This window comes from Bos indicus, chromosome 6 (assembly GCF_029378745.1).
Source record: "Bos indicus isolate NIAB-ARS_2022 breed Sahiwal x Tharparkar chromosome 6, NIAB-ARS_B.indTharparkar_mat_pri_1.0, whole genome shotgun sequence".
NCBI classification, from domain to species: domain Eukaryota; kingdom Metazoa; phylum Chordata; class Mammalia; order Artiodactyla; family Bovidae; genus Bos; species Bos indicus.
Window position 1 is genome coordinate 115,464,931 of NC_091765.1, and position 69,844 is coordinate 115,534,774.

A 69,844-nucleotide genomic window follows, 5' to 3' on the forward strand; every position below is an offset into this window, starting at 1 on the left:
TGAGCCACAAGGAAACTTTTCAATAACAGGGAGGAATTTTTCAATCTAGTGCAAAAAATACAAACCATGAAAAGAAATAGCAACAACTTGGACTCAAGTCCACACTGTCTTTTGAGTCCTCTCTGGAACCAGGCAAGCCATCACTTCCGGCACATCCTATTGGCCCAAGCGGACTCCACCCGCAGAGGGAGGAGCTACAAGGTCACGTGGCAAAGCTGCAGAGAGACGCAAGGAGGGCAGAGAGCTTGGGCCACTGTTCCCTCAAGGAAGGCGACTGAGCAAGGTGGTGGAGTGCAGTGGCTCAGAGGGTAAAGCGTCTGCTTGCATGCAGGAGACCTGGGTTCAATCCCTGGGTCAGGAAGATCCCCTGGAGAAGGAAATGGCAACCCACTCCGGTATTCTTGCCTGGAGAATCCCATGGACAGAGGAGCCTGGTGGGTTATGGTCCATGTGGTCTCAGAGTCAGACACGACTGAGCAACTTCACTTCACTTCTGGGAAAGAAGGAGCCGGGGTGGCTCAGGTTCAGCTCCTCAGTCCCGCTGTGACCCACCTGCCCTACAGCTCACTGAGCCAGAACCGGGAGGGGGCAGAGTGCAGCAACCCCCAACTTAAGTACAAAGAGCTTCAGCAGAAAAACACTGAGCTTTTGATGCAATTATTTCAGATTAATTCCCCAATTCATTCCACAGGGAGTGAATACCAAACAAGACGACAGCAAGCTCAGTGGAACAGGGCGATTAAGGCAAAACCAGAAGCATTTAAAGGGGCTTCCCTGGAGGCTTAGGGCATCCCAGGTGCTGCAGTGGGAGAATCCACCTGCCAGCGTAGGAGACACAGGAGATGCGGGTTCGATCCCTGGGTCAGGAATATCCCCTGGAGAAAGAAATGGCTGCTCACTCCAGCATTCTTGCCGGGAAATCCCATGGACAGAGGAGCCTGGTGGGTTACAGTCCATGCGGTCACAAAGAGTTGGAGATGACTTACCGACTGAACAAGAAGAAGCCTTTAAAACTGTGCGTAGGCTCCAGGAGGGCAGGTGTGGCACCCACCCAGCCCCCAGCCCCGGCACCTGACACCAGAGAAGAGATCAGAGCGGATACCCAGGCTGGACACAGACCACCGAGGGCCCCAGTTTGGAAACCCGAGCTTGGAAGCCAAGGTCAAAAGGAGATTTCAAGGAGCCCCTTTCACGCCGGCCTGCAGAGCCGACTCACCCCAGAGCTTTGAGGACGGAGGTGCTCATTAATCACTCCCTTCAGCAGCGCAGCCGGGCATGGGGCACAGCTGGTCCAGGTGAGGGGCCGGCCCTCCCTCACCAGAGCCCTTGCTATGCTGATGAGAGAGCCTGGAGGGGAGCAGGGGGCACCGGGGACCCTGTGATACAGGGTCTGTGGCTGCAAACGTCTGAAGGGATTTCCTTCCAGAAGCAGCCGCGGGGTGATGCCCCAGGGTGGGGATGGGCGCGAGCAGCGTGCATTCGAACCCCTGTAAGACTCTGCGAGGGGCTCGGCGGTCACTCGGGGACTCTGGAGAGAAACTGGTGGTCCCTGTGACCCGTTCCTGCAACTTCCACGTTGGGTCTGTCTGTTCACCCAGACCAGGAAACACGGGAGGTGCCCTGGCTACCCACCCCCCTACCAGGCATCGAGTCCTCCAAAACCTTGCCCGCCCACTCCCCCAGGCCCACGTGGCTGCCTGCAGTGACCCCCGCAGGCTCCTGGCATCCAGAGGATGTCCTCACTGCTCGCCTGTGGCTCGTGCCTCCCCCGACCAGGATCGACTCACCTCCCTGTACCGCCCAAACCCCTGCGTGGTTCCCCTTTGTCTGCAACACAAGTACTCTTCCCAAACCAGGGACTCAAGGCTCAGGGAGACCCCCAGACTCAGCCCTGACCATGTCCCCTGTCCCAGGGGCCAAAAAGGACCACACCAGCTTGGTATTCCTGTTCCTGTGTTCCCACTGCTCCCAGAACCTCATCGAACTGGCGAGTTCCAGTGGATCTTTTAAGACTCTCCGAAGTGACAACACCTCCAGGAGGAAGGCTTCCTGGAGGTCCCAAGAGGAGTTGATCCCCCACCTTTGTGCGGCAGCCGGCAGCAAGGGATTCCCCTCTGGCTGAGAGGGGAAGACTTCCCCCGTGGCCTTGTGCTGACGCCCTGTTCATTTCCACGACTGCAGTGCCCAGAACACGGGGATAGGTGAGACGTCTCCCCCAAGGGGGACTCGCTGAGAGCTGCTGAGATGAGATACGGCCCCCAGCCTGGCTCGATTCTGGCCTGGCGGCCTGCGAGAGGCCAGGCCTGGCAGGGGCGTCAGCCAGGAAAGGGCTCCCTTTCTGAACAGAGGATGCCAAGGATGCCAGCTGCTCTCCCCGGGGCCCCTGTGGCCTCCCCGAGCTGCTCCGAGCCCCGCCGGAGGGGGCAGCTCTGCCAGAGGTCACTGAGGCCTGGACACACGGCTCCCAGGTTCTGGAGAAGGCAGGTAAGCTGGCGGGGAGTAGGGGTGCCCTCTGTCAAAGCCCCCCATCGGAGGTAAGGCCCTGAGCCACACACGACGGCTCACGTTTCGTGGCCTGGGCTGGTCCCGTGACCCCTGGCCAGCGCACTTTCCCTGCCTATAGGGGCCGCCTCCCTGTGCCTCGCCACCTTCAACGACTCCCCACCCCGCTTGTTTCTGTCTCCTCTGCAGGTAGAGCCCGGGAGAGCTGATGCCCAGGGTTCTGACACTTCCAGCCCCTGGAGGACACCATGGCCTGACAGGCAGGCAGAGAGGATGGAGCTGTGATGCTGGGGGATGAGAGTCTGAAAGTAGAGAAAGGGCCCAGTGAGTGAAAACTGGGCAAAGACACACTGGCCTGGATGCCGCTGTCAAGGAGAAAGATGGCCCTCCTCCAGCTCAGTGCAGACCTCCGCCCTTCCCTGGACAGCACGAGGGTGGCCTTTTTTCTCCTCCCATCACCTGACTCCAGAAGGGCATCATCCGTCCTACAGGTGCGTTCCTGCCCGGGGCTGGGACAGAACTGCTTGTTCCCAAAGACTCAGGTCCATCCTGTCTGCTCTTCAGCTTCAGGGTCTGTGAAATGGGGTTTCTAAGCCAGCACCGCCCTTATCATGAGCCTGCCACCCACGCCCCGCCTGCCCGCCCTGACTTAACTCCTCCAGGGCCACCGGGTGTGTCCAGACCTTTCCTCCACTAAGCCACGGGCGATGAGCTTGGCACAGTCTGCCCGGGCACCCCCGTTTCCCTTATGCGTCAGTCTCCTCGGGGGCTCCATTAAACCCAGCTTACAATTAAAGAAATGTGATCAGAAAATTAGCTGGCGTGTGAGACCTGGGTCTCGGGACAGTGACAAGAGACAGTGTCTTCTGCAGGCTGATTAGCCCCCTCAGCCCGCCGCGGGGTTAAGCGGAAGAACGCCCGGATTAATCCAGATTGACAATTATGACCATTTTTTTCTCCACCATCAAGCTTTCTCTTGTGGCTCCCTGCCAGGAAGGTATTGTGTTCCGAGACGAAAATACTTTTCATTTTTTCTACAATTTCCGTTTAAAAAGTTCCAAATGTTCAGCCATATGATGTGAAAACTGAACTTCAAGAAAATCCTACGGGGGTTTTGACGGTGGAGAAAGCGTGGGGGTCTGCTCCCCTGACCCAGGCCAACAGAGGATACAGTTTCAGCCTTTCTTCTCTGCCCACCCCTGCCGCCCTAAGGAGACAGGCAAGCCGGATCCTCCTCGCCAAAGATGGGAGCCTTGGGGGGAGGGGGGCTAGGGGGTGGAATCCGCCAAGACGCTCAGGCTTGGGAAACTGGCCCCCAGCGTGTGGGTTTCCAGGGCAGAGCCCTTGAGTCTGGGAGCCGGGAGACCTGGGTTCCGAGCTCTTGCCTCTGCTCACCTCGATTTCCTTGGCCCAGTTCAGCTTAGTACATCACTGTGTTGGGCAGTCTTCCAGAAGCACAATTAACTTGCTTAATCCTCTCAAAATCCCATAACGCAGAGTTCTTATTTCCACTTTACGGATGGGTAAACTGAGGCCCAGAGGGCTTAACAACTTGTTCGGGGCCCACCGCAAGCAAGAGAAGTCTGAATTCAACTCTGTGGTGTGGCTCTCGTGCATTGACTGGCCGGGGGCTTGCAGGTGTGGGGCTCAGGGGTCGCCCCAGACGGCTCTGCGGCCCCAGCGGGGACCTGCTGCCTGTCTCTCGCTCAGTGTGCCAGCCCCCTTCATCTAACTCCATAAAGAGGAGGAGAAGATGGGCAGTCACGTCCAGCTCTTTGCAACCCCATGGACTGTAGCATGCCAGGCTTCCCCGTCCTTCGCTATCACCTGGACTTTGCTCAAACGCTTGTCTATTGAGTTGGTGTCAACCAACCATCTCATCCTCTGTCGCCCTCTTCTCCCCCTGCCCTCAATCTCTCCCAGCATCAGGGTCTTTTCCAATGAGTCAGTTCTTCACATCAGGTGGCCCAAGTATTGGAGCTTCAGCTTCAGCATCAGTCCTTCCAGTGAATATTCGGGACTGATTTCCTTTAGGATGGACTGGTTGGACCTCCTTGCAGCCCAAGGGACTCTCAAGGGTCTTCTCCAACACCACAGTTCAAAAGCATCAACCCTTCAGCGCTCAGCCTTCTTTATATGGGTGGAAAGAACTGGACACGACTCAGGGACTGAAAAACAGCAGCACCAACAAAGGTGTGCATCGCATACTCGTAGCTTCTCCAAAGCGAGTTAGAAAAACAACACGTGTCGTTTGCACCTGCTGCTTAGTCGGCAGGGACTAGAGCTTGTAGGTGCGCAGGAGCCAGGGAAAGAGCCAGGAACCCCACCGGTTGTGAAGCCTCATGACTATTTTACGCTTAACCACGATCAGTTGTGTCCATTACTGTCTGTCAGGCACCGTGTCGGACTCAGAGGAGCGCTCAGCGTCTGCTGAGTGAACAAGTGAGTGAAAGGCCCATCATTTCTTCACCCCCAGCAACCTCCAGGGTCCACAGGGGGCCACCGGGCCACCCCGGCCGTGCTCCCCTCGACGTCCCCAGGGCCTGGCACCTCCGCGCTTCACCTGGGTCTCCTGTACTTCCGTTTGTGTGCAGCGCACGTGACGGTGTCCGAGTAACACCGCACAGCAGCAGGAGGACAGGGAGCGGCCGGAGCACAGGGCCCCCGCCGCGCGCCCTGAAGATGCCCGGCTGAGCCCGCGGGGCAGAAGCAAGCCCCCGAGCCTGGGCAGGCATGGCCCGGCTGCAGCGCCTCGCCCCCAGATTCTTCCTCCTGGAGGGGGGCCCTGGGGGCTTCACCACTGCACAGGGAAGGCAGGGGGGCTCAGGGAAGTTCGAGAACGGGCCCCAGGGATGGAAGGAGCACCTGCACTCCCAGCCCCGGAGTTCAGACAGGCCGAAGTCTGGCACGGGCGCTCAGACGGCCTGTGGCTGGGTTTTCTTGTGGCGTCTCCTCCCCCGGGCTCACCCTGTGGGATCTGTGCCCATGGTGCCCCCAGAGCCATGAGCTGCCGCTTGGTTAGACTCTCGCAGGACATTCCCCCCCTACACCCGGACTCCCCACCCCAGTCCCAGCAGGATCCCCTCTGCCTTCATACCAGCCTGAGCCCTGGGGAGTCCACTGGCGAGAGGCTCCTCTGCTCCCATCAAGGCTCAGGTCACCACTCAGCGGATCATTCAGGCTGAAGCCAGAATCTCCCCCTAAATGTCCCACTAATTCAGACCAGGCCTGAGCTGCTGAACTCTATCTGGGGAGCCTCAAGGAGTCACGGATGCAATGCATCAAATGAGGAGCACGTTTGCACTGCTTGGCCCCGAACAGACAAATGGAATTCTAGACTCTCTGGGGTGGAAAAGATCTTAAAAGGCATGCTATCCAGCCAGCCCCATCTACACCACCACCATCCAGGACTTGGAGCGCCCCACACGACCGAGAAAATTTAACACTGATGCCAGCCTCTTACACACCTCCAGGGATGGGGAGCTCACTACGCCACAGAGCACCCTGCTTCCACTGTCAGCGCCTGAGGCCTGTATCTCCCCTTGCAGTCCTCAGCACGGCCCTCAGGGAGTGCATATCCCCTCTTCCCAGCCACAGTGCTCCCAGGCCCTGAAGTCCCTGAGGTGGCGAGGCCCAGTTGCTAATGTGGCCTCGCTCCGCACCCTGGGAGCAGGGTGAGGACTGAGCACAACCTAATCACTCTCAACCTCTGAGCAACTCAGCTACCAAGAAGAGCCTGCAAGCGGCCTTTCTGTGGGGCCACGTGCCTGACCCAACCCTGACTCTGACCCAGCTACAGAGCATGCACGCTGCAGGCACTCTTGGGAATGCCCCTTCCGGGAGCTGGTGCTTTATCCACAGGGGCTGGATTTAGCCCTACAGACAGACCTAAGAGTGAGTACCATCCTTCCCACTACACAGGAGAGGAAACTGAGGCTCAGAGAGGGACAGCAATTTGCCCGAGGCCACCCAGCCGGGGGTGACAGACCCCCCTCTGCCAACTCTTAACCAGAGGGTGGACTGAGTCTGCGTTGCCCGCTCAGCAGACCCCGAGTTCCCACCGTCGCAGCTGCCTCAGTGCCCTGGCCAGCAGCTCGGTCCCTTTGCCTGGGGCTCTCTCTTGCTGCCCGAGTTTCTCTGCCTCTGTGCAGCCAGAAGCGCCAGGGAATCCATCACGTCCCCCACCGCCCTGCCTCCTCCTGGGAGCAGCCCTGCCAGACTGGCAGGGGTTGGCGGGTCCGAGGGGACTCGCCCCGCTTGCCCGCTTGGAGGCCTGACAGCACAGCAGTTGCGGTGTCCTCCCCACGCCAACGCCCCACGCTTCCCGGGACCCCATTCCAGCAGGCACTTGTCCATCGGTCTCTGACCCAGTGTCCGCCTCTGAGAACCTGAACCAAGACACCAAAGGTCTGAGACTGAAGACTCTGGGATACCCCAAACTCCACATTAGTTGGGTGAACCCTGTGGGCTGCTTTGCTTGCTTTTTGTATGTTTATATTCTTGGAACTTCACATCGAAGCTTTGGGGTCTCACTTGACTTCTGGAAATGAACAGAAATATATCGAAAGGGAGTTTGGGGTGGAAGTGACCTGAAGGTGGTGGGTTGTCCCCAGTTCTAGGAGAGTTCCTCAAGTTCACCTTAAAAGTCATAACGGGGCTTCCCTGGGGGCCCAGTGTTAAGAACCCACCTGGCCAATGCAGAGGACACCAGTTCGGTCCCTGTTCCTGGAAGATCCCACGAGCCCCAGAGCAACTCAGCCTGGGAGCCACAGCTGCTGAGCCCGAGCTCTGGAGCCCAGGAGCCACAGCTACTGAGGCCACGCTCAGGAGCCCGGGAGCCATGACTAGAGAGTGGCCCCGGCTCACTCCAACCCGAGAAAGCCTGAGCAGCAACAAAGACCCAGGACGGCCGACAATTAATTAATAAATTCAATTTTCCAAAAAGTAATAATGGAAAGAAACCCTTGATGTCAGCGTCAATGGCTTATCACCCAAATGTCAGAAGATATGGAATGTGCCCTGATTCTGGACCCTTCCAACAGGGACGAGACAGACAAGGGCCAGGAGGGGAAGGGCCCTGCTTCTAGAAGCTCCAGGACCCAGCCTTGGAGAATGAACGGGGGCCCTGGTGGCACCAAGTGGAGCCCACGTGCCACAGACGTGCTCACGGGGTCACACAGATCCCCAGGGCCCAGCGGAGAACCTCAGCGGGCCACCACCTGACCTTGCCAAGTTGCAATTTCCTTGTAGGTTTGCCTACAAGGATGAGGCAAACCTTGCAGCATCCGGCGTCCAGATGGGAAGAAAGAAAGAAAGGAAAGAAAGAAAGTGAAGTTGCTCAGTCGTGTCTGACTCTTTGCGACCCCATGGACTGCAGCCTGCCAGGCTCCTCTGTCCATGGGATTTCCCAGGCAGAATACTGGAGTGGGTTGCCATTTCCTTCTCCAGGGGATCTTCCCAACCCAGGGATCGAACCTGGGTCTCCCGCTTTGTGGGCAGATTCTTTACTGTCTGAGCCACTAGGGAAGCAAGCCCCAAAGGAGCGCAAGAGGGAGTGGGGTAGATGACGGTGGACTGGAAGCTTCTGGGGTCCCACGGAGCTCCCTGTCTGCAGAGAAGGGCTGGAACGGATCAGACCAGCCCTCACGAACCTAATGCAGGGGATGGAGTTGACGACTTGGTTGGGAGCTCCCGGTCCCCGAGGTCATTCGTTGGTTTCCCTGGCTGGCCGCCCTCCCCAGCTCCCCTCCTAAGCACCTACTACGCGCCAGGCATGGTGCCCGCAGCGCACAGCCACGTACCCTCAGCTGACACTTCCCTGAGAGCATCTGCCAGAAGGGATTAAGAAGTTGCCGGAGGAAGCCCTGGCTTTGTTTGGGAACTTTCCCCCAGCTGAGAGGGAGAGGCAGGGGGAGGAAAGAATGACCAATTATGCGCTGTGTTGTCTTCAGATGAAAGGCCCTTTCTGTGGCCTCCCCGTCTCCTGTTTGGGCTGTCAGCAGCGATTTGACGAGGAATGTTACTCGGCCTGACCTGTTTTTTCAAGACGTAACCTATGTTGTGCGTCATCTCAGCCCAGGAGAAGACCAGCCAGCGCCCGCCCTCACACAGCCCCCGCCGGCTGAACTTCAACTTCTAAAACCAGGAAAACTGATTGGAAAAAAATTGCCGGGAAATCTCCCACTAATGATATTTTGAGTTCAGAAGGAGGGGGGTGCCGGCGGGGGAATTAAAGTGGCTTTAATCTGATGCTCCCAACATGGATTTCAGTGCTGAATGGTCAATTGTTACTAAATTCTAATTGGTTCTGGGTCACTCCCTTTGAAATACTGGCTGCGTTCTGTTCATTTTTTCAATTAAATCTTAACAATTCACATCTGACAAAACTCAAAAATCTTGTCAAAAATTGTTCGGATTTGTGTAGCGAGAATGTGCAAGAAGCAAGATGGAGCTGGGAGCAGGGAAACTTTTATACCAAGGAACAATTTAAGGGCTAATTATGAGAATGCTGATTTTATTGTTTCCAGACTCCCATCCTTCTAGACATAAAATGAGTCTTTCTCATCAGCTTACCAAAAAAAACACTTCGGAGGAAACCATAAAGGCTGCAAATACCATTGCCCAAGTGATGATTGTTCCCTGGATTTAGAAATTCGAGCCCTTTTCACATTTCATCTCTCCTTGCGATGTTTTATTTGATTACCTGAGGTAACACAGAAGTCGGTATGATGCAGGAAAAAACAAGGACTTTGCAGCAGGCAGACTCGGGTTCAAAGCTGGCTCGGCCCTGCTGAAAAGCGGGTGAAAGTTTCCCGCCGAAGACCTTGCCTCTCTGGGCCTGAGTTTTCTCATGCTTCCCAGGTGGCGCGGTGGTAAAGAATCCGCCTGCCCCAGGCAGGAGCTGCAGGAGCTGCAAGTTCAATCCCTGGGTTGGGAAGATCCCCTGGAGGAGGAAATGGCAACCTGCTCCAGTAATCTTGCCTGGAAAGCCCCATGGACAAAGGAGCCTGGTCAGCTACAGTCCAAGGGGATTGCAAAGAGTTGGACATGACTGAGCGCACACGTGTAGCTGAAACACTTTGCTGTATGCCTGAAACTAACGCAACGCTGTAAATCATCTATACTCCAATAAAAATTTAAAAATAGCCCAGCCGGCTCTGAGAAGGCCTGGGCCCCCTCTGACCCCCTAGGGTTGGGGGAGGCTTGAGCCCTCTGCAGAAGGACGGGGCAGCCCCAGAGAGGATGGCAACTCTTTGCCTGGGGTATGGGAGTTGGTGCAGGAATCAACCCCCACTCCAGCAGCTCTTAGCCAAGGGCTGGAAGGCTGGGGTCAGACCCCGGCTCCCTGGACCCTTGGAGTGGCAGCTCCAAGATGGCAGGAGGGCTCCTTGCCCTATGGGTAACTGGCTTGCCACCCCTTCTGCCTCACCTCCCCACTCCCGATGCTGGTGTGTCCTGCACCCCTAAATCAACCCTTTACATTCAGCTCGTTCTGGGGAACCTAGCTTTTGGCTGCCCTTGCCCTCCCAACTGGAGAGGGAGGTGAGGCAGTCAGGTAGGTGCAGGGGGCTTTCCACAATGTAACAACAGAGGGTGGCGGGAGGCTGTGGAGCGTGTCTGCCTGGAGGGTTTCGGTTTGCAGGTCTCTCTGGGTGCCACGTGGAGGACTGAGGACAGGTGGGGGTCAGGGTGGAGAGAAGAAGGGGCAGGCAGGGAGATGACAGTGTGGCTGGGAAGAGGGAGAAGGCTGGAACTGGCAGGACCTGGGGATGGGGCAGCAGAGGAGGAGGGCAGGAGGGTGCCAGGGTTGACTCCGCACGACTTATCCGGCTCTCGTCATCTGGGCCAGTTTCAAATTCAAACATCATCAGGGTCCAGTAAGTTAAACCAGCGATGAAACACGAACTACACACCCACCAGAACGGCTAAGATTCCAAACACTGACAGCACCAAATGCTGGCAAAGACAGGGAGCAAGAGGAACTCTCACTGCTGTGAGAATGCAGCGTGGCGCCTCCCCCCGGGAAGAACAGTGGGGGGTTTCTTAGCAACCAAGCGTCCTCTCACCAGATGGCCCAGCACCGGCACGCCTGGGTACTTACCCACATGAACTGAAATATTATATGCACATAAAACCTGCTCACAGGTGTTCATTGCAGCTTTATTCATAGTCACCACAAATTGGAAGCAACCAAGATGCTCTTTAGGAGGTGAACGGATAAATAAACTGAGGTACCTCCAGACAATGTAATATGTTTCAGGACTGAAAAGAAATGAGCTATGGGGCCAAGAAAAGACAAAAGGGAACCTTAAAGGCATGTCACTAAATGGAAGAAGCCCATCTCAAATGGCTACAGAGTGTACGATTCCAACTGTGTGACATTCTGGAAAAGGGAAAAATTGTAGCGACCGTACAGAGATCGGCGGCTGCCCCGTGGTTGGGAGCAGGGGTGAACAGACGGGGTGCAGAGGCGTATTAGGGAAGTGAACCAGCCCTGTGTGACACTGATGGTGGATGCACGTCAGCGGTACATTGTCCAAACCCAGAGTGGGCACAGCACGGTCAGCCCTCGTGGCCTCAGTATTGGCTCATCGGTGGTAACAGTGTATCCCACCAGCATTAGGGTGGGATAGGCAGAGGTTAGGCAGAGGAGAGGAGCAGAGGTTATCAACAGAGGAGTCTGCGGGAAGCAGGAGGGAGCTCCTGACTTCCTGTTCAATTGTTCTGTAGACCTAGCGGCAGTGTAGTGTTAGCGGCTCCGTCGCATCTGACTCTTGACGATCCCAAGAACTGTAGCCCGCCAGGCTCCTCCGTCTATGGGATTCTCCAGGCAGGAATACTGGAGTGCACTGTCATTCCCTTCTCCAGGAGATCTTTCCAGCCCAGGAGTTGCACCTGGGTCTTCTGCATAGCAGGCGGATGTTTTACCATCCAAGCCACCAGGAAGCCCCTGTCCACTTAAACATCGCTCTGAAAGTAAGGTCTTCATTATTATTATTTTTTTAATTCCTCAGTTGGTTGCCCCAGAGCTGCTGCATGAGGAAGCCAGAGCCAGATGGAGCCCAGCTCACAGCCCAGGGCCCAGGAGCCCACACTGTTCAGGGAGCCTGGAGGAGTCCCACCCAGCTGGGGGTCGGGGTGGAGGGCTGGGAAGGGAAGGGGAGCTGATGCCTGGAGCCCTAGAAAGAGGGAGAGGTCAGTGATACAGGCCACTGGGAAAACTGGGCTGGGGACAGGGCAGGGGAGTTGATGAGGCCCTAGAGACAAGCAGTAGCAGACCTGGAAGGCTTCCTGGAGGAGGGGTGCTCTGGTTGAAACTTGAGGGTCAGTGAGGAGGCTCCCTTCCCTCAGGCCAGTCCCAAGCGCTGACCGCAGTCCCAGCCAAGATCTAGCACATCTGTGCCTCCTCCCCACCCCCCATCCCACCACAGGCCAGGCTTAGGACCCCCCACCCCCTACTGAGGCTTCCCCTGGCTCCCTCCAACCCCTGAAGCATCCTCTTTCTGGGCTGCTATCGTACAGCACAGACCTTTCTGGGGCTTCCCATAGCCCTCAGGGGAAAGCCCTGCGCCCACCACACACATCTTCCCCCGGGGCACAGCCAGGTACATGCCAGCTGGGGAAGACACAGGAACCTCTCCAGGCAGCTGGGAGCTGCCAGGTAGGGCCCACTGACCACGGGCTTGAGCTGCCCCAGGCAGCATGTCCTGCTCTGGGACCTTTAGGGACAAGAACCCCTCTCATCCTGGCAGAGAGGCAAGGTGGGCAGGTGAGCTCCCCTCCTCCCCATCCTATCGAAGAAGAGACTGAGGTCTTCACAGAGGTCCCTCCTGACCGAGTGCTTCCTGGGGAGGGGGTCTTTAGCCCCCAGAGTTCAGCCCACTTGCGCGAAGAGGGCTTTTGTCCCAGGGGAATGGATTCCCAGGGCCTGACTCAGGGACCTAGGCCTCTGGTCTGGCGATCCGCTTCCCTCCCCCTCCCCCGGCAGGTTGCAGCCAGGTAGGCCCTCAGCCATGTGTTCTCAGTCCTGGGAAGTGGCTGGGGGCACCGGCGGGGGGGTGGGGGGGCGGTGCACGGCCTGGCAGGGCTGGGCTGCCCTGGGAGTAGAGGCCACCTCTGCAGTGGCTGCGACGCTCCGCTAATCCATTACTGAGCACCTCAGCTGCCACCGGGCAATTAGCGCGGGGCCTCCATCCTGATGGCTAATTGCACTAACTGATGGGGTCGGCACGGTTCCCCCCACCCTCCCCCTCGTCCAGGATGGCTTCGTGCCTGGGAGCCAGGCCTCCAGCCTCCCTGTCTCAGGGTTCTCTGGAGCGTCTCCTCCTGGAAGCCGCAGTCTGCAGACCACTCGGCCAGCCCTCTGTTCTGGCCAGGACTCGACCCCAGTGGCCCCTCCCCTCCCTTCAACTCTGACACCTGTCCTCCGTCTCATCTCTGGGAAATGAGTAAGGGAACTTGACCAAGACTAAATGCAGAGACCAGAAGGCCTGAGTCAAGGCTCCATGAGGCACTGGGAAACGTAGATGCCCGTGACTCTCCCAGCCTCGGTGTCCTTGCAGGGCAGGTGGGGTGATGCAGTAACTGGGAGATGTGAAGCGTGGCGCTCCAGGCCTGGTCCCAGGTGGGGAGCTCGGCAGACTATCTGGGGCCTTGACAGTGATGGCGATGGTGATGACGGTGATTACGGAGGTGGCGGTGGTGACGGTGGAGCGCCGAAGAATTGATGCTTTTGAACGGTGGTGTTGGAGAAGACTCTCGAGAGTCCCTTGGACTGCAAGGAGATCCAACCAGTCCAGCCTAAAGGAGATCAGTCCTGAATAGTCATTGGAAGGACTGATGTTGAAGCTGAAACTCCAATACTTTGGCCACCTGATGTGAAGAACTGACTTATTTGAAAAGACCCTGATGCTGGGGAAGATAGAAGGCAGGAGGAGAAGGGGATGACAGAAGATGAGATGGTTGGATGGCATCTCTGGCTCAATGGACATGAGTTTGAGTAAACTCCGGGAGTTGGTGATGGACAAGGAGGCCTGGCATGCTGCAGTCCCTGGGGTCGCAAAGAGTCGGACATGACTGAGCGACTGAACTGAGACTGAACTGATGGTGGTGATGGTGGTGGTGAGGGTGGTGAGCTGATATGATGATGGTGGTGGTGGTGGTGAGTGTGAGGTCATCACGGTGGTGATGGTGGTGAGGGTGAGAACATCAGGGTAAGATGATGCTGGGCATGGGGATGAGGTGATGAGAATGGAGTTGATAATGGTGAGAACGATAAAAATAGTGAGGGTGATGATGATGTCTCCCTGTTCATGGTCCAGGTTACAGAGCAGAGCCTCTCTACTAAGCAGCGATTAAAAACCTGGGCTCTGGAAACAGCTGGCTTATTAAAGTTCTGCCTCTGTCATGTGGCGGCCTCGTGACTGTGAACCTCTTTCTTGATCTGTCTGTGCCACTGTTTCCCCAACTATACCCGGAGGACAATGGCAGTCCCAGCCTCACTGGTTGGCGTGAGGTTCAAGTGAGTCAATAAATACCCTACTATGGCACATGGCAGGCTTCCCTTGTGGCTCAGCTGGTAAAGAATCCACCTGCAATGCAGGAGACCCCGGTTCGATCCCTGTGTTGGGAAGATCCCCTGGAGAAGAGAAAGGCTACCCACTCCAGTATTCTGGCCTAAAGAATCCCATGGACTGTATAGTCCATGGGGTCGCAAAGAGTCAGACACAACTGAATGACTTTCACTTTCACGACACATGGCAGCTGCCAGTTTTTAATTATCTTAGATTTAAGAATCTCCTCAATAGCTGCATCAGAGTTTAAAGATTTTTGCTACAAAGGACTCTATCAAGAAAGTAAAAAGATAATGCAAAGAATGGCAGAAAATATTTACAGAACATTTATATGCCAAGAGACATGTATCCAGAATTCATAAACATCTCTTGCAACTCAAGAATAAAAAAGACAGGTAATCCAAACTAAAAATGGCCAAACGGTGCAAACAGACCTTTCTCCAAAGAAGACACGCACAACCAACAGATGCATGCGAAGAGGTTCCACGTCATTAGTCGTCAGGAAAATGCCAGTCAGAACCGCAATGAGGCATCACTCCCCACCCACTAGGGCGACTGTTAATAGAATCAAAAAGACAAGTAATGTTAAGTGTTGGTGAAGCTGTAGAGAAATTGGAACCCTCGTGCGCTGCTGAAAGTAAGATGGCACAGTCATTCTGGAAGAGTCTAGCCGTTCCTCAAACACGTTAGCCTTGTCATTGGAGCAGCTTCCACCTCTTAGGCGTGTGCCCAGCAGAGCTGAAAGCATACACCCACACCAAAGCTTTGTACAAATGTTCACAGCAGCAGTGTTCCTAATAGCTAAAAAGTAGAAAGCACCCAAATGTGCATACATTGATTGCTGAACAAACAAAATGGTATATCCAGGCAACAGAATGTTATTTGGTCATAAAAAAGGAATGAAGTTCTGATTCCTGTTCTGATTCTGATTCCAATACGAATGAATGTTGAAGACATTATGCTAAGTTACAGCAACCAGATAGAAACGGCTGCACGTTGCATGATTCATGTCTACGAAATGTACAGGATTAGCAAGGATGTAGAGACAGAAAAAATCCGTGGCTTTGGGGACTGGGGCAAGGGGAACGGAGGGCTGGGTTTCTTTTGTTGTTCAGTCACTAAGTCGTGTCGACCTTCTTTGCGATTCCATGGACGCAGCACTCCAGGCTTCCCTGTCCTTCACTATCACTCAGATTTTGCGCAAATGCATGTCTATGGAGCCAGTGATGCCATCCAACCATCTCATCCTCTGTCGCCCCCTTCTCCTCCTGCCCTCAGTCTTTCCCAGCATCAGAGTCTTCTCCAATGAGTCAACTCTTCCCATCAGGAGGCCAAACTTTGGAGCTTCAGCATCAGTCCTTCCAGTGAATATTCAAGGTTGATTTCCTTTAGGATGGACTGGCTGGATCTTCTGGGTGTCCAAGGGACTCTCGAGAGTCTTCCCCAGAACCACAGTTCACATGCATAAATTCTTCAGCACTCAGCCTTTTTAACCTGGGTCTCTTTTAGGGGGAATTGAAGTGTTGTGAAATTAGAGATAAAAAAAGTGAAAGTCACTCAGCCGTGTCCAACTCTTTGTGACCCCATGGACTATTCAGTCCATGGAATTCTCCAGGCCAGAATACTGGAGTGGGTAGCCTTTCCCTTCTCCGGGGGATCTTGCCAACCAGGATCAAACCCAGGTCTCCCATGTTGCAGGCCAATTCTTTACCAGCTGACCCACAAGGGAAGCCCAAGAATACTGGAGTGGGTAGCCTATCTCTTCTCCAGCAGATCTTCCCGACCCAGGAATCAAACTGGGGTCTCCTGCATTACAGAGGATTCTTCACCAACTGAGCTACCTAAATCTAAATACATTAGCAATCACTGAATTGTACACTTTAAAATGGGGTGATTTTATGATACGTGAGTTATATCTCACTAAAGCTGTTATTTTAAAAGAGTTCCCCAATAAATCTTGACAGATCAAGAAGAAGGAATTTTTTCCAAGTGGGGAATGAGGGGTCAGTGTGATTCTGTGCTGCGAAAGGGCTTCCTCGGCCTTGACCCCTTCGGCTGGCTGGCTCTGTAGCACTGTCTGCATTGCCTGGTGGTCCAGGAGGGACCCTCACTTCAGTGTCTCCTTTCAGGGTTCTGATGCCAGGGACAGATGAGCACAGCAGGTGGGAAGGGATATTGGTGAGGAACGTCCTTCTATGGTGGAGACCCCAATCCCACAGAACCCCTCCCTCCTTTGGGAATCTTAAGGAACATACCCCTCAACAACAGCGAAATCCTGTTCAGCTGGAGAAAAGCATTCGGAAAGTTTTATCAGGTTTTTCTTCTCCCCAGCCCCTACCTCACCTTTTCTATCTACCTGCTGGAGATTTCCCAGGTCCAGAACTGAACAGTCTCTCCCCTCCCCTCCTCAAAGCCTCGTCTCTCCCAGTGTCCTCTACTCCCCACAGGTGAACAGTCGAGCCACCCCGTACGGTTGCGCGGGTTGCCCACTGCTCAAGTGCCTGGCCGAGGGGGTGGGTCAAGGCTGAAATCCAGCTTGCTCTCTGCTCACTCTCACCAAGCCGAGCAGCCTGGACGGCAAGCCTTCTCATAATTCTCATGAGGGTGCCGCACAGGCCAGCTGCCACTCTGGAGGGAGGGACGAGAAAGGAGGGAGGGGGGTGTGAACCGTCTCAACTGCTCCGAATCAGTGCCCACAGACATTCTGAAATGTTCCCCCTGGAGCAACTGGAAACAGATGAAAGTGCATTCATCATAACAGGCTAAGTTCCACAGCGATAACGAGCAGAACCTCAGGCAGGTTAGCACAACTAAGGAATATGCCTTGCTCACGCTGCACGGCCCGTGTGGGGACGCTGCTGCGTGTGGTCGCTCAGGGACGCAGGCTGACGGAGGCCCCACCCGGGGACCCGGGCTGACGGAGGCTCTGCCTTACTGTAACTGTTCATCCAGTACATGCAGTCTCCTCAGCCTCCAGAGCCAGGGGAGAGAGGTTGGAGCATCATCCAGAATTTTCCACCACTCCTTTCTTCCCACTTCGTGCTCGTCAGGGCCAGTCACCTGCTGCCCCCACTGCAAGGCTGAGAGATGCAATCGTCTCTGTGCCTGTGGGGGAGAAAAACAGACACGGGGCCCCAGAGTCCCCTGGGAACTTGTCAGCTGCAGGTTCTCAGGCTGGGAGTCCGGGTTTAGCAGACTCCCAGGGATTCCAGTGCAGGACCACTCCCCACTCACCCTGCCAAGGGAGCACTGACCCACACAGAGTGAGGGGGCACTGCAGCATCCCGCACCCCAGGCAGCCTCTCACACTCCCGCACCAACACCCCCATCCACCATTCTGAGCACCAGACCACGCACAGAGCTCCTCTGGGTCTTCATGTGTCAGAAATATCTTCCCCACCCCTTACCCTATTCTTCGTAGGTTTACCCTTTAGGCTCAGTTCCGATGTCACCTCCTCCAGGCAGTCTTCCCTGATCCTCTAAGCGGAGGATCTGACCCTTCCTATGAGCTTTAACATATCTTTGTTTCAGCTCTTCTCTTTAGCCCGTTTGTTTTTGGCTGTGCTGGGTCTTCGCTGCTGTGGGGGCTACTCTCCATTTGTGGTGTGTGGGCTTGTCTTGCTGCAGAGCACGGGCTCTGGACCACAGGCTCAGTAGCTGTGGCACGCGGGCTTAGTAACCCGGCAGCATGTGGGATCTCGCCGGGCCAGGGATCCAGCTGGTGTCCTCCTGAGTTGGCAAGTGAATTCTTCACCACTGGACCATCGGGGAATTCCTTTAGCCAAGTTTTGTTTATAATGACTGGTCTCTGCCAGGCGCCTGCTGTGGGCAGGACACACCTAGGGGCCACTCTGTGCCAAAGCGGCCTGGAGACACAGGGAGAAATAGACTCAGTTCTTGCCTCGGAGTATCAGGCCCAGGGTTCTCAGTGTGCTGGCCCAACAGGGACTCCCTACCTCACCTACTTTTAATTCTCATGGCCACATCAAAGGCTCTGAGAAGTCCTGCAATCAAAGCAAAAGCTGGAGTCTCATCTGACCAGATGTCTCCCAAGAAAGAGGCTTCCAGGTGGAGCTAGTGGTAAAGAACCCACCTGCCAATGCCAGAGATGACGTAAGAGATGAGGGTTCAGACCCTGGGTGGGGAAGATACCCTGGAGGAGGGCATGGCAACCCACTCCAGTATTCTCACCTGGAGAATCCTGTGGACAGAGGAGCCTGGCGGGCTACAGCCCATAGGGTCTCAAAGACTCGGACGTGACTGAAGCGACTTAGCACACACGCTCCCAGGAAAATCTGATTCCAGCAGTGACTTGAGAATCACCCGTTCACACAACCAGGAACAAGATGCCCCAGGAATGCGGTTTGGACGATGCTGTCCCAGGTGAGGGCACAGGTAGCCAGCTGCTTCCGCAGGGAGCATCACCAGTGGATGGAAGCACCAAGCCACGCTTCCGGGAGGTGCTGTTCTGAGAGCCAGGGCGGGGCTGCTGGCCAAGGATTTCCAGTGAAATTTCAGCCTCTAAACTGAGACGTGCACAAGTGTGAAATGTGTGTCAGATTCAAAGATGGCACCAAGAACATAAAGTGTCCCCAGTCTTGATGTTGATTACACGTTGAAATGATAATGATCTTGAACACAGTAGACGAAATGATTGTTTAATTATCTGCACCTGTTTCTTTTTATGTTCATTTACTTCTTTAATGCCGCTACCAGAAACTTTAACTTGCGTGTGTGGCCTCTTACATTTTCTGCTGGGCAGTGTTGCCTGTGATATTTTAATAAAATGGAAGTGAAGAGTTTGTAGGAAGCTTCTACAATTCTTTTTGGCATATCTGGAGAGAGACCTTGGAATGCCCTTGTTTAACAAAGGAGAAAACGCAGGCCCAAAGAGGGCGAGCCGGTATCCTGGGACCACACAGCATGTTGTGGGTGGAGCCAGGCCCAGAACTTAGCACTTGCTCCAGACTGGTGTGGACGAGTCAACCACACTCTGGCAAACCTAGACTGGGCTCCCCAGACACCCCAGGGCTACTCAGGCCTGCAGCCCGCCAGAAACAAGGCAGGGGTGACATCTGGCCCTGGGCTAAAGACCACCCCAGGGCCGTTAACAAGGCAGCCAGGAGACATCACTGGGCTTCCCTGGTGGCTCAGATGGTAAAGAATCTGCCTGCAATGCGGGAGACCCAGATTCGATCCCCGAGTCAGGAAGATCCCCTGGAGGAGGGCATGGCAACCCACTCCAGTATTCTTGCCTGGAGAATCCCATGGACAGGGAAGCCTAGTGGGCTACAGTCTAGGGGGTCGCAGAGACTCAGGCGTGACTGAGCGACTAACACACTGGCAGGAGACACCGTTAGGGCTTTTGCTAGCTCTGCAGACCAAAGCCTGCTGCCCAGAGAGGGGCCCAGGGTCCTCACCACTTGGCCATCTGGCACACAGCCCCACCTTCCTGGTGAGCAGCAGGGGGCCTCTCACTACAAAGAGAAAACTGTTCCCCTCTGTTACAGAGAGGCTCTTCCAAACCTGGGGTCTCCTGAGCAGCTCATGTTACACCAAGACAGAAATTCCTTTCCTCCAAACAGAACAGTCTGTGCCCCGCCCCGGGCGTGGAGGTGCCGGGCCTGCAGGCAGGTGCTGCGACCCAGGAGTCACGAGGTGGGGTTGCCTCTCGTGATGTGCGGTATTTCAGAGTCTCAATGCTCCTGCTTCTACAATGGGGACAACAACTGCCGTGTGGCAGGCACGTGACCGGGGCGCATGCCAGGAACAACGGCAGCTGTGGAAGGGTGAGTCGAGCCTCCACATTCACAGGTTGGAGAGTCCTACGCCCAGGACTTGAGAATGCGACCTGACGTTGAGAAAGCGCCTTTGCGGAGGGGATCAGGTAAGCCCACAAGCCGGGGTGATGATGAGAAGGGGAAATCTGGGCACACAGAGAGGATGACGTGTGGACCAGGGAGAAGACAGCTGTGGGACAGGTCCCGGGGAGCACGAAGAGCTGGCGGGAGCCGGGAGGACTCTCCCCGGGAGCCTCGTGAGGGCTCAGGGCCCGGCCAACACCCTGACTTCCGACTTTTGGTCCCAGAGCCGTGAGAGATGAAATTTGGCTGTGCCAGGAGCCCCAGGACACTCACGCAGCAGCGGTAGGGCCCCAGGCCACACCAGGCCCCCAGCTCAACCTCAGCAGACCTGCGTCCACCACCCTGTGGCTTCCCCTCCAGCCCCCCAGCCCCTCCCGACTCATCACTCCAAGCCCCCCACCCTGCGGGCTGCGCAGGAGGAAACAGGGAGCTCAGAGGGGCTCTGAGTGTGAGCACCCCTTTTCCAGAGGCTGTGCTGGCCGTGGACCCAGCTTAGTCACCCTGTGCGGCCTGTGGCTTGTCCCTTGACCCCGCTAGCAATGCCGTGTCAGGCCCAGGTCCTCAGCCTTTGCTTCCAGTCATGTGTGCCCCGTGGGGGCCATACGATATGCAATCTGGGGGGACCCCTGGTCCTGGCCCAACCCCTGGCCTCTCTGGGCCTCCTCGGTCCTTGGCTCCCTCACTCCAGCCGCCCCCATCCCACCCTCATTCCGGAGATGACACCACGAGGGACCCCCGGGGCTGGCACCCACGGGGCGGGCTGTGAGAGTGTCAGAGGCGACGGTGGTGCACATGGCACTGGCGGTGAGCGGCTGGAAGGGCAGGGCGCCCACCCAGTGCGTGGAGGGGACACGACCCCTCAGGGCACGTGCTGCTCTGGAGAGGGGGCAGGCGGGCTTTCAGAGGGAGCCCCAAGCTGAGCTGGACACTCAGTCAAAGCACTGGGCCCACAGACTTCACACCTGAGCACACCTGTCCCCCCTCTGCCGCAGGGAGCCCCTGCTTGACTTGGGGAGTCCCGGACACCTCCTGGGCTGCTCGGCTCTGCCCTCTGACACCCCGTCTAACTGGAAATATTCCACCTCCTGGGATTTCTTCATCCCGTGGTTTTCTGCATCCAATGGCCCTGCTGACATGCATTGTGGCCCCTCAAGGCCAGAGGGATTCAAACCAAGGACTGCCCCCTCCCCTGACCCGGACTCTTGGAACGAAGCCCAGACTCCTGGCCAGGGGTCAAGACCACGCATTCCTCCAGGCCTGGCCACAACACCCAGCCATTCCCGCTGCACCCAAGCACAACCCACCTGCCCTCATTCACCCCCTGACCTTGACTCCACCACCTCCTCCGTCTGGAACATTCTACCAGCTCCCCGCCCCCAAATCTGGGTAACTCCCTCTCACCCTGGGTGCCGGCTCCACCTCCTCGGGAGCTGCCCCGCCCCTTTGCCCAGCGTCTGTCTACACCGGCGGCCACACTTACAGCCCCGTGGCCCCATCTGTGTTCCCTCCATCTGCGGTCTCTCCTGCTAGACTGAGACCCCCTACAGTGGGGACTGGGGTTCCTGTGCGCCGTGGATGCCCAGGAAGGCACAATGCCAGGAGCAGGGCTGCAGCCTTTGGGCTCATCCGACTCCTTGGCAGGACCAAGGGGCCCTCGAGTCCTGGGCTGACCCCCCAGGGTCCAGTGTCGGGGGAGATCTGCGGATGCAGAAACCGCGGGGAGGGGTAGTTCAGGGCCCCTCCCAAGGAGACACCGTTGCTGAGCAGGGAAACAGGCCCCGCGTGTATCTGATCCAAGCCCGTGCACTGCCCTCCCATGTGGGAAGGACGGGAGGGACCAGGGTCTTTATGGGAGAACGAATGACCTGGGGGCGGCAGGGACCTCATTCTCTCACCCCGAGTCCTTTGCGCTGGAGCCTGGACTCAAGGACCGCCCAAGGTCCCTGGGCCAGGAAGGACGGCCCTGCAGGGCTGCGGTCTTCATCCCACATGGGACTCACTCTCCTGGCCGGCCCCAGTTCCTAGGAACCCCCATGAAACCTGCTAACTCTAGCCTGTCTGTGGAGGGTGGGGAGGCCGGAACCCCATCACCCACTGCCCTCACATCTCTCCCAGCCTCAGATTCGGACTTGGGACAGCCCCCAAGGAGCCCCAAGGCCAGGCCAGGAGCAGGCACTCGAACCCAGGCCCTGTCTCAAGCTGGCACAAAGAGGAAACCCGGCCTCTGAAATCCTCGGGGGAACAGACGGAATCTTTAAAGGGGGCTGGTCCCCCGGCCCTGGGAGGGACTGACTCGGGCCACCCATGGGAGCTCCCTGGAGCCATGGGTGAGAAGTGTGGAAGGGGCATTGAGCCTGGGTTCGCAAGCAATCACTCAGGTTATTTGGGGTAACAGGCTTCGGGTTAAGCCAATTGAGTGGCAATTTGTAGTAAAAATGACAGATGGGCTCAGCCAGTGGGGCAGACATCCAACCCACGCGGTTCAGGGAGGAAGTGAACTGGCCAGGACGCTGGCGCACCAGCCTGTGTCTCAGTGTCTGCGCCTTGTGCTCGGCCAAGGACAGGGGGTCGACGCTGCTGTCACTTCCTGTGCACCCCACTATGCCCCAGCCACGGCAGTGGGGGGGTGTTTGCACGGCCTTTTTCCCTTATTTCCCGGGATCCCCTCAGTCAGCAAGAGCTAAGGGAGGAACTGACAGCTCGGAGAGGTTAAGGACTTTGTCCAAAGCCACACAGCCAGAGAACGGGGTCCCGGACTCGTCCTGGTCTGTCTGACGATAGCCAGGCTCCCAACCCTGAACCACCCAGTTGGCACACGAGAGCTCTAGCCTGGCCTGGGCGTGGGGACTGAATACACCCACCCCTCTGGCTGAGTTCAGTGCAGCTGCTGGTGGGGCAGTGGCCAGGGGAGAACTGGGGAGGTTGGTTCCAACTGAAGGTCTTGGTCTTGTTGCTGATTTGTGACTCTAGTTCACAACTTTCTCTGGGCAAGGCTTCCTAGTTGCCTCCCAATACCCATTCCCCATTCTGCTTTAGTAACAACGTTCTCTCTGAAATGTAGGGGTGGTGAAAGAGATAAAAGTGGAAGTCAGTGAAAGGAGCCTCTGGGAATTCCTAAAAGAGGGGAAGAAGCCCCTTTGCCTATTGCTTTTGCTCTTCTTCTTGAATGGAACAAAGATGTGAAGGCTGGAGCCTCAGCAGCTGTTTTGTGACCTGGAAGATGGACCTCATGTATTAGGATGGTAGATAAGAAAGGCAGGAGTCCCTGGGTCCCTGGCGTCTTCACAGAACACCACACAAGCCCACTACTTCCAGATTTGTTTTATGCGGTTGTGGCCAGTGCTCAGTCATCAGCAGCCAAGTGCAAATGCTGATCAGCCCAGCTTAGAAAGGCCTCCTGTATTAGTTAGGAAATTGACTCCATTTCCTAAGGAAATACCAAGTCATAGTGGCTTATGTAAGACAGAAGGTTTTATCTCACATAAAAATGCAAGCTGATAAATGGTCCAGGGAGATGGGCAGCTCTGCTTTGCTCTAAGTGGCATGTCCCCACCAGACCTTTACAAGCCATCCCAGGCAGCCAGGAAGGGGAGAGAAGGGTGCCAAGGGCTGCCCAATTCCTAGCTACGAGAAAGGATTTGCAGGTAGCACTGGTCAGAACCCTGTCATCCAGCCAGGTGAAGAACTGAAAGGGTGGCTGGGAACCATGGCCTCTAGCTGAGTGAGCAGTGAGACTTGGTGAAAGGCAGAAGGGGAGAATCCATATACCTTCCCTCACCTGGGATCAGGGAGAATCCATACACCTTCCCTCACCTGGGATCAGGGAGAATCCATACACCTTCCCTCACCTGGGATCAGGGAGAATCCACACACCTTCCCTCACCTGGGATCAGGGAGAATCCACACACCTTCCCTCACCTGGGATCAGGGGAGAATCCACACACCTTCCCTCACCTGGGATCAGGGGAGAATCCACACACCTTCCCTCACCTGGGGTCAGGGAGAATCCACACACCTTCCCTCACCTGGGGTCAGGGAGAATCCACACACCTTCCCTCACCTGGGGTCAGGGGAAAACTTAAGAGCACTTTCAGTCTTTTTATGCTTTTTCATTTTGCATTTGCATCTTGAATTGACCTGAAATAAAACTTTCCTGATAGCTCAGTGATTAAGAATCCGCCTACCAGTGCAGGAAACACAGGTTCGATCCCTGGGTTGGGAAGATCCCCTGGAGAAGGGAATGGCAACCCCCTCCAGTACTCTTGCCTGGAGAACCCCACAGACAGAGGAGCCTGGCGGGCTGCAGTCCACGGGGTCACAAAAGAGTCAGACATGACTGAGCAACTGAACAGCAATGAAACACAAGCATAGGCCTGTCTCACAGCCCCTCCTTCCCTCCTGCCCCCGTCCACAGCCGCCACCCGGATGACGCGAGGGAAATGGACCCCACCCACGCTACCGCCTCTCCCTGTACTGACCCAGCCTTTGGTGGGTCCTGGTGACCCAAATGTGGTGAACACACATCCCCGCTGTCCAAAATCTCAGTGAATGGTCAGATTGCTGCCGGACAGGCTGAAACGTGCACAGCTGACCCGGAAGTGTGAGGGCCGTCCTACTCCCCACAGGGACAGAGCCTTGTGCCTGGAGGACCCAGTGGACTGAAAAGCCCCGAGGCTCGTAGAGGCTGCTCAGATCCTTCTACACATTCCCGTTATGCCAGTGAGACCAGCACCAGGGCGGCCTCTCCTCTCTTGACCTGGAGGGAGGAGGTCAAAACTCAGACGGAGGCCTAAGCCCCTGAGCCGGCTAGGGCTATGCATCAGCCGGGCTAGGTGTGCATCCTTCACACTCCAGCCTGGATGTCACGGTCAAGGTCTAGTTTAGGTGAGAGTCACACTTAAATCAACAGATTTTGAGGGAAGCAGATTACCTTCCACAGTGTGGCTGGGCCACATCCAGTCAGCTGAAGGCCTTAAGGGCAAAGGGCAGCATATTAAAAGAGTAGAGACATCACTTTGCCAACAAAAGGCTGTCTACTGAAAGCTATGGTTTTCCCGGTAGTCGTGTACGGATGTGAGAGTTGGACCATAACGAAGGCTGAGCGCCAGAGAACTGATGCTTTTGAATTGTGGTGATGGAGAAGGTGCATGAGAGTCCCTTGGACTGCAAGCAGACCAAACCAGTCCATCCTAAAGGAAATCCACCCTGAATATTCATTGGAAGGACTGATGCTGAAGCTCCAACACTTTGGCCACCTGATGCAAAAAGCTGACTCATTGGAAAAGATCCTTATGTGCCAAAGACTGAGAGCAGGAGGAGAAGGAGGTGACAGGGGATGAGATGGTTGGATGGCATCACCGACTCAATGGACACGAGTTTGAGCAAGCTCCAGGAGACGGTGAAGGACGGGGAGCCTGGTGTGCTGCGGTCCATGGGGTCGCAGAGTCAGTCACGACTTAGCTACTGAACAACAGTGCAAAGACTGAGGGCCCCGGAAGTAGAGGGGTTTTCGAGATTGCATCCTAGAAACATTGCCTGAGGTTCCAGCCCGCTGCCTCCAGGATTTGGGCTCACACTGCAGTTTCCTCTCTTGAACAGATCTGCAGCCTGCCAGTTACCCTACAGGACTCAGAGTTGCCAGCCACACAGTCACACGCACCAACTTCTTAAAATAAATCCCCTGTCTCCCCCTCTCGCTCATATAGACACACATTTGTGGTGTGCGTGTTCTGTTTTTAGTTGCTCAGTCACGTCCAACTCTTTGCGACCCCACGGAGCCCGCGAAGCTCCTCTCTCCATGGGATTCCCCAGGCCAGAATACTGGAGTGGGTTGCCATGCTCTCCTCCAGGGGATCTTCTCAACCCAGGGATCAAACCCAGGTCTCCCTCACTGCAGGTGGATTCCTTACCAGCTGAGTTACCAGGGAAGCCCATATATATATATATATATATATATATATATATATATATATATATGTATCCTACATTTTTCTATATGTACATACATATGTACATTTTTTTCTACTGGTTTTGTTTCTCTGGAGAACTCTAAGACCTAAGAGCAATATGAAGAAAAATATGTATTACTTCTCCTGCCAAGTTAAAAAACTTGACTATACGAAAACAAAAAGAATTGCAACACATTCAGCAAACCTCCAACTCTTTCTGCAGATATAACCACAGTAAGAAATGCATTTTACATCCTGAAATAAGTCTACACGTACAGAAGTGGGAAAAGCAATTTCAGTCAATGCTGATTCTAAAAGCTGAGCAGCACCGGGTTCCTTTTCCCCTAGTGTCGTTATTATGCGCAGAACACACATGGGCAGGGCGGCACTGATACCCACGTCACCCCCGCCCCCGACTGTGAAAGCCGCACAATGCCCCTGCCCCACCCCTGGGCTTTCTCCACCGCACCTGAACGTCTTTGCCCCCCAGTTCCATACAGATGTATTTGCCAGTCTCCACTGGCTCATCACAAACCTGAAGAAGCAAAACAATTAGATTTGCTTTACAGATCTGGATTTCCTTCCCTAGCTTGCTGGCCACACAGACTTCATCCACATCACATGGCTGATAGGAGAATTAAACCACGATCTCATTCACTATTTATCCAACAACTATTGATTAAGCGCCCAGTGGGGACAGCCTCTAAGCGGCCTGATTGGACGGCAGAGCCCCAAAGAGCTCACAGCCTCATAAAGGAGTCAGATAAGAAGTAGTAGCGACCCCAGACTAAGTGGGGCTGCAGGGATGGAGGGGTCATCGGGCCTGGTGGTGGGGTGGGGTGGGGCGGGAAGGGGGTGGGGAGCCAGGATACGCTCGTTGCACGGTGAGCCCTGGCTGAAGGAGTCCCACTGGAGATAAGGAATGTTGGCTTTCCCTGGCACTGAGTGCCTGGCACCTTCATTAAACAGGGCTTTAATGAAGACCAGGGAGACCATGAGAGGATTCATCGTCACCCTTAGGGAACCAGCCCCAGCGAGGGGCCACATTCCAGTAGGATCCCTCAAAATTCAGAGTCCATGCTGGACAAACCCACCTGCTCCTTGCCGGTGGGAACCAGAGTGGAACACATCCCAACGGTCGCAGGGGAAGACTCAAAAGCGTTTGGAGATAAGACCCTGGGAATGATGCATCCCGCCCCTCTCAAAACTCCTGGAGGGTGTCTGGAGCATGGGAGGGGCCAGGAGTGAGGGGCAGCTGACTGGCCAGCAGCAAGCCTTGGGGATTGGTGGCCTCGGAAACTGGAGCCAGGCTGGAAATCAGAGGGTCTTATGTAGAAGCCCCAGCCTGCGGCCCACCTCTCCCCCTCCTCCCACCCATGGGATGGAGGTCTCTGGGTGTTAACACCTCCTAGAGGGGACTGGTCCTCGGGAAGGGAGTTTGGAGACAGATGAATGGCAAGTATAGAGAAAGCCAAGGAGATACACTGGTAGGAAAGAAAAAGATGGGTCCCAACTCAGCCGGCTGTGGAGGGCAGGTGTGGCAGGTGGCGCTGGGAACTCTGGGTCCCCATCTCCCTACAGAGCTTGGCATTTTGAGGAGGAGGTAGGAAAGGGCTATGACCACTGCACTGACTTGTGAGCAAGTTACTTCCCATCTTCCAGACTGGAGGCCACGGGCACTTGACAGGCTTCTTCTTCTTCTTTTTTTTTTTTTAATATTTATTTGGCCGTGCCAGGTCTCAGCTGTAGCAAGTGGGATCCAGTTCCCCGACCGGGGACCAAACCCCGGCCCCCAGCACTAGGAGCTCGGAGTCCCAGTCCCTGGGCCACCCGGGGAGTCTCTAGATTCCTTTTTAAAAATGAAATCAAGAAATAGTCTAAGGGTGCCATTTAGAAATATGAGCAGGTTAGGAACAGGAAGAGCTGGCAAGGTTAACAGCTGTCTGCTGTTGGGGGTGGGGTGGGGAATCGTTTCTGGTTGGTGTTTTTTGTTGGGGGTGGGGTGGGGAATCGTTTCTGGTTGGTGTTTTTTATTCTCTTTGTGGGAACAGAGGACATTCGAAATTGTGTGCATGCATCACTTTGACAAACTTTTTAGGAAAGGGAACAGCGGTTCTCCCGGTTTAAATCTTTCAGACGTGTGTGTGTGTTTTCCTTTCTTTATAAAAAAATATTTGGATGATGGTACATGAGTGTGTACGTTTGTCCAAGCTCATCTAACTGTACTCTGAACATTTGTACTTTTCTCTGTAGGTAAATTTAGCTTCATTTTTTAAAAGGATGAGGGAAGGGAGAGTCCTCCTACAGCAAACTTGGTTCTATCTGGGAACTTCCCAGGTGACTCAGTGATAAAGAATCCCCTACCAATGCAGGAGACACCAGTTCAGTCCCTGAGTGGGTAAGATCCCCTGGAAGAGGAAATGGCAACCCACTCCAGTGTTCTTACCTGGGAAATCCCAGGGACAGAGGAGCCTGGCGGGCAACAGTCCATGGGGTCACGAGAGCCCAGCATGACTGAACACGCATGGACAAAGTGCTGCCTATGAATAATAAGGAAAAAAAAAAAACAAACCCAAACCATTGGAAACTATTTCTGGGTAGTTAACTAGGCTTGTGGTGCCCTAACTTTTTTTCTTGCCTATATATTTTGAATTTTCTACAACAACGAATAAGAAACGAAGAACGCTTCCTCGTGATATCAGACGCGGTCCAGCCTGGAGGTGTCGGGGCAGATCGCGCTGGGCGCCCTTCGCGCAGGGCTGGGGCCCGCGGGGCCTAGAGGGCTCCAGGGTTTCGCCCTGGAAGGCAGGGCCACCTGGCATAGGCCCCTCGCAGCCGGGGAACGTCGAAGGCGGTGCCCCAGCCTCCCCTTGTCCAGGCCATGCGCTTCCTCAGTTTTGCTTTCAGGCCCAGCTCCGTTCCCGTGGCCGACCTGGAGCCAGTCGGCCTCCCTGCTGATGGAATGGGCAACCGAGGCGCCCCGAGGGTGCGGGACTTCTCAGTTTCTGGATCCTTCTACGGTTCTTCCCAGGTCCGAGTTTGGAAGGCCGATGATCTGACTTCGTTAAGTGTCGGGATGACCGAGATCTAAGCTCCGCATTTTACGCGCCAGGGAGGGCAGGGTCCCCAAGGGTCCCCAAACCGCCGCAGACCCTCCACCCACCCGGCCCTCGCCCCTCCCTGCGAGGAGCGGGCTCCTCTTGAGGCGTCTAAGCGCCCTGGGAGGCGGACCCGGGTTGCAGGAGCCGCGTCTCTACCGGCCAAGAAAGCTCTGGGCGGGCGCGCCGCCGAGGGGCCCGCGGCCGGCAGAGGCGGAGGCAGGGGAGCAGTGAGGACGGAGGGGCGGCTTTTAACGAAAAAGTTGAATCATCAGCAAAACCATTAGGACTAATGCGATGTGCACAAGCTGCGGGATCAATGCCGGGCCTCGGGGGTCGCGCTGGGGGTGGGGAGGGGGCGGCCGGGCAGACCGCCCCTGGACGAAGCGAAGCTCAGCTCCCGCCCATTTGGGGAAATGGATTTTCACGATTTAAGAAAACTCAGAACCAAAGCGAGCGAGGCCCGGATGTGCTGACGCTGCGGTTCCGGGAGCTGGAGCCCCGAGAGCGGCTCCGGGAAAGGGGGCGGCGAGAGGCCGAGACTCGACTCGGAGACGAGGCGGGGGGCGCGGGAGGCGGGGAATCCGAGCGGCGCGCGGTGACCTTGGGCAGAACCGACCCGGCAGTGAGACTGAGGCTGCGCTCCTGGGCCAGTGTCGGTGGGGTCCAGGCCGTCCCTGGGCCCAGGTTCTCGGCGCCCGCCGGCTCAGGCCCCTGTGCGCCTGGGAGTAGCCGAGGCAGGCCCCTCGCGCGGCGGCGGCAGGACACGAGAGGCTCGGCGGGGACGCACCCTGAGTTCACCACCTCCTCCGGCCGCAGGGTGAAGCCTCCCTCTCTGAGGTCTGCAGACACACACACACAGATACACACGGAGGCACACACGCCTACACACACACGGAGGCACACACACACACAGGCACACATGCACACACACCCAAAACCCCGGTCTTTTCTCAGCCCTGAGAGCCCCAGGCTCAGATGATTGGCTTGGAGGTCCTGAGGCCCAGTGCTTCCCGCCTCCAGGTCCTCCAGGAGGATGACTTCCAGTGAAGCCACTCGGGACATCCCGGAGGAAAGCGGGACCACAGCAAAGGGCAGCAGCACGGTGGGTCGTGGGCTGCTTCTGAGTCGCATCCACCAGGGCCTCCCGGCCCCCTCCTCTCTTCCACTCCTGGGATGGGGCTTGCCCCCTGGCCCTGCAGGGAGACGTGGCCTCAGGCTCCCGCGGTGCTTGTCTCTGCCTTTCTTGGGGCCACATTGGGTGTATCTGTGAAATGGGTACAGGAAATGAGATTGAGACTGGCAAGGATCCCTTTCGGGGAGCTGGAGACTTTCTGGGAAAGGGGCCTGGAGGCTGTCGCCAACCGCCCCTCCCCCACACACAGAGGAATGGAAAGGTTTTAAGGGGCCCCTGTCTGCATAAATAATCTGAATCATCACGAATCAGCGTGTTAGCATCAGTCCGTGGCCCAACCTCTCCCATCCTGCAGCTGGCCAGGCTGCCTCTAGGAGTGCTCCCCCACGCAGGACCCCGAGGAGCTGGGGCTCCCCTCTCAGACCCCACTAAGGCCCCGTGGGTCCCCACCATTCCAAAGGGCCTTAGAAAATCCCAGGGTAGGCACTCCATGGTGTGGGGCCTTCCCAGGGGCAGCCTGGGTACAGAGGCACTGCCCGCAACCCACATGGGGGGATGGAGATAGGGAAAGAAAGTCCGACGGGGGTAGGGAGAGGTGGGCTGGGTGGGTGCGAGGAGGGCTGGGGGTGGGAGGAACTGAACCTGAAGGCGTCTCTCTTCTGAGCGGGCCAGCTGCCCTCACCCTCACATCTTCCCAGAGCCCCTCCAAGGCAGCCCGCCACGCACAGGGCTGAGCTCTGGAGCACACACACTGGCTCATGTCATTTCCCTGCTGGAAAGAGCGCTGGACCCAGCTCTGTCTTCCCCCACGCTGCAGTCTGTGTGATCTGGAGTCGGTGGGCCTGAATCCTCAATCCTAAGCTGGGGACACTGCTCGCCCTGCCAGGCTGTCGTGGGGCCGCACTGACAACCTGGGTAAAAAGCTATATCAGCTCCCAGCTCCAAGAAAGCTGCCCCAAGGTAACGTGGATGCGAGCAAGGGCCATCCACCCCGACTCCTGAAAAGAAACAGCGGAGCAGGGCCCCTTGGCCCAGGGCTCTGGGCCGGGCTCTGTGTCCACCTCCGGATGCCAAATCTCCGAGGCCAGTTGGGTGGCTGGAAAGGAAAAGGGCCAGGGAGGCCTCAGGCATATCCCTCCTCCCGGGCCCCAGCCCCGGCCCCTTGGCCAGAGCTAGCAATTGCCTATCGTGGGCACGTGGACAGCCTGGGTCTCTGCTGGGAAGGAGGCAAAGTTCAGAGGATTTATGGGTGCGGGAGTGTGGGAACTTGGACCCTGGAGGGGCAGATGCTGCTGGCTTTTAGGGGAGCAGCTGTCGTTCCTTAGGGGGGCCTGCTGCGCATACAGTGCACCCTCCTGCGGGGCGAGGGTGGGCGGCCCCCTCAGGTGTCCTGGAGCCCCAGTGCGACCATGACTAGGCGCGCGAATGGGGCTGGGAGCGACTTGCCTCGGCGCTCAGGACCAAGCCGGACCGCAGCGGCCTGCCCTGCACAGGCCGAAGGAGAGGGAGCCTGCGAGCTGAGCGGGTGGGCGGTAGGCGTCCCGCCCTGCTGTCGGTGCGGAAGGCTGTGTGACCAGCAGCAGCCTCGAGCCCGCGCCCTGGCCCCACGACCTTCACCACTGCCGCCTGCCCACTCCACAGATGGGCAAGGTGAGCTCAGAAAGGGAAAACGACTTTCCCGAATCCACGCAGACGCAGACGGCCGGCGAAGGCTGAGCACGGTTGGGCACTCTTAAATCCGCGCCCCGTCTTTCTGGGAGGGAAGAGTGCTTGGGGGTGGGGGGTCGACCCGAGGGGCAGACAGCACAGAGCGGAGGGTGGTGGCGCGGGGCGGGGGGGCGGGGAGATGCCCACCCCAAGGTCCGAGACTCGAGGCGAACCGCCATCTCCACCTGCGCACGGCCGCCCGCAGCGCCTCTCCTCCTTGGGGGTTTAATACTGCCTCCTCCGAGAAGCCTTCGGGGACCCGGGAGGGCTCAGGCACCTCCCTCCTTCCCGGCCCCAGCCCCGGGCCGCTGGGCTAGAGCTCGGCGTCAGAGGTGCCGGATCGGGGACCCTGTGGACGCGCGCGCGGAGCCCGAGGGGGAAGGGGAGCGGGAAGGAGCGAGGTGAGAACCGAGGGGCGGGGCGCGAGGGCCGAGCCAGACTCCGAGACGCCAAGGCGACGCCAGGTGAGCTGGGCAGGGGGCGGGGGCGGGGGGGCCGCCGGCGGGAAGGGGGGAGGCGGGGCCGGAAGGACTGCGGGGAGGGGGCGCCCCCTCCCCAGGGCCGCGGGCCGGGAGGGTCCACAGCGACGCCGGTCTAGCGCTCCGAAGCCCGGCGGCCCGGAAGCAGAAGGCGGCCGCTCCGCGCCGGCCGCCCGCCGGGTCCCGGGAGCCGCAGGCCTGGCGCCACTGCCCGTTTCCCTCCTTTAAGCTCGGTTAGCTCGGGGCGAGGAGAGGGGACACTCGGGCCTGGCGAGGGGACAGCCTGGATCGAGAGCCCCCAGAGGGGCAGGCGCGGGATCCGGACACGAAGCGGCGACCCCGACTCCCACCAGCCCGATCGAGGCGACGCGGGGCCTCGGTGGGCGGGGGTCCTTGCGCCGCCGCGTCCCGGGGGCGCGCTCTTCCGCCCAGAAATAAACCTTTCAAGGCGGGGGTGGGGGCCCAGCCTCCCCGACTCCTACCTGGGGCCGTTCGAAGGGGGAGGTAATCGTGTCCCGGACAGGGGGGCGATGGAGCCCAGGAGGCCGCGCGACAGCGGAGACGACGCACCGGCCGACTCCCGAGCCCGGGAGGAGGAAAGCGCGCGGAGAAGAATGCAGACGAGAGACGCAGAGACGGAGGGGACAGAAGCAGAGACGCGGAGCGGGCAAGGAAGCGCGCGGCCGGCCGGGAGGGGGCAGCGAGACCCCGCGGAGTCCCGCAATTCGGGGCTGGGTCGCCCGCATCCCAGAAGCCCCCACCCCCTCGCACACCGAGTCTCCCGGGGATGGAGAGGGCCCTTCGGACCGGTCTGTCTCTCCAGAAGGAGCCTCTCCCCAACACGCCCTCCAGGGGTCTCCCCACCCCGCCCCCCCCCCCCAGCCTTAGTCACTGCCCCCCACTTTAGTCTTAGTGTCGGCGCCAGGGGCCGAGAGCGTCAAGGAGGTTCCGAGACACCGCACACGCGAACCCAGGGCCGGATGGGTGGCCGCAGGGCTTAGTCCCCCGAACCCGCAGCAGGGTCGGACCTGAGACCTGGGCTGCAGGGGTTGCAGGAGACCCCGGTCCGCGAGCGACTCCCACCGCGAAGGCCGGGAGGCGGCGCCAGCGACCCCCGGCAGTGCAGACCGGTCTTCTGCGGCTCTCGGAGGCCTCCCGGGCGGGGGTGATGGCGGCACCGGCGTTCAGGACCCAGAGGGCCGCCAGGGCCAGTAGGAGAGCGATGTGGGCAGGGACAGGTTCCCGGAGACAGAGAGGTTGAAGACTTAATGAAGCATTGTCTGCGGAGACCGAATAAATGGGTTTTAATGCGCCCTTCGAGTAAGGATGGGGAGGGAAAAAAAGCAAGCGGGGTGCAAACAAGGTCAGATCCGAAGGAAATAAACCTGTAACGAAAATGGCCCCGGGCGGAGAATCCGCTGCTAGGAATACACACCCGTGACGTTTCTGCGAAGTCAGTTGTTAAAGCATTTTTATTATGGAAGTTTTCAAATACAAAACAAAGTAGAGATAGCCTTGAAATGAACACCCCACCCTCCCATGTACCCACCTCCATTCAACAACGATCAATGCCCGGCTAACCCTGTGTGTCTCACTTTCGTATTTACTATTCAATTAATTTGTTTGTTCTTGTTGCCATACTTTTCAAAGAAACATCACATCATTTTACTGATAAATACTTGAGTGCATGTCAACTGATAAGAATTTTTTTTTAAATTAACAATACATCTGTAAATCGCCTCACAATCCACAGCTTCATCTCACACTCAGAAGCAGTTGGCTTTTGATGGTGGAAGTGCAGGCAAATTATCTCTGTTTTGACTTTTCTGCAATTGCCAGATAATAATACGCATTATCACTTTTATAGCAAAACAAACAAAAGCTGAAGCCCACAGCCGCCGGAGCTGGCCGGGGCTGAGCCCTCGCTCACCTGTTTGCTCTCCAGGTGCTGAGCCCAGAGGCCAACTCTTGGCTTCAGATCTTGGCCCAAGTGTCTGGATTCAAAGTTCAGTGCTATCAGAACAGGGTGGCCCCTTTCCAGTCTACCCTTATAGGAGTGTCTCTCTTACCCCCCAGAGGGCAGCGGGGTGTTGTATCCAGTTGTGGGGTGAGCCGCCTCCCGGACCTGCCTTGGAATCCTGGGTTCAGGCGTCCCTCCTAGCAAACAAATGCAGGAGGCCAGGGACCCTTCTCTTGTGGACGCCCACAGTGAGGGTGGCCCAAGGATATGATCCAGATGATCCTGGTTGGCCCCCATCAGGGAGGAGTGACCCCAGGACCAGGCACCTGGCCTCCATAGCAGCGCCAGGTGAGGGAAAGGGGATCTGGGCCGGAGTGGCCCAGTGACTGACTTCAAGGAGTCCCTGCCTCAGGGTCTCTGACCTCAAAGCCCCAGTTTCCCTTTGGGAGAATCTCCAGGTGAGGCCAGACGGCCTTGAAGGATGGTTGGGAGACACCTACAAACAGGAGTGAGAGCAGAGCTGGCCGGGCCCTGGTGTCTCTCTCGGGCCCCAGCTGACCCCTCTCAGCCCCTTCCTTCTTGCCCAGGTGGGCCGCCTTCTTCTGGGTAGGTTCAGAGCACCAAGACTCTGGGGAATCTTCTCCCCCTGAAGCCAAGCTAAGCTTTGGGGGAGGAGGTTGGGGGGGAGGCACGACAGCCCCTGACCTGTATCTGATGAGGAGGGGAGACCCTGGGTGGGAAGGAGTCGGGGAATCCCCACGTGCAGAGTAGGAGAAGGGCAATTCCTGGAGAATTCATCAGTCCTTCACCAGGGCTTTGGACGAGGTGGGTAGAAGTGAGCTCAGGTGCTGCCCACTCGCTCTCTCAACCAGGATCTGCAGTGGTCAGGTGGGGCTGGTCGCACAGAGCAACCCAGGAGGAAGGGGAGGGGGGAGGGGAGGGGGGAGGTGGGGGAGGGGAGAGGGGAGGGGTAGAAAGAGGGGAGGAGATGGGTGGGGAATGGGACCCGCCTGTCCCTTTTAGCACGTCTGATTCTGCGCGAACTTGGTAGGGAACCTTGCAGGTCCGCCCAGATGTTCAAAGCCTGGTAGACCCAGCTGGGCTCGGGGACTCTGCAGCTAGAAGCCCCTAGGCAACCCACGGTGGCTGGAATAGGGTTTCGTGTAAGGAGAAGCTAGGGTTGGAGGGCTGGAGAGGGCCAGGGCACGCGGGGCAGAAACAGAGCAAAGCCCCCACCAGGAGCGGAGCCAGCAGGCGCCTGGGTGAGGCCGACCTGCGCCCGTGGCGCTGCAGCTTGGAGCCCGGCTCATCCCCAGCCTGGCCCCCCACCCCCTCGGGCTGCCTCTCCCGCCCAGGCTTCGCTGTGGTTTGTGCGGCCCCTGGTGGGACACTCCACACGCTGGGTAATTAGGGGGTAAAATCAGTTTCCCGGAGTCCTGTTGGCCCGATCCCCGTTTGGATCCACTTTCTGTACTTCAGCGTTAGGCTTCCAGCTGCCGACCCTTCCCTCAAGGGGGGAACAAGCCTCCCTTCCACCTCCCGCTTCCTTCCCACCCAGTGGAGCTTGGAGCTGGCAGGCAAGGAAGCTGCTCCCCCGCCCACCTTGTCTCTGCCTCCGGGGAACCAGGCAGTCCTTCAGCCGCGCAGAAACCTCCTCTCTGACCCCGGCGACAGTCCCAGGCCGGGCAGCTAGGTTCGCTGCTTCCGGGGGGCAGATCCAAGGGTCTGGAAACGCGGCCCACAGCCCCTCGCTGCCTGTGGCCCCGGGGCCACGCGGCTCCCCAGCCGGCCTGGAGCCGTGGTTGGTGCGGACCGAGCCGCCGCGGCGACCGAGCGGCCCGGGGACGTGGGACCCACACGGTGCTCCGCTGCGCCCTGCGGTCGGTCTGGTCGCCACGACCTGGGGACCGCGCCGGCATCAGCCACCAAACAGTCGAATCCAACGGTTGCATCGCTGGCAACATGTCTTTAACCCGGTTTTAAGGATCCCATTCGTGGTCCGAGTGCCCGGGATCCCCGCAGTTGCCGAATCCCAGCGCTGCCGCCGTGTATCCGCGCGCGGTGCCCCGGCGTGCGGTGCCGCCGGCCAGGAGCACAGAGGCACGGCAGCGCCCGGCCGCCCGCCTGGTGCGCAGGCGGGACCTGCGCTGGCCCGGTGGCCAGCTCTGCGCAGGCATGCTGGTGCACAGCTCTCGGAGAACCGGCAGGGGTATGTCTGCTGACCGTGTGCGGCCGCCGCCAAAGGGACAGAGGCCCAGGGTCCCACGTGGAGCCCCAGCCAAGGGTGAGATGGAGACCCCGAGAGGGCCCAGTGGGAGAGAGAGAGGGAGGAAGCAGAGATGCCACTGCTTCTCCAAAGGTCTTCTTGGCACACACTTCCGCCCGTGGCCTCTGGTCTGGACCAAAGGCCTCTGGAGATAGCTAGGAGCCAGCTCACTGTAGGGAAACAGATGGTAAGTCGCTCCTAACAAAGTCCAGTGAAACCGATGGGGAAAGGGCAGCTCTCCCTTTCTCCAGGAAGGGCAGACCCCACCCTCAAAGGGAGGAAATGCAGCAGCGGGTGGGGGACGGGTTGGAAGGGAGATGTGAGGCTCTCAGGGGGCCTGCCTGCTCTGGTCAGGCCCTGGGCTCTGGGAGCCTGAAGGTGGGGACCTTAGAGCCCAGAGGAGCAAGGACCACCTAGGCCACTGGCTGCCCGCCCCCACCATCCCCCTGGAGACGCCCCCCTCCCCAGCTTGCCAGAGCCCAGCCTTAGGGCACACTGAACCAACTGGAAGGGCTGGGGCAGGGGATGATTCTGGGTCAGGGAGCTGGGCTGCAGGAGCAGACAGATGGACCTCCTTTCCCCCCCACCCCGGGGGGGTGGGGAGACCCCCGTGGCGCCTTCTCCTGGGCTGTCTGTCGCCACCACTGAGAACTCCAAGGGCCAGACTGGCCAGACGGAGGGACCGGGCTGTGCATCTCAGCCGGGAATGTCTGCTCCACTCAAAGACCCAAAGCCAGGGGGGTGAAGACAGGTTTCCAAGGGGTTCCATTCTGACTCAGCAGCGACCCTTTCAAGCAACTGAATGGCTTCTCTCCCCAGACTTGAGCAGCATCTTTAAAGCATCTTTATGAGCACCCCATAAAGCATCTTTCCCTCACACAGGAGACCACTGTTTCCACCCTGCAACAGGATGGCTGCAGAGATCCAGCCAGGGCAACGAGCTAAGCAATAGGCATTCACTCAGAGCCCATAACTCAGGACCTTGCCCAGGGTCTGAATCCCTCAGTTCTAGAGGGACTGCCGATGGCCCAGGGGGTGAGGCCCGGGCCAGAGAGCCCTGCTCCTCGCTGGGCCCTGCTGGGCTGTCTGGCGCCAACGTTTTGTTTTGACCAAAAGAAGGAGCCCCGGTGTCAGAGATGAGTCTCAGCTCCAGGGTAGGAAGGAGCCGTGGGCACAGGGGCCCACGTAGCTGGCAGCCCCCTGGGCCAAGTAATAGATTCTGCCTTCGCCCGACTCCTGACTTCTGGTTGTACTGAAGGTCCCAGAACTGAGCGACACGGGATGGGAGGGGATCCCTTCTTCCACTCTAGGTCCCTCTCCCCCCCAACCCTGACTTCCCCTAAGGCCTCCCTGGGCCTCCCTGTCCAGGTAAAGTGGGGGCCTGCCCTGCCCACCTACCCACCTGCCCGCGGCCAGTACTGGAAGGTGCTCCAGGATGCTGGGGATGGCGCCCACCACAGTGCATTCCCAGAGAGGAGCTCAGCCCCAGGGATTACAAAGCAGCGGCAACTGTCCAGAAAATGTCCCTTTTTATTCCATACGCAAATAAGTAGATTCGTTTAAAAAAAAAAAAAAGTCTTCGCTGGGATAACCAGGGCCGCAGCCCGGGAGAGGAACCCTGCCTTCGGAATGGACGATCTGACGGAAGCACCACCTGGCGGGATCTTCATCCGTTCCCCTCACCGGAACTCGCTCCCTGGGAATCTCTCTCTGCCCGGATGCAAGGTCAAGGCCATCAGGCTGATCGCAGTGCTCCGGAGGTCGCTGATGCATAGTCCGGGGCAGGGTCATTGTGCCTGGAAGAGTGGGCCCTTCCACAAAGCATCTTGGGCAGCCTGGATTTGCTGTGGACTGCGCCCAGCTGCTGGCTCCGGAGGGGTGCGAGCTGGGTTTGCTCAGAGGTTGAGGCCTGTCCCCGGGAGGGGAGGACCCTGGGCTGCAGGGCCGACTGTCTGTGATGCTGTGTTCCCGGCGGGGACCCAGCCTAGCGACTGTCTGTGGAGCCACAATCACCTGCGTCTCTGTTACATTCTGGCCGATCCTCGGACAGGCGTAGGCACGGCCCTCGAGGCAGCAGCCTGCGCTCCGGAGGCGCAGTGGGTCCACCGGAGCGCCCCCTAACCCCGGATCGACCGAAGGCCTCCAGGCTCCACCGCCGCCGCCACGCCCCCGGGGGGCGCGTCCGCACAAGTCCCGATTGGCCTCGAGGCGTGGGCCCGACAGGTCCGGGATGCTCACACCAGGCCGGGCATCTGCGCCCGCAGGAAGGGCGCGGAGGCGGCAGCCGGGAAGGCGGCCAGCGGGTAGGCGAGGGCCCCGGAGAAGCCGAGCAACGGCGGGGGCGGCGCGGGCGCGGCGGGGGCCAGCGGGAAGGGCAGCGCGGCTGCGGCGGCGGCCCCGGCGGCGGGGGGGCTTTCGTGGTACAGCACCGGCACGCGGACCAGGCGCTGCGTGCCCGGCGGGGACAGGCTGGCCGCCTCCAGCTCGGCCGCCAGCTGCCGCTTCCACTTGTTGCGGCGGTTCTGGAACCAGATCTTGACCTGCGTCTCGGTGAGCTGCAGGGACGCGGCCAGGCCGGCGCGCTCGGCGCTGCTCAGGTAGCGCTTCAGGTCGAAGGTGGACTCGAGCTGGAAGACCTGGCTGCGCGAAAAGACGGTGCGCGTCTTCTTCTTGCGGCCGCCGCCCCCGCCGCGGGCCTCCCCGGCCGCCGCCGTCGCCACGGGGGCCTCGGCCAGCTCCGCCGCCTCCTCCGCGCCGGCCGCCGGTCCGCGCGCCGCCAGCTCCGCCGCCTCTCGCTGCACCGCTCGCGGCCCGGAGCCCCTCGGCCAGGCGCCCTCTGCGCGGCCCATCTCCTCGCCCGTCTCCGGTGAGTCCCGGTCGCTGGCTGCAGGGGGGAAAGAGGAGGAACACGGTTGGTTCCGGAGGCTCATCCCCTCCGCGAACCTGTCGCTGAAGCCAGCTGCTCCCCGCACCCCGTGTGGTCTACCACGACCACAGCAAGGAAACAGTCCCCAGACAGCTCCGCCGATGGCGGCGGGTCGTTTTCCACCACTCTCGGTAGATCTCACCCCGCGCTGGTCCGAGAGAGGCCGGGCATCCAGAGGTGAACTTGAAGACCTGAGCTAAGCTCCAAACCAACACGCTGGGAACACTCTGCGGGCGCATCCACAGAGGGAGGAAAAAAGGGAAAAAAAGAAACACCAAAACACAAACAGAAACACACGAAAAAGACTGGCTCCCATAACCACTGGCTTCGAATCGAAACAACACTCAACAGCCCCAGGGGCTCACCTCACAGAGGAAAGAAAGGTCCTTCTGAGAAATATAAACCCGGAAAACCAGCACAGAGACCACCTCACCCCCGGCATTCAGCCCTCCGCCAAGACCCCCAGACCCAGAAATAAAGACTTGCCACGATCTCTCCCCACTCACTCCTAGGAGAAGATGCAGAATTTCCGTTTGCATAGAAACATTCCCATTGATGGAGAATAAGCGAATGCAGATGACCGGCCAACAAAACTCCTCCCTGGTGACACGGGTGGCCTGTTCACCCCCGTTTTCTGTGCCCCTAATCCAGATGTCCACAGAGGTGTGCTCTCTCTGCCCACAGTCAGCTCAGAGGGCGCACAGACAAGTGCAGCTCTGGCTGTGTAGAAACACTCGGCTCCCTCCCGCCACCCCAAGCCCATGAGGCCCTGATTGAATCTGAGGGTGTGGGGTGCAGAAGCCCACAGAACCCCCCCACCCCAGCTCACGCTGCAAGAACCAAGCTCCACCCTGTCTCCCAGAGGTGAATCAATGCCTTGCCCCCCACCCCCAGGGCTGGCAAAGGATGATGGCTTCAGGTGAGAGAGCCTGCCCAGGACTCAGATGCTGGTCCAGACTCCAAGCTCAGCGTGAAAGGGGGCAGCCGCCTGACTTCCGGGCTTGCGATGCCAACTCAGGCCAGCGTCCCTTCTGCCTTGGGCTGAGCCTTCTGCGTGCACAGAGGCCCCAGGTTGGTATTCCTGCAGTCGAGTCTGGCCAGGCCGGCCCACCAAAAGCAGCGGTGTGCCCGCAGTGTAAGCGCTTAGCAGACACTGGTGAGCCGGTGTGAGCAGCTTGGTGCATACGCCCCACGCCCAGCAGCCGCGCAGGTGTGCTGTGTCCCTGCCGGTGCTGCTGCCTGTGGTGTGAGCCCTCACTATGTCTAAAGAGGGGTCAGGTTCCAGGCTGGCAGGTGCACCCCTGATATGGGGGGATCCCCAGATTCAGAGGCCCTTGTATTGCCACAGGAAGCCAAGCCGGGCCTGCCAGCTCTGGTACAAAACAGGGACCCCCAACCCGCATTATACGAACTAGGAAGGACCACGTCTCTGGGGGCTGCTGGTGGGGCTGGGGCTTGGGTTGGGGCAAAACTCCAGGGGCAGGAGGGGAACACATTTCACCCTGTGAGACCCTTTCAGAAACACCCCCCCAGAAGGGCACTACATTTGATCACTCAATTTCAGGGCAAATAACCAAACAGGCCTGCTGAAGCTTCCTGGAAGCGAAATGAAGAGGGTAGGGGGTCCCGGACCTTCTGGGCATAGGTTCTGAGAGGTGGGTCCCTTTGCAAAGTGCTCACTCCTACACCAAGGAGGGGGTTATCCAAGAGGTAACAAGGGTCTAACCACCTACCCCCACCCACAGCACTCTTTCTGTGCTAACTTTTGCTAGGAGCTGAAAGCACTTCAGAGCAGGAGCCCGAGTCCTCTGCTAGCCTCGCGGGATGCACTTTGGCATGCAGGGGGCAGGGGCTGGCAAAGCCCAGGGCTGAGGTTAGCCGAGCTTCCTAGTCCTGCTCCTGGGGGTCCTCCTCCAAAGGGCAGGGCCCCAAGGGAGGCAGCCACCCTGGGGAGGGGGAGAGCAGAACGCACCTCCAGAATGCCCGGGCAGGAGGGGTGAGTGGGTTCTGGGGCTGAAATCCACCACCCCCAGCCTCAGAGCTCTCAGCAGGGAACAAAGGCAAGGGAGGGGGAGGGGCAGAGAAAGGAGAGAGGGGGGTGGTTCGGAACACAGCCTCCTTGCCTGGCACAGCCACGGCCAAGGGGCCGCGGAGACCCAACAGGGAGATCTAGGCCCCTGCCCCAGGCCTGGTCTTCAGCTGGCAGAGGAGACGGGGCTTTGCCGACACAGCTTCTGTGGAAGACTACCGCCCCCAACCCCGCGCTCCAGAGCAGGGGCTCCCCCCACGCCATGCCCCCTTCATTTTGCTGAGTTTGACTCTGCCGTGTCTTCCGCCCTTTATCTTTGCTCTGTCTCCCCATCACGTACAGCTTTCTTTTCGTCTGCTATTTTTCTTCTTCTCTCTCCCGCTTCTCCTTCCTGCTCTCCCAACGCCTTTCTTCCGCTCTTCCCTCTTTGCTTCTGCCTCTCGCCACCGTGTCCCCTCACGTGTCCTCTTGTTCTCGGTTCTATTTCACCCTCCCTTTCTTTCCTCTTCTTTGCTGCAGTCCCCTGTCCCCAGATTGCTCTCCCAAGGCTCTGGGCCAAACCCAGACCCTGCCAAAGCTTCTCCCTGCGTGGGGGACCTTGCCCTGCAGAATGGGCCTCCAAATCTGCTCACCCAGGGGCTCTCCACACGCGCCCATAGAGCCCACCACAGACACAGGAGGAGGGCGGCCCAGAAAGGCCGCCAACGAACCCAAAGTCCCGGAGCAAATGCGATGGGAAGAAGCCGGGCCCCACCACCCGGGCCACCCCTCCCCACGCCCCACTCACTGTCAGGGCTGAGGCCGCCTCCGTAGCCTCCGTGAGACCGCGAGTACCAGCGCGCGGCGCCGCCGCAGCCCAGCGCGTACGGTGGCCCGGGACCCGGGGGCGGCCGGGGACCGAGGCCCAGAGCGCCCGGCCCAAGCAGCGCGCGGGCCCGCGCCTCCCCGCTCGGCCCGGAGCCCGCGCGCAGCTGTCTCCGCCGCTGCAGCCGCCGCCGCCTCGCCCGCTCCGCGTCCTCGTCCTCCGGATCGTCGTCGTCGTCCTCCTCCTCCTCGCGGCCGCCGCCGCCCTGGGCCCCGCTCCCGGCGCCCTTGGCCTCGGCCGCCAGCAGGTTCTCGATGAGGAAGGAGGAGGCGCGGGCCGGCGTGGCGCGCCCGGGCTCCGTCAGCTCGTCCGGCATCGCGGCCGCGGGTCCGTCGGACTCTGCCGGGCTCCTCTGGGTTCTGGGCGCCCGGGGCGCGGCCGGTCCCGGTCCTCGCTGGGGACCGTGGCGCGCGACTTTCTGGCGCACGCGCGGCCCGGCCCTAGAGCCGCTGCCCGGAGCGCTGGCGTCGGGCCCCGCGGGGCAGGCAGCGGCCTCCTTGCCGGACTGCGATCGGCGGGGAGCGGGTGCGTGCCGACAGCCGGCCGGGCAGCCGCCTCGCTCGCCTTTCCCGTCGCGGCGCTGGTCGCCGCCCGGGCCGGCCCCGCTGGGGGCGGGGAGGGCAGGGGAGGGGCCAGCAGGGGCGGGGCGGCGCGGGCCCGGCGGCCGCCGGCTCAGCTCGAGGACGCCGCGCGAGCCCTGCGCGCCGCCACTGCCCGGAGACGCCGCCCGGACCTGGGCGCGCAGGCACTCTTGCGGCCGAGGGCAGGCGGCCTGGGGTCCAGGTGTGGGGTCATGGCCAGTCCGGCCCCGCGTGATGCATTCCCCGGGCCAGAGCCACCAGCGCCGGGGGGAGGTGGGGCGGGAGGAACGGGGCGGGGCCTCGGCCGAGGTCCCACCCATTGGCTACGGGGCCCCGATGAGAACCAGACTGGCCAATCACTGTCCAGCAAGGACCGTAATTACCTCGTCGCGGGGAGAGTGTTGGACCAAGCGTGAGGAACTGTGTGTGCGCGCGCGCGCGTGCGCGCGAGCATGTGTGGTATGTGTATGTGTGCACGTGTATGTGTGTGCTTGTATGTATATTTGTGCGTGTGTATACCGGGGCAGGAAGACCCGGGGGCTTCCAAGAAACCGCAAGAGAATGGGCTGGTCATTGTTTTTTTTTTTTTTTTAAAGATCCCGGGTGTCAAAGCTGCACAGTTGAGGCATATTTTAATATTTACACTTAATGAAATATGCTTTTAATGCCAAAAGTAGGACAGAACTCTGCAGTTCTCAGATTCAGTCTCAAAATGTAAGAAAATGCTCCCCCGCCCTAATCCCATTCCGCAGCGCCACGCGTCCGGGGTCACACCCGACGTCACGCTGAGTTGCTAGCGGGTCTCCAGCTCCTCCGGAGGCCCCAGCCTTGGTAGGGAAGCGAGAGCCACCACCTCTGGCCGCAGAGGTCTTGGGGGCAGGCCCGACTGTCAGCGCGGGGAGTCCCCTCTCGCTTCTGCCGCGGGGAGCGCCGTGACAGCAGTACCTCGCGGCCCACGCCGTCGCCCTCGGCGCTGTGGCCGCTCAGGAGTGAACCTTCTGACGGACTCACCGGGTCGCAGCGCGGACGCGCGCGGGCGCAGCCGGCTTCACCGGACGCGGGTTATCGCGGAGAGATACAGCCGCCTTCCAGGACCAACCAAGGGCAGCGCGCCGCCTGGATTTAGTTTTCAGAACAACCACGGTGGAGGGAGCATCAACCCCATTTTCCAGAGGGGAAAACAGAGGCGAGGAGAGACTGTCCGAGATGGTAAGTGGTTCTGGCCGGCCTGGTATTCCGACACTCAGGGCCTAAGACCCTTCTGGCACCAACACTCCCGGAGTCGAACCAGAGCTAAGAGCAGCGGGTCGGGAGGCCGGGCGGGGCCGAGGCCTAGCGGAGGGAAGCAGCCGGCCGCCGGGAAACAAAACAGAGCGTGCCCAGCGGCCTGGAGACCTCGCGTCTTTTATGCAGACTCCAGGGCCATCTCCCCTGACCCTCACGTCCCGCAGCAGGAGGGGCTGAGATGACCAACCACAGGCACTTACTGCGTTGTTTAACTCCATCGCCTGGGTGGGGACCCGCAGCCAAAGCGGCGAGCCTGGGTCTTAGGGAAGAGCTGTGGTCCCCCACGCCCTGCTCCCTGGGGCGCCCGTGGTCAGGGAGACGCCAGGGTAGAGGTGCCCATCCAGGGGAGGGTGGCCAAGGAGAGAAACGACGGCCCGTCTGTTTGAGAGAGACGCACTGTTCTCCTTGTAATCCCACCATCGGATTCGATGGGCTTCTGAGAGATGGAGAAACAGGCCAGAGAGAGACCTGGAGGAAACGACACGGGCGAGGAAGACGCCCTCCAGGCGACCATCTACTACACGCGGGTTTCCCTGGGCCTGGCCATCAGTGGCTCCGGAGCACACAGATTCTGAAACCAAGAGCCTGTGTCGCTTCCGTGGTTTCCTAGCACCTTCAGAATGGGGTGAGGGGGGGACGTTCCTCAGAGTCTGGATTTCAATTCTTTTACGCCAGGGCTGCGTAGCCCTGGGCAGGGTGCCTCGCCTCTCTGACCCTCAGTTTCCTCCCCCTGTAAACCTCCGGTGATAAGCATCCCTGCCTGTGCCAGGCTGTGGGGAGCAGGGCCAGGCTCGGGCCACATATTCTGGCGGGGGGGGGGGGGGGTGCTGCCTGATGTCTTTCCACCGACTCTGGGGAGCACGCGCGCGGGGGGCGGGGTGAGGGGACTGGGTAGAAGAGAGCCGGCCTTTTTCCCAAGCACTGGTCTTCGGGGGCTTGAAGCACGCGTCCCCTCCGCGGGCCTGGGCGCTGGGTCCCGGCACTGTGGATGCTCCTCCTGGCGGCAGAGCGAGGGTCTCGCGGGGCCTCAGCGGCGAGTGGAGTCGCCGCCGGGTCGGGTAGGAAGGCGTGAAACAGCCTTCCCGGCGCTCGCCCAGGCCGCAGCCTCTGTGCTCCGTGCGGTCCTGGAGCCGGATCCTGCCCGGGAGAGGAGCCCGAGCTCGGCGGCGGGGATTGTAGGCAGAAGATTGGCGCGCAGGGGCAGACCCGGCTGGCGGCTGCAGCTCCCCGGCAGGAGGCTGATCACTCAACCCAGGAGGGTTATCTTGCAGTCGGGGTTCTCTCTGGAGATGGACTCGGAAGTCTCAGAGCCCTGAGGAGGTTTCTGGCGCTCCCAGGACCAGAGCCTGAGTTTCTGATCACCTTCAGGCACCGCGCAAAAGGGCACGTGAGTGGAGCCTCCCCGGGTCCGCAGGTTGTCACCTCTGTCTCGGTGTCGTGTCTCTGAGGCACCCCGCACCCCCAAGCCACGGCCGCCCTTCCTTACTGCCCGGTCCCCTCTTGTCTTTCCTCATCCTCCGTCCACCACCAGGTGCCTGCTCTGCGGCAGGACCACCGGAAAACCTTCAGCGACCCAGCCTAAGGGGCGCTCCTCTCAACTGGGCACTGAGAACCTTGTCACCTCCCAGCTCAGCCCTAGTGTCCAAAGGTGCCCCCTGAACCAGGGGGAGTGAGCTGGTGGGGATAATCCCAAGAACATAGATCAGAAGTCAGAAACTGCAGCAGCCACTGCCCGTCGTATATTTTTAAATAAACTTTTCCTTTCGGAGTAATTTTAGAGAATGCCCACCTTACAATACAGATTTCATCTTGCTTTTGCTTCCTTTCATCCCTCATCCGAATTCCATTTCTCCTCACCTCACTCCACGCCACCCCACACTCCTGCTGTTAGATATGAATCTACAGAAGCAGTATCTACTGCATACCCCCTCCCTCTCGAAATTTAATCCCCTTAAACTAGGAATTTGATACTGATAAATGTAGCAATAATTTTCTAACCACTTTGACCTAACCCGGCAGAGATGCCTTTGTTCCAGTCACCACAGACCGATCACACATCTCCCCTCAACTCAGGGTGTAAAGCAACCATTTACCAGCATGCTCATGGTGTATATGGATTGGAGTGGGTTGTCTCCACTGCATGGTGTCTGGGCCCCAGCTTAGGGGGAGGAAACTTTCCTGAAGGCTCCGTGGCTCCTTTATCTGGGAGCTGCCACTGGTGTCAGAGAAGGGACCCCTCCGCCTGGGCTTCTTCACCACACGGGTTCTCAGTACACGGGTGTGGCCGGCGGTGTGTAGGACCGGGTGTGTGTGGGAGGGGCATGGAATGCCCCGGGAATTCAGAGCCTTACTCTGCGCTCAGGTCACAGCTCCCATGGGGTGCAAGGGGAGGGGCTTGGACCCCATCTCTGGGCCAGCGGATGGTCAGATCATCGGATGAGAAATCCAGGAAGAGACGTGCCCCCAGATAGTGGGCCCCCTATTAGGGGACTTTGGGGTTGCTGCCAGCTCTCCACTACTGCGGATCATGCCAGGATGAACAGACCTATGGGGTGGAGAGTCATCTGGGGGTGCATACCCGCCCTGAGCAGGACTCCTTGGGGGGCGGGTCTACCCAGACTCTGGATCATGAGCACTTCAGAAAGACTCTCCCGACCGGCTGTGTAGTCTTCCTTTCCTCACCTCTTGTGGGCACCTGGTCTTTCTGGACCCTCGTCTGGCTGGCTGGCTTGGTGATGAGTACAAGAAGGAAACCAGGGTGCTTTGGGTCATGATTCTCTGGCTGTGAATAGGGTGAGGCTGCTGCGCTCTAGAGATGAAAGCCGCCCCTGATGGGGGGACCTGGGCAGGGGGAGGGCTGGAGAGCAGGGATGCAGCTTGTGCTGGAAAGCTGAAGGATAGGGTTCTTAGTTTGCAAAGTGATGGGGAACCACTGAAGGCTGCTGGCTGGGGAAGGGCCAGGACTAGAGCTGGGCATCGGGACCAGCACCTGAATGCACTAGCTCGTGCAGGGCGCAGGGAGACAGGGGGGTCGAGGAGGGGCCCCGTCACTGTCCTAGCGGCAAGCAGCGAAGCCTCAGGAGGGCAGTGGCCATGGAAAGGGGCCACATTCATCTCAGGCGTCCACCTGGTGGCCCACAGGCCTGGACAGGGGTGGGCAGGGGTGGGCAGGGTGGCGGAGCCTTGGGACGTGCTTATGGGCTTGTCCAAGGGTCCGCTCCCCACATCCCAGCCACAGACAGTGGCCGTGCAGCTGTGCAGGTGTGCACACAGGCTCCAGGCTCCTTTCCCAGTCCAGTTGCTGAGTCCCACTGTGGTCAGGAGCAAGTCGCCCCGCGCCTTCTGGGGACCTCAGCGTCCTCAGCAGTAAAGTGGGAATAACAGTCCCGGCCTGCGCAGGGGCTGGCCAGGGGTTGAGTAGAGGCAATGGGGCAGTTGAGCGAGCCTGAGGAAACGCTTGCTTTTGAAAAAGACCACATGTTTGAGCATGATTTTGGCTGCCTTTTGAGGTCCACCCACCTCCGGAGTGAGTCTCCCTTTAAACACTGAAAAGGGGAGGAAGGTGCTCACAAAGTGTTAGGTGGATGCTTCCCAGAGTTTCCAGTCCCCGGGAGGTTGGGGGACAGGCTTGGGGGAGGCAGGGATGGAGAAGAAGGGGGAAGTAGGGGAGCGGAGGGGAGGGGAGGGGAGGGGAGGAGAGGGGCGGGGAGGGGAGGGAAGGGGAGGGAAGGGGAGGGGCGGGGCGGGGGACGATGACGTGGCCGGCATCACCTAGCGCGGCAGGCACACAGGAGAGAGGACCGGAGCCGGCGGGAGCCCTTGGTTCCGCCCGGCGGTTCTCAAAGACTAGGCCCAGAGCCTCGTGTGTGCGCAGCCAGAACCGCTTTTCCCCAAGGGCAGGTGACCCGTTCCCAGGCAGAACTGCGGGGACAGCCGAGAAGTCCCCTTCCCCGCGGGAGGGCCCCGGAAGGGTCCCAGCTCAGAGCCGCCCCGCCGGGAGGCCGCCCCCTCCCGCCCTCAGGGTCTTTGCTAGGAGCCCCTATCTGGGCCAGAGCGGCCTCTCGCCCCGTGCTCACCCCCTGCTCACCCCTTCCCCGGGCTTGATCGCTGTGTCTGTCTTGTTCCTGCTTGGGGCAGGCACTCACCAAATCTCTGTGCCCCGGTGCTCAGCAAACCTTGGACCCTGCCCAGAGCTCTCACTGGTGGACGGACCCTTTCTTCCTTTGCAGGCATATTTTGAAGGGACTGGCCAGAGAACACCCACATACCCACCATCTAGATTCCCCCAGGAGCATGTTATTTTCCTTGCTTTATATCACATATGTACCACCTCACAGCAATCCCTGAATTTGGGCCCCAGTCCGGCAACTGAGCAGCAATGAGACGCAAGGCTGTTTGCTATCCCCACGCGCCACCTCCTCTTCTAGAAAAGGAGGGGAGGGACGGGGCCCAGAAAACCACACCATGGATGGGCATTTTCAAGATTATCCTTCATTGCGATGATACAATCACACAGGATGTCTTTGTGTGACGGCCAACCACCGGCTCTGCCTTCTGGACTCTGGACGCCGAGTTTTCCTGTCTCAGTAAAGATACGCGAAGCTGTGGTCGCTGAGACTCGGGGTGCGGGGATGTCTGGCTGGAATGTGAAGGGTACCTCGAGGTGGGGGGCTTTCACCTCGTGGGGGTTTCCACAGCAGAGAGCACAGATTTATGCGTGGTGTTATCCAAACCGCTGGTAACCCTCAGACAGCTCGGGCGGCCGGTAACCTTGATGGCAAGTGACTTGGGGTTGGAGAAATGAGGCTGGAACAAAGGGCTGGACTGACCACGGTGCAGGGAACCTCTTCCCAGGAGCCGGAGGGAAGTTTCTGGAAACCTCTTCTGGGCCTAATGGGAGGCCCGCCTGTCTGAACCGTCTAGGCTCACCTGTCTAGGTTTTGGAGTGAAAGCCTGTGGACTATCTGGGAGTGCTGCAGGGCGGGGGGAGGTGGGGGGAATGCCGAGCTCGTGGTGCTGGCAGAACTGTTTGGCGCATAATGGTAGTTACACTGCTTCCTTATCTTTGCCATGGGCGGTGCACGTGGGGGCGGGGCTCGGAAGCCCCACCCTTTCCCCCCAGAAGCCCAGAGCTCAAAGTCCAGCAGGTTTCGCCACCCTCCGCTCCCGCCTGCACGCGTGTGAGCTCATCCTACTGGAAGCCCCGCAAGGACTTGTGGGCAGTGATGACTCAGAGCGCATCGCTGCGGCAGGACTCCTGACCTCCAAGAACTGCGCTTCCTGCAGGCAGAGGAGAGCGGGTTATGTCAACAGTTACCCCTCTTCACACCGCCTCGCGCCACTGGGAAAAGAATGGGTGTTCTTGATGGAGGGGGGCCTCCCGAGGACCAAGGACGGACTAGGGGAGGCAAGCAAACAGGGTACCCGATGTGCACCAAAGGTGTGCATGGAGGTGAATACAAACAGGCGTCATTGCACAGGCACACGGTACACCAGTTCATTCCTCTGCGGTTGTTCCTGTACGCGTCCGTGATGGAAAGTGGTGTCTCCCCAAAATTCACATGCTGAGGCCCTAACCCCCCGAGTCTCAGAACGTGACCTTATCTGGAAATTGGGTCACTGCAGAGGTAATGAGTTACTTCTAGTGGGGTCACCTTGGCGTTCAGTTCAGTTGCTCAGTGGTGTCCAACTCTTTGCAATCCCATGAACCGCAGCACACCAGGCCTCCCTGTCCATCACCAACTCCGAGAGCTTGTTCAAACTCATGTCCATGGAGTCGGTGATGCCATCCAACCATCTCATCCTCTGTCATCCCCTTCTCCCGCCTTCAATCTTTTTCAGCATCAGGGTCTTTTCAGAGGAGTCAGTTCATCGCATCAGGTGGCCAAAGTATTGGAGCTTCAGCTTCAGCGTCAGTCCTTCCAATGAATATTCAGGACTGGTTTCCTTTAGGATGGACTGGTTAGATCTCCTTGCAGTCCAAGGGACTCTCAAGAGTCTTCTCCAGCACCACAGTTCAAAAGCATCAATTCTTCAGCGCTCAGCTTTCTTCACAGTCCCACTCTCACATCCATACATGACCACTGGAAAAACCATAGCCTTGACTAGACGGACCTTTTTTGGCAATGTAATGTCTCTGCTTTTGAATATGCTGTCTAGGTTGGTCATATCTTTTCTTCCAAGGAGTAAGTGTCTTTTAATTTCATGGCTGCAGTCACCATCTGCAGTGATTTTGGAGCCCCCAAAAATGAAGTCTGTCACTGTTTCCACTGTTTCCCCATCTATTTGCCATGAAGTGATGGGACCAGATGCCATGATCTTAGTTTTCTGAATGTTGAGCTTTAAGCCAACGTTTTCACTCTTCTCTTTCACTTTCATCAAGAGGCTTTTTAGTTCTTCACTTTCTGCCATAAGGATGGTGTCATCTGCATAGCTGAGGCTGTTGATATTTCTGCCAGCAATCTTGATTCCAGCCTGTGCTTCCTCCAGCCCAGCGTTTCTCATGATGTACTCTGCACAGAAGTTAAATAAGCAGGGTGACAATATGCAGCCTTGATGTACTCCTTTCCCTATTTGGAATCAGTCTGTTGTTTCATGTCCAGTTCTAATTGTTGCTTCCTGACCTGCATACAGATTTCTCAAGAGATGGATCAGGTGGTCTGGTATTCCCAACTCTTGAAGAATTTTCCACAGTTTATTGTGGTCCACAGAGTCAAAGGATTTGCCATAGTCTATAAAGCAGTAGATGTTTTTCTGGAACTCTCTTGCTTTTTCGATGATCCAATGGATGTTGGCAAATTTGGTCTCTGGTTCCTCTGCCTTTTCTAAAACCAGCTTGAACATCTGGAAGTTCACAGTTCACATATTGCTGAAGCCTGGCTTGGAGAATTTTGAGCAATACTTTACTAGTGTGTGAGATGAATGCAATTGTGCGGTAGTTTGAGCATTCTTTGGCATTGACTTTCTTTGGGACTGGAATGAAAACTGACCTTTTCCAGTCCTGTGGCCACTGCTGAGTTTTCCAAATTTGCTGGCATACTGAATGCAACACTTTCACAGCATCATCTTTCAGGATTTGAAACAGCTCAGCTGGAATCCCATCACCAGTAGCTCCGTCGCCCTGGCGTGGGTGTGCCCTAATCCACTATGACTGGTGTCCTTACAAAAGGAATGCACTGCAAAGAAGCAATGTGGCTGGGCAGGGACCCCACAAGGCTGGAGGCGATCCAGGTGCCCTGGGAGAGTGCCCTCGAGGGGAGCCCGGCCCTGGCCGCACCTTGGCCGTGGAATTCAGGTCTCTGAGTGAAAGTCATTCAGTGGCGTCCAACTCTTTGCGACCCCAGGGACTACAGTCCAGTTCTCCAGACCAGGATACTGGAGTGGGTAGCCTTTCCCTTCTCCAGGGGATCTTCCCAACCCAGGGATCGAACCCAGGTCTCCCACCCTGCAGGCTAATTCTTTACCAGCTGAGCGACCAGGGAAGCCCAAGAATACTGGAGTGGTTAGCCTATCCCTTCTCCAGGGGATCTTCCTGACCCAGGGATCGAACCAGGGTCTCCTGCATTGCAGGCAGATTCTTTACCAGCTGAGCTATCAGGGAACTGCAGACAGTTAGCTTCTGCTTTGGGGATCACCTGTCCCCCCTCTCCTCTCGCAGCCACGGGACACAGTGCAGCTTCCCTGGCTGTGGGAGGAGGTCTGGAGCTGGACTGATGCTCCCTCCCTGGAGAGCTGGGCGCTGGGATAGGGTAGAAGGATGTCACAGGTGCACACTGTCTGCCCTGTTCGAGTTTTGCACCAGGGGGGAGCACTCCTTGATTTTGCAAAATGAAGTGGACAAGCTTAAAATCCCCAGAGATGCCCTGGCAGAGGGAACTTTAAGGGGCATTTGGCAGAGAAGCTGATGAGGCTGGGGGACCCGAGGCCGCCAGGCTGTGGAATGAGAGCAGAGGACACAGGGGCAAGTTTGGGGGTCCTGGCAGCCCGGGGTCCTCCTGCGCTCAGCCGGCCCTGTGATCGGGGTGGCAGTGGGGACAGCAGGTGTAGAGGGCCTGGGGGGTCAGGAACCATCTCAGAGGGCAAAACCCCACACTGACCGACAGACCCTCTGAAGTGAGGACAGAGGGGAGGTCCACATGGTGCGTGGACCCCCTCAGGCTCCCCCAGGCTGGCGTGAGGTCCCGGGGTTGCCTCCTTCCTTACTAGAGGCCACGGAGGGTCTGGGCTCTGCCTCGGGCCCACCCGCAGCCCCTGGACCGCTCTCGGCCTGAGTCCCTCACCTGATGGAGGAATAAACTGCGCCCAGACAGTGCAAGCGATGTTCGCGGACGATGCTGGTGACAGGCACCCCCGAGGGCACCTGCGACCCGCAGAGGCACCCCTGGCTCTCTGCTGGCCTCTCAGGGCCTCTGCCCTCAACCCAGATTTCCATCCACAACCAAACAGCTTGCTTATTGTATGAATAATGCACGCTCGACACAGAGAATGTGACGAGTGCCTGACGACGGAGCAAATAACACAGCCATCTGGGTGCCGCCACCCAAGACCCCCGCCGACATCCTAGGACCCTCCTTGCCCCGCAGTGTTGAGAGCGGGCACAGCCTGGGCCAGAGACCCACACCCACACCGCACTCACTAATGCACACACAGATACACTCACCTGTACACACATACTCGTATACTCACAGACATACACTTATCTACCCACAGATATACTCACTTATGTGCACAAACCTCAGTTATGTACACAAACACACACACATATATACACACACCCACAGTGGCTGACTTTATTTTTCTGGGCTCCAAAATCACTGCAGATGGTGGCTGCAGCCATGAAATTAAAAGACGCTTACTCCTTGAAAGAAAAGCTATGACAAACCTAGATAGCATATTAAAAAGCAGAGACATTACTTTGCCAACAAAGGTCCGTCTAGTCAAGGCTATGGTTTTTCCAGTGGTCATGTATGGATGTGAGAGTTGGACTGTGAAGAAAGCTGAGCACTGAAGAATTGATGCTTTTGAACTGTGGTGTTGGAGAAGACTCTTGAGAGTCCCTTGGACAGCAAGGAGATCCAACCAGTCCATCCTAAGGGAGATCAGTCCTGGGTGTTCTTTGGATGCTAAAGATGAAACTCCAATACTTTGGCCACCTCATGTGAAGAGTTGACTCATTGGAAAAGAGTCTGATGCTGGGAGGGATTGGGGTAGGAGGAGAAGGGGACGACAGAGGATGAGATGGCTGGATGGCATCACTGACTCGATGGATATGAGTTTGGGTGAATCCGGGAGCTGGTGACAGACAGGGAGGCCTCACACCCCTACACGGGTGAACATGCCATCTGTGTCCGGGTGCCAGGTGACACCCCAGGGCTTCTCTTCCATCACGGGCCCCCCATCAGCACCCTGCCACTTCCGTATCATCCCCCAAGAACCCGCGCGGCCAGCCTCACGTGCGTCTTTATATATTCTCCGTACGCACTTCACCTACGTAACACAAACGTATGTGAACACAGAGGCACACAGCATGGCAACCAGTGGAGGAAGCCCCGCCACCTTCCGTGGGGGTTTCTGCCCCTCCTTTCTCCCTGGCGTGCATGCTAAGGCACTTCAGTCATGCCTGACTCTTTGTGACCCCATGGACTGTAGCCCACCAGGCTCCTCTGTCCATGGGGATTCTCCAGGCCAGAACACTGGAGTGGGTTGCCATGTCCTTCTCTGGGGGATCTTCCCAACCCAGGGATCGAAACTGTGTCTCCTGAAGCTCCCGCATTGCCGGCAGATTCTTTACCGCTGAGCCACCAGGAAAGCCCTTCCACTGGCCCTGGCCCACAGAAACCCTCTCAGTCCCAGTTCAGCCCCATTCATCCAGGTCTCGGCCGTATGCATTTACTGGGGGAGGGCCACACATCCCCACCACCCGCCCATTAATGGCATTTCCCTGTCCTAAAGGAGACCAACGCTGAATATTCATTGGAAGGTCTGAAGCTGAAGCTTCAAAACTCTGGCCACCTGATGTGAAGAACTGACTCATTGGAAAAGACCCTGATGGTGGGAAAAATTGAAGGCAGGAGGAGAAGGGGACAACAGAGGAAGAGATGGTTGGATGGCATCACCGACTCAATGGACCGGAGTTTGAGCAAGCTCCAGGAGATAGAAAAGGACAGGGAAGCCTGGCGTGCTGCAGTCCAGGGGGTTGCAGAGAGTCGGACATGACTGAGCGACTGGGCGGCAACAACCCTGTACCCCAGCTTCGGGTTTTCTCAGCAGGTAACCCTGTCCCTGTGTCCACTGCCCAGGAGCTGGTCCTTCTGTTCCCGTGGGGGAGATTCCTGGGATGCGGCTGATGTGCCGACAGCCTGAGTGTGCGTGAGCGCGATGCGTTGCTCCAGGTTCCTCTTCTGAAAGGCTTCACGTTCACATCAGCGCTTGCTGGGAGTGCCTTTCCTCCATCCTCTGCCAACAGGTAGCGTGGCTCCTTTCCATTCTTTTTGCCAGACTCGTGGGAGCAAAGCGGCTTTGACTCTGAGTCAGGGGACGTTTGGTGAGGCTGTGCCCTCCTTCGGTCATCCCTCCCCGGCCCCACTGTGGGTGAGGGCCCAGTCCGGGGCAGGCAGGGAGCATTGCATTGGGAGTGCCCCGCTACAGTGCCCAGGTCCAGCCTCCCTTCCTCCTCCTCCTTGGGCTTCTCTGAACACCTCTGAGCATCTGCCTCTCCCTGCCACGCAAAGCTCCATCCACGAGCTCCCAGACCAGGAAGCATCTGCACCCACCCGGCCCCCAGCCCAGGGTGCGGAGGGGCCACTGGCACCCTGAGGACCTCGTGGGGACTGCCAGCTCCCTGTCCCTGGGGCCGGCTGTCCCAAACCACAGTGAGCCTCTCGGCAGGTCCTGGAAGGAGGGCATTATTTGCCTGATGGAGGGCTGAACTGTAAGCACCAGATCATCACTGGGCACAGAGCCGTCTCCGGAGCTGCTCGGCCTCGGGGGGCTGGCCAGGGACAGACCATCCCATCGAAGGCTTTCTGCTATTTCTTATCACAGCGCCTGCAGAGAGCACCCACCTCTGGCATTTGCAGGGTAAATTTGATGACGTGTGAGAAGGATTTTGAAGAGGACTAGGCGGGGTGCAGTATTTAGCTTCCTCCCCACCCCCGAGTTTGTGTGCGGACCCGAGGGAGGGGGGCTCTCCCGAGGGAGCCCCCTGCAGACACCAGCAGGGACGGAGCAGCATCAGAACAAAGGCCCTTCTCCCGGGTGCCCCACAGCTGCAGCTGGGCTCTGAGTGTCTCCAGGACTCGGAGTTTGGTCTGTGAGACCCCAGGGACCGATCCCTGGATGCCTGGCCTTAACGCTAACGATGCAGCACACGCTGGGGGCTCAAAACCACAGAAATGCAATCGCTCACGGCTCTGGAGGCCAGGAGTCTGAAATCAGCGTGGCTGGGTTGAAATCCAGTGTCAGCAGGGCCAACTCCCTCTGGAGGCTCTGCGGGAAGACCCTGTCTGCCCCTGGGGCCTCCTCTCTCTGACCAGTCTCCCTCCATCTCCAGCTGTCGGCAGACCTGTGATGGCAGGTGGGGCCCCTTGGAGAGTCTTCTCAAGATCCTTAACTGATCCCGTCCACGGAGCCCCTCTTCCCAGATCAAGGCATGTTTCTAGGTTCCAGGGACTGGGACCTGGGGATACCTCTGGGGACACGATCCAGCCCACAACAGCACTTAAGGCCTCACCACCCTCCGCTGCAGTAGCTCAGGCCTGGTCCCTCTGTACTCGTCAGGGGCATCAGCAGTGAGCTCTTTGGGCCTGGATGAGGCTACCCAGTATCTACAGAAAGTGGGGTTTTCATCTAATTCATCTATTTCTCTATTTTGGCTTGAGCTCGGTCTTCATCGCTACACATGGGTTTTTCTCTAGCTGTGGTGGGCGGGGTCTGCTCTCCAGCTGCGGTGCTCAGGTTTCTCGCGGTGGTGGCCTCTCTCATGGCAGAGTGTGGGCTCTAGCGGTCACGGTCTCCAGAGTGCAGGCTCTGTGGTTGTGGCACACGGTCCCACTTGCCCCTACGGCATGTGGAACCTTCCCGGACCAGAGCTCAAACCTGTGTCCCCTGCGTGGGCAGGCAGATTCTTAACCACTGGGTCCACCAGGGAAGCCCAGAAAGTGGGATGTTTAAATCAATCTGGGAAATCAGTTCAAGGGGAGGGTCCTAAACAATGGCTCAGTATAGACATCTCCTATCAGGGGTCCTCGAGTTGCTGCTCGCACACCTCTCCTAACAGGGAACTCACTCCCACACCCGGAGCTCACACCATCTTTTCCTGCTCCCACCCCACCCTTACTTATGCATGTAACAATGTGCAGAAACACTGCACTCCGGAGAAGCTGGTAAGACTCCAGCTGTGGGAGGGGCTACCCAGAACTTCATCTGTGTGGTCAGGGACAGTCAGGGGCCAGCAAGGAGGGGACCCTTAGTGGGGGAGGAAATCGGATCTGATGCCCTTGTCACCCAACTCCACACACACCCAAATGTATGTCATCGAAGGCAGTGGGTGATGGCAGCTCTTCTGAATGCTCTATGCCTGGGGGGTGGTGGTAGCCTCATAGCCAGGTTCCAGGATGCGTGAACCCCTCAGAGAGGCCTCTGTTTACACACACCCCTTTGCATGGACAACAAGCCAAGAACCTCCCACTGTGTGCTGCTCTCGGCCCCAACGCCCGTGGTGGAGCCCCTGACGGAGCCACTCCTGAACCCCGGCTGGGGCTCTGACTCGCGGCCTGTGTGGCCACTAGGCCTGTGATTCTCAGCCACGGGGGCGATCTCTCTCCTAACTCACCAGGCTGTTCTAAGCTCCCCTGAAGGACGCATCCAGCCGGGGTCACGGGATGGGGGACGCGATCGCCTGACCTGTGTTGTCATAAGGCAAAAATCCCTGGAAGCGGCTTGCAAGATGGGGGGGCCTGGCTCTCAGCACCTGAGCCCCCAGCTGGCCCCCAGCTCGGAGACGGCGAATGCAGATAGCGAGAAAGTCACTCTTGAGTTAACCGTCCAAACACATTTAACGTTCGAGGCGTCCAGCACCCCATCCTTGGGACCAGGGGAGGATGTGCTAAAGCCAAACATCTTGGACCTGAATCTATAAATAAGCCAGATTTTGCTGGAACATGCTTGCTTTCGTAGCTGGGCGCACAGAGGACGTATCATCAAAGGCTGATTCATTCTGAAGGCTTGAAAAAGCAAAAGCTTCACCAGGCCTGGAGGACCGGGCCTGTCCCAGGAGCGCCACTGTGTGGAGGCTTCCAGAACTGCGTCGAAGTAACAACCCAACAGATGTCTTGGGCAGTTAGTTCAGCAGTCTCTCAGTCGTGTGCGACTCTTTGCGACCCCATGGACTGCAGCACGCCAGGCCTCCCTGTGTATCACCAAGTCCTGGAGCTTGCTCAAACTCATGTCCATTGAGTCAGTGATGCCATCCAACCATCTCATCCTCTGTCATCCCCTTCTCCTCCTGCCCTCAATCTTTCCCAGAATCAGGGTCTTTTCCAATGAGTCAGTTCTTTGCATCAGGTGGCCAAAGTATTGCAGTTTCAGCCTCAGCATCAGTCCTTCCAGTGAACACCCAGGACCGATCTCCTTTAGGATGGACTGGTTGAATCTCCTTGCAGTCCAAAGGACTCTCAAGAGTCTTCTCCAACAACACAGTTCAAAAGCATCAATTCTTCGGCGCTCAGCTTTCTTTAAGGTCCAACTCTCACATCCATACCTGACTACTGGAAAAACCATAGTTTTGACTAGAAGGACCTTTGTTGGCAAAGTAATGTCTCTGCTTTTTAACATCTCTGCTTTTTAACATCTCTGCTTTCTTGGGCAGAGAAGCGGAAATACGGGGTTTGACCCTGCACCCCCACATCCCGCACACTTCATACCACAAACATGTTACCCTAAGACAGCGTGTCCAGCTCGATTTTTGGCCTACCACGAGGCAGGACTGGAGTGAGGTTGAAGACATCTCTCCCCCATTCCCAAAAATGCTTGTCTGACTGTCTCTGGGAGAACTCCACACTCCCAGCCTGTCCCCAGGATGGGCCACCATCGCTGGACGGCGGTGACGCGGGAAGGCCGGCGGGGGGTGGGGACGGTGCTGCTGCCCACGCTGACCATGTCCCCCCGGCCCAGGCCTCCCCACTCCAGGCCTCCCCCCTCAGGCCTCCCCCCCGGGCCAGGTTGTCCTCCACCCACAGACTGTGGACGCAGGCTGGGGACATGCAGGCACTTCCTTTATTCGCTCCGTCATTTGTTCGGCATCCGCCGATGGGACGCAGTTGAGCATCCAGGCCCTGTTCTGAGAGAGAGGCCAGGCCGAGCCAGACTGGTCCTCACACACAGCGGAGACCAGGACAGACCCTCAGCCACGCGTCTCGTGGAACCATACCCACACAAAGGCTTCTGTGGACAGGCGCAGGCCATGCGGGACCCACCCCACGTCTCCTTCCAGCCCCCGCTTCGTGGTCCTGCCGAAGACCACAGGGGAGGAGGAGGGTGCCCGAGCTGCCAGCAGCTAAGGCGACCTTTAGCATCCGTCGAGGATGATAAGCTCTTGCCACACGGACCCCAGTTCAAGGGGCCGTGCCCAGCCTGGCCGCTCACGTAGGCACCCTGGTGGAATTGGCTCACCCCGCCCCCTTCTTTCTATAGCTGTCATGTTTCCAGGATGCCCTCATGGGTCTGAGGATAAACTGGGCCCCAGAGCCAGGGTCCAGAGGAAGAAAGTAGAGGGGGGGCAGGTACAGACAAGAACAGTCCTCCTAAAACAGAAACACTTGCAGAGGCCAGAGGGCGAAAATGCTTTCTCACCAGGACCTAACTAGCCAGGAGTCATCCGCCGGGCCCTGGAGCACCAGTTTCCCGAACTCCACTCTTTCCCCTTCGTTTGTAAGAGAGGTGTTTTGTGTGTGTGTGGCTTAGTCACGCCCGACTCTTTGACCCCATGGACTGTAGCCCACCAGGCTCCTCTGTCCGTGGGATTCTCCAGACAAGAATACTGGAGTGGGTTGCCGTTTCCTCCTCCAGGGGATCTTCCTAATCCAGGGATCTAACCCAGGTCTCCTGCATTGCAGGCAGATTCTTTACCATCTGAGCCACCAGGGAAGACCTCACTTAATGAAATGACCATTGAGAAGGCAGTGGGTGAGAGAAGAACCAGCAAGCTTGGGAGGTGTGAGGGTCGCTGAGACTCTAGGCCAGCACAGTCCCGCTCCGGGAGGGAAAGCGGTCAGGAGGAGCAGAGATGACTTGCTACTGCCTTGGGGGGCAAACTCCCTGTCCCGGCTGGGAAGCAGCCCGCACTCTACCTTGGACATCGTGGGTCCTCACGGGACAATTTGTACTTTGACTGAATCCTATGTTAAAGTGGAATCCCCCTCACAACATTGTAAATCAAATCATTGTGTTCAGTTAAAAATAAAAAAAATTCCAGACCCGGAATGTGATGGGACCCCCGTCTCTTGGGCACTGCCTTCTGGTCTGTGGGCTGGCGGGCGGGGCTTCCACCTGCAGGACCAGCCATCTCAGACCTTTCCCTGCACCTTCATTCAATGCCCCGGGTCTACACCAAGAGGTAGGTGTCCCGGGGGGTCTGCCAGGGGGTCACAGCACCACACAGCATCACGAGGCCAACTCAAAGTCTCTGAAAGCTACTTGGGTCCCTGCCCCTGACCGCACGAGGGCTCTGTCCTTGATGGGAGAATCGATGCCATAGATATCACACCGCTGTCCACTCAGCCCCCGAGGCCCGGACTGTGTGTCAGCCTCTGGCTTCAGGATATCCCCGGCTGATAGATTCCATGCCCCACCGCCTCGTAAATCCCAGTGCCCTCAATGGAGAGATGGCAGGACAAACACTGTAAATCAACGATACTCCAACAGAAAAATAAAATAAAAATGGACACACTAACAGAACTGACAGCCAAGGGGTTGTGGGACTGTAGATTGGGGTGCCAGGGGGGACCTGAACCCCAAGAGGAGCCAGGATGAGGATGGGAGGCTGGGACGCTGTCCCCTCCCCAGTAGCAGGAAGGTCCCGGATTGCCCACCGGGACCAGTGGGCGGCACACCTCCGCTCCCCACCCCAGCTCAGTGGACCCCGCCAGGCGACCTGTGTGGCTAAAAAGCTGTTTCCCAGGGGAAGCAGGCCACCCCCTTTCCAAAGGGAGACAGGACAGAACCCCGGGGCGGCGGGCCTCCGCACATCCCGGTTCTGAGCCGCCTGCGCAGGCCAGCGAGCCAGGACCGCTTCCTCCCCTTCCCAGGGACCCCCAACTCCTCCCTGCACCTTCTCCTGGCGAGGCTGACACCAATGGCCCAGGCCCGTCGCGGCCACCACCATCTCCAGAAAGCAGTTGGAGAGCCAGCTTCTCTGCGAGGCGGCCTGCGGGCAGGGAAATGCCCTCGCCCAGCCCGGCTGCCTGGCCCCTCAGTCTGAGTCCCAGGCAGCCTCCCCCTGTAGTCCCAGGGAGAGCCGAGCTCCCTAGAGGAGGCAGCACCTCCCCCAGCTGCAGAAAGTCGGCTGGAGCAAGGTGCAACCCCCAGCCTCTCCCCGTGGGCTTTCATTCAGCATTTCAAAGGAGACAACTGGCCAAGCTGAGTGCATCAAAGGGGGAAGAAGCCCCTGAAAGGCAAGCCCAGCAGCGGCCCCTTGTCCGGGGATGGGCAGCAGCCACTCCCTAGGTTCTGAGGTCCCTGTTCCCCGCTGCCTGAGGGAATAGCAGAGTTGATTGGACTCCGAGGAACAGTCTGGGCTTGTAAGGGATCTGTGTGGGAGCCCCGCTTCGTCGCTTCTCAAATGTGCTTCCCTCTTGCTGCTGTGGGGGCAGCCCCTGCCCGCAGGACCCGGCGTCCCCAGCATCCTGGTGAACACCTGCCTGCTGGCGTCACAGCCCTGGGGTTCCTGTTAAGCTCAGTTTTCCTAGAACTCTCTCTGTCGGGTCCCGTGGGAGGCAGCGGTCCTCCCCACTGCCTCCCTCCCTGCCTCCTGTCCACCCTCCCCACCCCCTGCCCGCTGAAGCTGAAGCTCCAGTGCTTTGGCCACCTGATGCGAGGAGCCCATTCACTAGAAAAAAACAAAAACAAAAAACTCTGATGCTGGGCAAGATTGAGGGCAAGAGGAGAAGGGGGCGACAGGCGATGAGATAGTTGGATGGCATCACCAATGGACATGAGTTGGAGCAAACTCAGGGAGAGCGGAGGACAGGGAAGCCTGGCGTGCCGCCGTCTATGGGGTTGCAAAGAGTCAGGCATGACTTAGGGACTGAAAACCAGCAAAGGGCTCTCTCCACTCCCTTCTCCCCTGCCTCCCTCCCTCCACCCCTTCCGTCTTTCCCAGCTTGTCTGAGCCAGGACACGTGTGAGCCTTCGCTGTGTACAAGGCAGAACAGTCCGCAAACCTGGAATGAGAGGAGCAGACACGCAGGTCGGGGCTACCTGTGGCCATGGCATAGTCTTGAGCCAGGCCCGGGTTGGTCCAGGCTTTGCTGCAGAAGCAGAAGTCTGGGAGGTGATGACACTCACTCCCCCAGGGCCACCCACTAAAGCTGGCAGAGCTGGGATTTCCCCCCAGGGGACTCTGAGGCCACCCTCCTCCCCACAGCTTCCAAGGCCAGAGGATGCATCCTCCTTAAGTAAAGGCTGAGGGCCACCCCATGGGGGAAAGATGGCCATGGAAACCAGGGGGACAGGGCCAGCCATCCCCCAGAATGGGAGGGGGCAGTGCCCATACCACAACCAGGCGCCCCACCGCCTGGCCACTGCACAGGACCTAGCTGGTTAGAGGGCCCGACAGCACCCCTCCCCGCATACGTGCTGTCGCTGCCCCCGACTTACAGGGGACGGAGTGCAGGTGAGGGGCTTACTAAACGCCCAGACAAGGCAAGTTACCTGGAACTCCACAGTTCACACCAATTTAGTTCAACACGGTTTGCCTGCTCCAAACTCTGCACCTTACCACTTTGCACGGCAGCTCTGATCCAAATTTGGAACCAGTCTGAGCGCTGCCCCCAGCTCGGGCCAGGCGGTTCTGCCAGGCTCCCTGCAAATTCCCTTCCCTGGACATGGCCACTAAGCTGGCCAGGAGACTGTGTGGACCCAGGTGTCCCTGGCCACCCTCGTGCCAGGTCCCGGGGTCTTCCCCAGGGCTGTGCCCAGCGGTCGTCCATCCCTCCCCTCCCCTCCCCTCCACATGCTGCCAGGCTGTGCCAGAGCAGAGGCCAGTCTCGAGCTTGCTTTGGGCAGATGCTGGCCCTGGGTGGACTTCGGTTTCCCTGGTGTTAAGCTGTCCCTTGAAGCGGAAGGCCGTCCCAAATGATTCTGACCTCTAGTCGACCCCAAGCCGGGTGCAGCCCCTTCCACTGTGTTCAAGGCTGTTTCGCTGAGTGACTCTCGGAGCCTTAGTCTCTGCATTGGAGAATGGGTACAGCCATGACCCTGACTTCTCAGGGCTGCTCTGGGGACCACCCTGCACCCACACTAAGCTGGGGAGCTGGGGTCAGCAGAGGGGAGAGGCCTGGCTGCTGGGAAGCCCCAGCCACACTGGCATCTGGTGGGGCTGGCGGGGGGGGGCAGTCAGGGCCTTGTCTTATTGAGAAGAATCGGCAGCAGAGGAATTCCAGAATCTAAGTTTCGACCTGCCCCCTGAAGCCCGGCACCTGCACCCCAGCCGCAGGGACCGCTGCCTGCCTCTTCCTGGGCACAACGACCCCAAATCGCACCCCTCTTCGACTCCAGCCCTGCAAACCCCACCTCCTGTGGGTGCAGGACGGTCCTGTCTCCCCTCCCTGGCCCTAAGCAAGGAGAGGGTGGTTTTCTGGCCACTCAGTCCCAGCCTGAATGCCTCCCAGCCTCCCTCCCTAACCTCAGAGGGCACAGCATCCACTCACTAAATTACTCACTGCCCACCCAGCCCACTGGGCTTCCCCGGCCTCCACCACCTACCTCCAGGGGCCTAGAACCCTGCCTGGCGCAGAGAAGACACTCAGAAACCATCTGCTGATGGAGGGCGTGAATCCTGGCTCCACTTCAGTTCAGTCGCTCAGTTGTGTCCGATTCTTTGCGACCCCATGAACCGCAGCGGTTCCCCTGGGACCCCACAAAACCGTTTCCCCTGGGGGATGGCCGGAAGCCACTGTCAGCACAGCACCCGAGCTCCTCAGCGCAGCCCCTGTGTCACCGCCTCCACTAGCCCTCCCCGCTGAGCTCCCTGCCCCAGCTCTTCTTTCCCAGGGTCCTGTGTCGCCCTGCCCTGGGCTCTGCCCTCCAGCATCAGGGGAAGTTGTCTCCGCAGGGCCCAGCACAGAGAGAGCAGGCCTGTCTGGGTGAGCTAGCTGGGGAGACTCGGGGTGTGGGTCTCAGGCCTTCGGGACTGCAGGCGGCTGAGCGAGAAGCCCGGCAAAGCCTCTGCGCCCCGTGGGCAACCTGGGTTATGGCCCGGAAGAGACTGAGGCTCAACCGGTGCACTGGGCTCGCGGTCACCCCAGAAACGCAAGTGCCTTGCGAAGAGAAGGCGCAGTCCCTTTCACCACCGCGTGTCCCCGCCCTCCCCGATCCCCGCCCGCTCTCGGAGGCAGCAAGGGGATGGCGAAGCTCGCTGGGGAAGTCAGGCCGAGCAGGCCCTCACTAGCTGCCCGCGGCCTCCGGGGCCTGGGTCCCGCGCGGGGCGCCGCGGCCTGGGTGCCAAGAGCAGCGAGAGTGTCCCATGGCACGGCTCCGAGGGCGGGCCCATCCCCTTGAGGGGCATCTGCTCACCTCATCCCTCTAGCCGTCTGGCCTGCCACGTCTGGGCATTTTAAACCGGACAAACCGCCTCCCTCTGGGTGGTGGGGTTTCTTGCCCGGTTTCCCTGGACTTCGGTTTGATCTCTCCAGAGAGGCGCCTCCCAGTCCCCCGACGCCACTGGCTCGGGACTGCAGGCTCCTCTGGGCTGGCAACCCAAGAACTAACCCCCGACTCCGTAGAAAATGCCTGCTTCTGACTCTGAGCAGGTTAGCCAGGGGAGCCCGCCGGCTTCTGATGGGCGCATCCTTCTGATGGGCTCATCCTTCTGATGGGCTGCGGTCACGCAAGGCCGTGGAGAGCCCCCAGGGAACCCAGCGCCTGTCCTGAGAGCAGCCGAAGCCCCCCCACCCCCACCCCCCCGCTGCCCCACCGGCCGGGAAGAGAGGGCGCAGGACAGAGCCCTCGGAGCGGGGGGGGGGGGGGGGGGGGGGGTCCACGGGCGCGATGGGACTTCCAAGCGCTTAGAAGGAAGCCCAGTGAGCCCGGTCTGGCTCTTCGGTTGCCGCCGCCCCTCTGCAGGGGCGCTGGTTTTGAGGTTTCCGTGTCCCCGGAAGGTCTCCTGCCCCTGGTGCCTGCTCCCCCGGACCCCCAGCACTGGAAAACCCGCCGCCCCCAGCGAGGGCCCTGAGGCCCCAGGCCTGGCCCTCAACAGCCCAGCCTCAGGAACCCCGACGCTAAGCTTTGGGGTCGGGGGAGGGCTTCCAGAGTAGGGATTCCCGTGGGCAGAATGGGGCTCCCCTAGTATCCTGGGCCTTTAAAGCTGGGGGTGCAGGGTCAGAGCTGCCGTTGACACAGGACATTAGCGCTCTCTCTCTTCCCCACCGCCCTCCACCCCGTGGCCTCTGCCAGGAGCCACGGTGGGTCTTCACCTCCCCGACTGAGAATCTGGATCCAGTGGCCTCTGCAAGGCTGAGTGCGGGGATCACCGGCCTCCGTTTTCCCCAAGACCGCAGGCAGTAATGCCGTCTCTAAAAATGAACCCAGAGCACGTCACCTGTCGACCATAGCCTGTGCCCCCCGTCAGAACAGGAGCACCGTGGGCGGACCCGCAGAGGTGCCCCCAAAGCCCAGGAGCCCGGGCCGCCCCGACGCCGAAAACCAGCGCGACCAGAGCCCCCGCGCGTGGAACCCGCGGAGCCTGGCTGCGCTCGCCCAGTGCGCTCTGTCGGGGCCCTAACCGAATGCGTTCCCAGAGACCGAGGTCTGACCTTGACCCCCGCTCCCCCGCCCTAAGCCCTGCCTGCGCCCTTGGGCTGCGGCCGTGGACGCAGCGTTCGCGGGCTCCTGCGTCTCCCCTCGGTTTTAAACTCCCCAAACGAAGCCGCCGCCTCTCACCCCGACGGTTCCCGCAGCCGCTCCGCGCCACCCCCCACTCCGCTCCGCGGGCCCTGAGCCCCTTCCGGCCTGGACTGAATCCTGCGGCCGCCCCCGCCGCCTCCCACCCTGGGCCCGGGTCAGCCGGTCCGAGTGATCCAGTTCTTACCGCTGCCGGCCTGGCTCTGCGCTCCTGCGGCTCCGCGCTCCCTCTATCTGCGCTCATCACCCCGGGGCCCTGGGGCAGGCAGCCGACCGACCGGGAACTTCGGACGGGAGGCGCTTCTGTCCCGAAGGCTGACCTCCCCACCCCAACCACACCCCGGCGGGGGGCGCCGACTCGCCCCCACAGCCGGGAACCGGGCCTCCCCCGCTAGCGGCGCCCCCTCCGCCTCAGCGTCTGCTTGTTTAACCTTCCCACCGAGCGCTGACCCCGCACCCCGCCAGGCGCTGCCAGCCGGGTCAGGCAGTGGGGGCTTGGGGCCAGGCAGGCCGAGACCCCGCGGTGAGTGACAGACCCTCCGCTTGTCCATCCTCGAAGCGCAGGGACGCCTACGAGACCTGGGGGGCCCAGGCCCCCTGCACCTGCCACAGGAGGGCAGCTCTCCGCTTTGACATCTTCCTGGGAACAGAGTGTCCCGCTGCTCTCACTGCCCACGGGGTCCCCGGGTCCCCACAGCTTGAGCTACACAGTCCTGTGGCCCAGTCAAGGCGAAAATATGGCCTCTTATTTACAGATTGAGAAGCTTGAAGCGCCAGCCAAGAGCCTTGCTGAGCATTGGGCCCAGTGTAGCTGGACAGTCCCTACAAACTCATGGGCCTCTCTCCAGGCCTTTCCCTCTCTTTCTTCAAGAGTTCAGGCCTGGGGCCCTCTGCTCTGGGAAGTAGGGGGACCGGGGAAGCAGGACAGGCGAGTGGGCTGGACAGCAGCTGGGAGACCAGGCCCACAGGTGGGCCTGCAAACTTGTTCTCAGGCCCCTGGCATTCGGCCACCGCCAAGCCACCCCCAAGCCAGAGCAGTTTGGCTGAGCGCAGGCTGGGGAGTTCGGTCTTAAGGAATGATCGGCTACACAGAAGCCGGGGGGCACCGGGCCGGGCTGGGGACCCTGGATCTGCGGCCAAGGCCAGCCCTAGAGCCTTGGGCAACTCAGGGTCCGGCCCGCTTGCTCTGAAGCCCCATGACCTCGGAGTGCAGAGGGCTTGTCAGGCAGAGTCTGGCCACCTGGATTTTAAGGTAGATGCGCTCTGGGCCCCAAGGCCCTGGGGGACCCAAGACTGGTGTTCACCAGGGCTTAAGGTTTGTCCAAAAGAAGTGTTACATTGCTAAGCTTTTCAAGCGAAAGCCCAGTGATTGTATAATTAGGTGCAGAGTCTATCACCGAATTAACGGAAGTAAGTTTGAGCAACTCTGGGAGATAGTGAAGGACAGGGAGGCCTGGCGTGCTACAGTCCATGGGATCGCAAAGAGTCGGACACGACTGAGCGACTGAACAACGGAGTCCATCCACTCCTGTGCACCTCTGGGCGTGTTTCTCCCATGCCAAGAGTTTTACCCCCTGGACGGCAGGGAGGGTAAGTGGCCTCCAGGTGTGGAGGGCTGGGAGGGGCTGGGAACACATCCCCAGGGACAGCCCGTGCTCAAGTGCATCTTCATTTTCCTGTTTTAGCCTCAAAGGACTATCACGTCCTTTCAGGACACCAGGAAATGGAGGCCCAGAGGAGCTGGGTAACTCACCCCAAACCATCTTGCTGACCCTGGGCTCTGGCCCTCACTCGACGATGGTCCACGCCAGTGGGTGGGCGCTGGGTTGCCTTCAGGCAGGATGTCCTAGATCCGGGGACCCAGTGGAGCTGGAGAAGCCAGAGGGACCCAGGGCAGGGTCTGTGGAGACCCCCAGGTAGATGAGGCATTGCCCCCCCTCCAGCTCGCCCCATCCCCCACGTCTCCTGCACCCAGAGCCGCTCCTCTTCTCCCGCCTGGGGGTGGAACCCCACCTCTTCGGGGAACACCTGCCCAGGCGTCAGCTCCTCTTGGGCCTCGGTTTCCCTCCCTGTAAAGGAGTGGTGGGCAGGCCCGTCAGCTCTGCTGTCACTCGAGTTGGGGAAGCCGCCGGAGGTTTCCAGAGCACCCCCACCCCGCAGGGAAGGGGCGTCTGTGTGGGGTGAACCTAGTGTACCCCTCACCCGGCACGCACTGCCCCCCTGATGGGTGCAGACCCCGAAAGGGCCTCCGGGCCCATGGGGGCGCCAAGAAGCACAAGAGCCCCTTGATGGGTGTGTGTCGGGAGGCTGACAGAGCCTGTGGGTCTTGGAGACCCAGCCTCACACTTCATCCTTGCTGCCAGGAGCCTGGGTTCGGGGGAGTGCTGGGTCCCTGCTGGTGGCCGGCCCCTGACCCAGCCGGCTCTCCCGGCCCGCAGCTGGGCTGCAGGGGGTTAACGGGAGAGGAGGGTGGGGCCACGTGGGCACCTGGACAAGGACTCGGTGGGGACCCTGGGGCCTCCTCGCCTTGACCTTGCATCTGGTGTGGGTTAGGGACAGAGCGTCCCGGGATTGACTCCCAGGATGAGCCAGCGTTTTCCCACTCCCCAGGGGAGCTGGAATGGGGGGGGTGGTGGTGGGGGGAGGTGGAAGCGGGGATGGTGGTGGGGGGGTGGGGTGAGAGTAGGGGGTGAGGAGGATGGGGCCTGAGTTCTGTCAACAACCTTGGGAGGTAACCGGCTACCCTCTGCCCACTGCCCAGGAAACAGGCCCTGAGAAGTTAGGGAGCTTGCTAAGGCCACACAGCAGCAGGGAGGGTGGACCTGAATCCCGGACACAGGACTGCTGTCTGCCGCCAGCCTCTGCACGCAGGCAGCTGTGTGCAGGAACCGTGGGGGTGCAGGCAGACACCCTTCGGGAAGATGCAAGCTGCAAACCCATTTCCTGAAGGAAAGTTCCGCAGCTCAAAATAGCCTGGAGTTAAAACTCCCCCCAGGTCCTCCCCTCCATTCTATGCAAAACAAAGAACTCTCTCACCTGAAGAAAAAAATGGACATTAAGGTTGATTATGCCCAGTTCCCAGCCAGTCCAGCCTCTGGCCGATTTCCAAAATTCCTTGCCCCAGCCATTTAAGAGATAACTACTCAGAACAAACTTGGAGAACAGGCCCCCTTAGGACAGTAGCTTTCCACATACATGCCTATATGTGCTTACTCTTTTCTTGGGAAGTGCAGCAGTTCACTAATCTGACTGCTGCCCCCTTCTCACCTCATTAAAGGTGATCTGTTCCTGGAAAGTGCTGGTCTCGTTCTTTTTCTGAACCTCGCCTTCTCTAACTCCCTTACCCTACACTTCCTCCAGGCTTTGATCACTCTGCTTTCCAGAGCGCCTGCATTTTGCAAGGCCTGACTCTGAAGGGCAGCAATTTACATGGAAATAAGCCCCCGGAAAAACACATCCCCAGGACCCCAGGTTTTTCAGCCCATCGCAGGCTCTGATTAAGTCAGGCACAACAGGACCGACCTGTTTAGAGACAATCCTGCCAAGCCCTTCAGAGGTCTCAGCTTCGGAAGAAGTCACCTCTGGCATGCCCAGTCCTTCATGAGATCACGTCCCAGCCCAGAAGAAGGCGGGTGTTACCTGGGAAGCTGGAGGGTTTTCAATGCTTCCCCCTAAGGAGTCTGATTTTTTTTTTTTTTTCAAATGAACACTTTTAGGGATAGTTCACCCAGAAATGGCTCTGGAGTTTGGAATCTGAGGCAGCAGCTTCCAAGTAGCTCAGTATTCTACGCAAAAAGCAACTCATATGACCCCTCCCCCTCCCATAAATGTCTTCCTCCTCCCTTCCCTCCCTTCCTCCTCCCCTTTGCTCCTCCTTCCTTCTCTCCAAGAACCTTTCCAGGCGCCTAGGATGCACCAAGCGTCGCTCCAGTTTCTGGACGAAGAGCAAGCAACCAGGTCCCGCCCACGCGGGACTCGTGGCCTTGATAGCATTCGTTCACCTTCGCTGGCCTGTGACGCAGCTCGTTCGCCAAATTCATTTTATTTATTTATTTTTTGCATTTATTTTTTATTTTTTTAATTTGATTTTATTTTTAAACTTTACAATATTGTATTAGTTTTGCCAAATATCGAAATGAATCCGCCACAGGTATACCCGTGTTCCCCATCCTGAACCCTCCTCCCTCCCCTACCCTCCCTCTGGGTCGTCCCAGTGCACCAGCCCCAAGCATCCAGTACCGTGCATCGAACCTGGACTGGCAACTCGTTTCATACATGATATTACCAAATTCATCTTAGAAACACAGACTCTGAGGCCCAGGGAGGTGAAGTGACTTGCCTCAGGTCGCCCGGGTAGTTTCCTTAACCTACGCTGAGCGCGAGCGCATCCTCCGCGCGCGGAGGCTGTCCCGCCCCTGCCCTGTCCGTCACGGTCTTTGCCCCGCCCACTCACCCGGCCGCAGTCGGAGGGCTTCCAGCTCTGTGCAGGACCCCGGCGCCCGGTGAC

The 69,844-nt window shown here is 58.8% G+C and overlaps 1 protein-coding gene across 1 annotated transcript; it reads right to left on the reverse strand.

Moving 5' to 3' along the window:
* Nucleotides 1-38,766: 38,766 nt before the first annotated feature.
* Nucleotides 38,767-42,668, reverse strand: HMX1 (H6 family homeobox 1). Its single transcript, XM_019962177.2, has 2 exons — nt 42,275-42,668; nt 38,767-39,416 (listed from the first exon to the last, which is right to left on the reverse strand). The coding sequence occupies exons 1-2, from the start codon at nt 42,666-42,668 to the stop codon at nt 38,767-38,769; spliced, it is 1,044 nt and encodes a 347-aa protein (XP_019817736.2).
* Between the last annotated feature and the right edge of the window lie 27,176 nt (nt 42,669-69,844).

Bases quoted from the DNA above. Each gene is read 5' to 3' on its own strand.
- HMX1 (XM_019962177.2), bottom strand. From the start codon at position 42,668: ATGCCGGACGAGCTGACGGAGCCCGGGCGCGCCACGCCGGCCCGCGCC. The intron at 39,417-42,274 runs GTGAGTGGGGCG...TCCCCCCTGCAG, and splicing joins AGGCGGCCTCAGCCCTGACA to CCAGCGACCGGGACTCACCG.